Source organism: Siphateles boraxobius, unplaced genomic scaffold (assembly GCF_051911475.1).
Source record: "Siphateles boraxobius isolate OS27281-9 unplaced genomic scaffold, OSU_SipBor_1 77, whole genome shotgun sequence".
In the NCBI taxonomy this organism is placed as follows: domain Eukaryota; kingdom Metazoa; phylum Chordata; class Actinopteri; order Cypriniformes; family Leuciscidae; genus Siphateles; species Siphateles boraxobius.
In genome coordinates, this window is record NW_027509205.1 from 2,423,578 (window position 1) to 2,495,666 (window position 72,089).

At 38.2% G+C, this 72,089-nt stretch overlaps 9 non-coding genes across 9 annotated transcripts; 2 read left to right on the forward strand and 7 right to left on the reverse strand.

Annotated features, from left to right (window-relative positions):
* The first annotated feature begins 9,353 nt into the window (after window positions 1-9,353).
* trnae-cuc (transfer RNA glutamic acid (anticodon CUC)) lies at window positions 9,354-9,425 on the forward strand. Its single transcript has one exon. It is a non-coding gene; the product is annotated as a tRNA-Glu (tRNA).
* Window positions 9,426-9,540: 115 nt separating this feature from the next.
* Window positions 9,541-9,627, reverse strand: trnay-gua (transfer RNA tyrosine (anticodon GUA)). The gene is given in 2 exon segments: window positions 9,541-9,576; window positions 9,591-9,627. It is a non-coding gene; the product is annotated as a tRNA-Tyr (tRNA).
* A 10,388-nt stretch (window positions 9,628-20,015) lies between these two features.
* Window positions 20,016-20,102, reverse strand: trnay-gua (transfer RNA tyrosine (anticodon GUA)). The gene is given in 2 exon segments: window positions 20,016-20,051; window positions 20,066-20,102. It is a non-coding gene; the product is annotated as a tRNA-Tyr (tRNA).
* Window positions 20,103-20,221: 119 nt separating this feature from the next.
* On the reverse strand, window positions 20,222-20,293 carry trnae-uuc (transfer RNA glutamic acid (anticodon UUC)). Its single transcript has one exon. It is a non-coding gene; the product is annotated as a tRNA-Glu (tRNA).
* Window positions 20,294-22,248: 1,955 nt separating this feature from the next.
* trnay-gua (transfer RNA tyrosine (anticodon GUA)) lies at window positions 22,249-22,335 on the reverse strand. The gene is given in 2 exon segments: window positions 22,249-22,284; window positions 22,299-22,335. It is a non-coding gene; the product is annotated as a tRNA-Tyr (tRNA).
* Window positions 22,336-22,454: 119 nt separating this feature from the next.
* Window positions 22,455-22,526, reverse strand: trnae-uuc (transfer RNA glutamic acid (anticodon UUC)). Its single transcript has one exon. It is a non-coding gene; the product is annotated as a tRNA-Glu (tRNA).
* Window positions 22,527-24,510: 1,984 nt separating this feature from the next.
* trnae-cuc (transfer RNA glutamic acid (anticodon CUC)) lies at window positions 24,511-24,582 on the forward strand. Its single transcript has one exon. It is a non-coding gene; the product is annotated as a tRNA-Glu (tRNA).
* Window positions 24,583-25,045: 463 nt separating this feature from the next.
* Window positions 25,046-25,117, reverse strand: trnae-uuc (transfer RNA glutamic acid (anticodon UUC)). Its single transcript has one exon. It is a non-coding gene; the product is annotated as a tRNA-Glu (tRNA).
* Window positions 25,118-25,741: 624 nt separating this feature from the next.
* Window positions 25,742-25,813, reverse strand: trnae-uuc (transfer RNA glutamic acid (anticodon UUC)). Its single transcript has one exon. It is a non-coding gene; the product is annotated as a tRNA-Glu (tRNA).
* Between the last annotated feature and the right edge of the window lie 46,276 nt (window positions 25,814-72,089).

Genomic DNA, 72,089 nt, shown 5'->3' on the forward strand with positions numbered 1-72,089 from the left:
ATGTGTTTACAAACTTGTCAACAAGGTCCTTTAATGGGAAAACCACACTGACAACCACCCACAACACAACCATCATACAAAGCAGCTCATCAATCACTTTGCTCAACACAAACACAAACGATTTGGAAATTGAAACAAACACACTAAAGGCGGGCATACACTGTGCGAATTTCGTCCCATTCTGAGCCGAATTTTGACTCGTGCGACTCTTTATCGGGTCGGGCCGATTTTCAGCTTTGTCGTGCGTCGTTTGTCGTGCAGTGTACAGGAAAAAACGAGAGGCGATTAACCTCTCCCGATCCGCAATCGGATGGTTGGATGAATTTCTGGCATGTCAGAAACTTTGGTCGCTCCTCGTGACTATATCGCACAGAGCTACGAACCGATTGCCCTAAACTCAGTGTTTTTTCCCTCACTTCGCCTGCGCGAAAACAGATTTTAACCATTTCAATCTGCAGAAAAGAAAAAAAAAACGAACAGAGGGAACTCTTTAAGTTCTGTAGTTCAAACTAGCCTGTAGCTACAAATTACTGTTGCTTACCTCAAATTACTGTTGCTTACCTCCAGTTTGTCCAGTTATTACACACGTCCTCCAAGCTGCGATGTAACACCATGCCTCTTTTATTCATTTGTCAAACAATGTTTTTGAAATAAACCTGTTTTTAATTTTCATTGATGACTAATTATTGCAGTGTTCGGACATATTATAGACTGTTATATAATGATATGCCTATAATTCATTGTAATCGACCTAAATGTTAAGACAATTTTCAATGAGGATCCTCATTGAAAATTGTCTGAAACATTTAGAGATTACAATGAATTATAGGCATATAATTAGGCCTATATTATTATTATTTTATTATTCCTCGAGGAGTAGGCTAAGCTTCTATGTAATATTTTATTATCCTCACAGCGCATTGCGGTGATGTGCTGTGAAATTATTGCGTGGCAAATTAATTATAATAGCAGATCAATTTAATAATAAAATTAGCCTTCCCTATTACAATAATGCTAATAACAATTTAATACATAAATTGGAAGTACTAAATCATCTTGATATTGATAACTGATGCTTGTTTTAAGAATATCTCTGGATACACGATATTGTCTAGGCGCAACCCAGCACGGGGGTTTATCGCACATATTTCACACGTGCAGTGTGAGCAGTCACAGCTCGACGTTCCGCCCGTTTAGTGTGAGCACATAAATCCTGAGGTTTGGCTTTACATCGCATGCGATCTACTCGTTCAGTGTGAGTAGGTACCTTGCTGAAATCGCACAGACATCGTACAGTGTATGCCCGCCTTAACAGAACCAGTTGAAGGCAGCACAATTACAATAAAAAAACTGTGTCCCAAGTGTCACAGCAATTAACACCAAAGACACCTTCCACAGGTGCATCACCTGCAAAACTCTCCGCAAACAATCCAGTTACATCACAAAGTGTAATGGATCCTTGGTATTTAAAATTGGAGAGGATGAGCTGTCACTGGCCATCCCAAATTCAGTCTTGACAAAATTTCTTAAAAAAGAAAAAGAGATGACTGACAGATTCACTGATGCACAGGACATAGAGGAATATCTTCTTACCTGTGGGTCTGTGACTGTTAATTACACTAATGAGAACTAGGGGCCTCATGTACAAAGACTTGCGTTGAATTCATACTAAAACATTGAATTCATACTAAAACATTGCGTACGGACAAAGCTGTAAATGTGTGTACGCACAAAAAAAACCAGATGTATGAATCTCTGCATACGAAGGATCCCACGCATATTCTCTTTGTACATCCCAATTAACGTAAAAATGAGCGCATATGCACGAGCACAACGCCCCGGCCAGTCTCCTCCCTTAATTAAATACATTTAAATATGGTAATGAATCCACTTTGGCAAAAAAAGGAGTAAGAAAATGGCTAAAGCAAGCGGCAAGAAGTGAAACTTTACAGAAAGTGAATCGGAGGTGCTACTATCGGAGGTAGAAACGAGAAAAAAAATATTTGGAACTTTGTCCTCCGGAATTAATAACAAAAGGAAAATTATGAGGGAGAGAGTTTGGCTGATGCCGTCTATGCGGTGGGATCTGAAAGTCGCACTGTAAATGACCTTAAAAAGAAATGGTCTGATATAAAGGTGGACGTTAAATGGAGAACTGCTGCGCACCGACAGAGAGGGTGAACTTACACCCTTTGAGCAGAGAGTTGCCTCAATTATGGGTGACACCTTACTCTCTGGAGTAGTATCTGCTGCTGTGGGAGACTCGGATTTACTACAGGACTCCCAAGGTAACCAATATTATCTGCACATTTATTGAATGGAAATGTTTCCGATTCACATATGCAAATATTTCTTCAGATGGCTCCTTAATGTGTGTGCAGTCGATCGCTCCGATTACATTAGGAAAACCGGCTATCGCTGCAATTGCGTTTTAATGTTTGGCTGGTCAACTGCATCATATGGGAACCTTATATACCTGGTAGACATGCGGATGATCCCGACCCATACCGCTGGCATTGCGCGGCTCAAAGACGACTGCCTTATTCCTGAGCGGTCTGCCAGTTCCCTTTGGAAAGAACCAGTAGCCAGGAAACCAAGTGTTGTCAGCACCTGCAAGGGAACGGGTATTGCGTGGCTCCTCGCTCTCTCTCTCTAGATTCGGACCCAACTCAGCACAGAGCTCCAAGAGGATAGCCCTTGGAAATCTGAAACGGCTGATAAGCCAGTCATCATCCTGGGCCAGAAAATTATTGTGTGTCCCTAAAAACTTGTTCTCTTCGGATTCTGCCATTAGCAATGTCCTCTAATAAGGCCAAAGCTGCCATTGCCATAGACTAAGGGTTGTATCAATTTGCATATGCTTTTATATGTTCTTACTTAATTGCATAATTGATAGAATATTCCCATAAGGCTCGTGTGACAATATATGTTAATTATTTTATAAATTGCAAATTAATGGCAATGCTTCCCACAGGTGGAAGTGCGATAGACTTGTAGAACAATTCGCTGTGTAATGTTTGCAACTTAACTTCATTGCCTGTAAGAGTCGCCAACGGACAAAAACTATGAGAAATATACGTACGCCAGACATGAAATTGGCGTGGAGGAACGCACATTCTCACGTTAATTTCAATGTTAGTACATCCGACCGTGAGCGTGAAAGCTGGCGTAAGCAAAGATTTTGTGCGTACGCAAGATTGATACATGAGGCCCCAGGTGATTGAAATCAATAAAGCAATGTGCAGTACTGAACTCACCTCAGAGAACAATGGACCTATAAATGGGGTTTTAAACTATCAATCCTAAAAACTCAAGTTATATGTTTCTCTAAGCGTCATAAAGTAGTGCCACTGAAATTGTATGGACAAGATTTGGAACAGGTTAAGGTGGTGAGGTTTTTAGCAGTTCTCTTTGATGAGAGGCTGACTTGGTGTCAACATATTGATAAGGTTAGAAATAAATATAAGAAGATCAATATGTTGAGATGTTCATCAGGGCGTGACTGGGGAGCGAATAGAGCATCGCTAATAAACATCTATCAGGCTCTCATGAGAACGGCCACTGATTATGGTTGCTTAGCGTATATGTCAGCATCGGAAACTAACCTTAAAAAGCTTGATGTGGAGCAGGCACAGGCACTTCGGATTTGCACTAGAGCTTTTAAAACATCACCAGTAACTGCAATACAGGTGGAGGCAGGTGAGATGCCACTACGTATTAGGAGGGTTAAGATCATGTTGGCATATTGGACTAATTTACAAGGACATAGTATGGTGCACCCAACAAAAAATGTCGTACAAGAGTGTGCAGAGCATAGTAAAAGCAATTTTTACAGTTTTGGATGGGTGGGAAATGTTAAGGCTCAAAATGCAGGTCTCAATCAGTTGCAAATAGGACCCACTGTGGCAATTTCAATAATACCACCTTGGAAATTTATAAAATCATCTGTGAATATAAGTTTACAACAAATACTAAAAGAAAATTCAAAAATAATGCCTGAGTGGATAATAGTTCAAAATTATGTAGAACAGTATCAAGAAGAATTATTTATATTTACAGATGGATCAAAACAGCCAGAAACAGGCCGTACTGGTGCAGCTTTTTTATTCCTCGGTATGAAGTAGCAGTTAAAAAGAGGACAACAGATTACCTGTCAGTCTACACGGTGGAGTTATTAGCAATTTTACTGGCGTTAGGGTGGGTGGAAGGAAATAGTCAGAACCAAGGAGTTGTTATTGCTTCAGACAGTTTATCAGCATTATTAAGCATTCAATCTGGGAGAACATCATGTAGACAAGACATCATTCATCAAATACTCCTCATGCTCCTCATACTTCATAATAAAAGAGTAGCTGTCTCTTTCCTTTGGGCTCCTGCTCATGTAGGGGTTGAAGGAAATGAAGTTGTAGATATGCTAGCAAAAAACTCTATAAAGCATGAAACAGTAGATGTGCACATACCAATAAGTAGAGCAGAGGTTAAAACCATTATAAAACAACACTCACTTAAAATATGGCAGGAATATTGGAACACAGCGGATACAGGACGTCATCTTCTCCTGTTGAACTTTTTTTGTGCCTGAATATCCTGTCCTTGTGACTGTCTCTGCCACTCAACACCCTACCTAAATAAAAAGTTTCAGTGTGAGGGACCCTGATGCTCATGTTTTTAATCACATTGAAAGATTCATTTTAGCCTGTTAACACGACTGATATTCATAATTTTGACCAAAATGATAGCTTTGCCACACTGATAAATATCATTACGCTAGCTTGCTAGCTATGTTTGCTTTGTAGTTATGTAGGCCTATGCTCTACATCTGTGTCACATATAGGTATGGACAACATTTATAACACAAGGAGCATATTAAGCAGGACTGTAGTAAGCAATCATACATTAGTGCACCCTTTCAGATCTTTCAGTGCACCTTTAAAGTTTTGTAACATCAATATTTGAACACATCCTGGGAAAAACAAACAGAAGTAGCTAGTGATGTGAAATTTTGCGTTATCCCCTTCAATATAAACACAGTCAGCAATATAGCAACATAGACTAAATATGTACAGCTGTTGAACAGCTAAATAACTGAAATATCCAGTTAGCATATCACATTCTAGTAGCAACTTTGAGTCAATTAGGCATGGTGAGGATAATCAAGTTCAAAATGAGCCTCAGGAATAGGAGGATAGGAAAGAAAAATGGTTTAAGTTTTGACTAGGACAGTTGTTTGTACCATACAGGGTAGTCTGAAAATTTGTAGTTCACACATGGCAAATGTTATGCCATGCTATTTAACTCTAGGGCTCAGAGAAAACACTTTTATGAAAACAAAAATATCCAGTGAGCTTTTTGTGAGAGGTCAGATTTGTCTAAAAAGATATGTGCACCAAACATTCAACCTCAAGGCAGGTGGCCTATTAGGCCTATTAACTCTTCCCCAAGTGTCATTTCTGACAGATAAGAACAGGAAACTGTTAAAAACTCTCACTGGCAGATAAAAATCAGTCAGCCGATAATACACTGCCTATTGTCTTTATTTCGGACAAAAGGATCAAAAATGTCTTAAATTATATATTTTATCATATGTAGTCTCAATGGGTCATGCTGCTCGATGTGGTGTTGTGTGTGTGTGGGGGGGGGGGGGGGGGGGGGATTGGGGTTCTTATCATACTTGGGCGTAAGTCAGCTTTGTTTCAGTGACACAGCTGTCAGTATTGTTACAGACCATCTGCATCCATTTATGACCACACTATAGCCATCCACTGATGGCTTCTGCAGCAGGATAGTATGCCAAGCCTTGAATCATGTCAAATCAGTTTCTTGGACATGACAATTACTTGACTGTCCTATTCTGGCCCCAAATTTCCTACAACTGCCCTGTAGACCATCTTTCAGCTGTGGTGGAGTGGGAGATGCAGTGGGGAAATCAGCAACTACTGTTGATGTTTATGGGTCAACATTGATAAGGAATATGTCCAACAGATTGTATAATAATGAAGGGGGTGGATTGGAATCCACTGCTGCTTCAATGTATATGTAATGATTGATTATAATTAAGGTATTAATCAATATTTTTCCTTCTAAATATCAAATGAGTTGAATGACCTCTCTGGAGGTTTTACTTTATTTATATAAGTTACCATTGTGATTACTGAAATGTTCTTTTCATGTATTCTTTAATGTCTGTATTTGATATCTGAATGCAGTGCTTGCTTATTTAACCCAGCTTCCAGAAATGAAATAGGGACTTGTTTTGTGTTTGAGAAAGGTCTTCAATGTGTTAAAACATATAGGGGTCATTGAAGCCAATAGTTTAAGGGGCCATTTCATTGTTAAAGCCTTTCTTTCTTGTTAGACTAAAGTTTAGCTATCCTTGAGAGAAAGAACGCATTATCTTGATGTTTTGAGAGGACTCTCCTGTTTATAGTGAGAGCCTGGCCAAATCCAACCTTGGAAAAGCTGTGTGTCGGTGTGTGTGTTAGTCTTCTTGGTTACAGGTTAAGGAACCACTGGCATTATTGGAGATTGACTGAGTTGTTGTTCTGGACATGCTGGCGCCCAGCAACCCAAATCTGCGACCTGGAAGGTCATGACGTGCCTAACTTCAGCTGCATAATCGATGGAGATATGCTTCAGTCTATCTGTATATGTGTGGAAAATTACTGTGTTTATCTTTTTCATAGCCAATGAGAATCATTCATCCTGTAAGCAATGACGTAGCTTAGACCTTGGAAATCGTATAACTGCTGTGATCTTTGTAACTGTAAGCGGGGCGGCGAACTCCTGTGCGAGTATTGAAGCTGACTTCTGCTGATGAAACTGCAAACTTTCTTCAGTAAATATTTTCTTTAATTTTTTATAATTCTGACTCTGGGTCTTCATTCTTCATATCTGGTTCTGGGTCTTTAACTGTATACCCCTTACAGGAGGCTTAAAAGTGTTGGCCTCGATAATTCGGCTGTGAGTTGGTTTAAAAATTATTTATCGGATAGAACTCAATGTGTTGCTGTAGATAATTACACCTAATCCATGGTAATAGTCAGGAAGGGTGTCCCGCAAGGTTCTTTATTGGCACCACTTCTTTTTTCTATTTTTATTAATGAATTGGGGCAGGGAATACAATCGGCAAAGCTAAATTTTTATGCTGACGATACAATTATTTACTCCACTGCATCCTCTGTGTCTCAGGCTATTGCAATTCTTAAAGGGGCCATATCATGCTTTTAAATCGTTCCTTTTTACATATAAATCATACATTTGTGGTCTATATAAAGCAGAAATGCAATGCTTGGGTCTGAATTCCTCATTATTATAGCTCCACAGGCCCCTTTTCTACCCCTTTTCTTATGTGCGTCTGAGAGCAACTCGTTTTGGTGCGGTCTCTTTAAATGCAAATGAGACACATCATACCCCGCCCCCTCTCCAGGCTGCAGAGGTGACACTCGGTTAAACTCCACCCTGTTCGGCCATTTTTGTAGTTTTATAGCAGAGATATGATTATCTAGCGGCACAGAAACTTTTTATTCACATGTTATTAACAAAATGTCAACAACGGACGACTTGTCCATCAAGCCTTACATGTTCGAGCCAGAGTCGGACCCGGAGCGAAATGGAAATGAAGACGACGAATCTGCACTTTTGACATGAGGTAACATAGAGTTTTCAAAGAAAGCAACTGAGCACATCTGGGGTTTTGTTTAACAGCCTTTGTCAGCAAATGTTGGTCTGTGCCTTGTTGGTTTAGCCCTCTAAATAAAGTGAAAGTCGATTATTTCTCTTGTTAAAACAAGCACACTAACAAGACAAATGACTACGGCCTAATTTTACCACTAAAAATCTGTATTGATAATATGCTACGTTTAGAAAAGCATCAGAAAACACAGCAGCTAAATGACCTTTGTCATAATTATACTCAACAACAGTAATACTGCTACAGACGTGTACTTAAAAAAAAGAAAAGACAAAGGTACTGCTATTACGGTGTAATGAAGCGTGTGGGTTACTAACTTACATCCAACAACCTAACATTTTGAATTACTCTCTCGTAACTTCTGCATCCTTGAGCTTGGACTACAAAATCGCAGCGAGAAATACAAATGGCGGATTGCTCGAAGTGTTTGACCGGAAGTCGATGTCCTTATTTGGCAGTTCCGCTGCAAATACTGTGACGTAATAGTTCAAAAAACGTCATAGATAATAGAAAAATCGGAACAGGTTGAAAAATATGACCAAAACTGAATATAAAGATATCAATGAAGCACCTGAAGAGACTAATTTCACGTTATCTGTACTTATAAACACTCCAAATATACAAAAAACTGCATTTACAGGCTAAAAAAGTGGATTTAGCATGATATGTCCCCTTTAAGGATTCTTTTTATACTTTTCAGCTTACTTTGTTGAAACTAAAATTAGTTTTAAATGTAAATAAAACGAAGTATATTCTTTTTACACGTAGCCGTTCTATGTCTACTGTTATGCCTATTCTGACTATTGAGGGTTTACATATAGAAAGAGTACCAACTTATAAATATTTAGGAATATGGAATGTTTCTGGAATGTTTTATATGTTTTGTGTGTTTGTGTGTGATTTGTAGTGTGGCCATCTTGGCCAGGACTCCCTGGAGGAAGAGATTTCTTTTAATCTCAATGGGACCTTCCTGGAAAAATAAAGGAAATAAAATTAAATAATGTTAAGTTGTGGTGTTGTTAGGATATTACTACAGAAGCTGTGACAGTTTCTCAGTGGAAGAACTGGGATCCAGGCCCACAGACGTCTGCAAAAAACTGCTTTAAAAACCTTTGAGATGCAGGCCTCACACGTTGGGGATCTTATTGTTTTTGTTTTCATGGCAAGTTGTGGTGTTGTTAGGATATTCCTCCAGAGCCTGTGACAGTTTCTCAGCGGAAGAACTGGGAACTGGGATCCAGGGCCAGAGACGTCTGCAAAAAACTGCTAAAAAAAACCTTAGAGATGGAGGTCTCACATGTTGGGGATCTTATTGTTTTTGTTTTCATGGCAAGTTGTGGTGTTGTTAGGATATTCCTCCAGAGCCTGTGACAGTTTCTCAGCGGAAGAACTGGGAACTGGGATCCAGGGCCAGAGACGTCTGCAAAAAACTGCTATAAAAACCTTCGAGATGGAGGCCTCACATGTTGGGGATCTCAGTTGCTTTGTTTTCATGGCAAGTTGTGGTGTTGTTAGGATATTCCTACAGAGTCTGTGACAGTTTGTCAGTTTGCCAGGGTCAGTGACTTCTCCTCTGCTGGAGGAAAATATAAGTATTAGTGGTCTTGCTGCAAAATTTGGTAAAGGCCACAACCAGGCTTGAGGGCAAGTCGTCGGCAGATCTTCCCTGGTGGTCTAGTGGTTAGGATTGGGCGCTCTCACCGCCGCGGCCAGGGTTCGATTCCCGGTCAGGGAATGAGTTTTTGCCCATCACCGGCGGCCGTGATTGTAAAATGGCAAACTACGAACTCAAGCGCTGACGCCCTCGTCGAGAAGCAGGGCCGAGGAAATGTTTATGTGTGAAAAAGAACTCCTTCGAGCCGGAGTTGAACCAGCAACCTAAGGATTGCCAATTTGCCACCTACAGTCCTCCGCTCTTCCAGCTGAGCTATCGAAGGCACACTGATTGGGGACAGAACCTCAACATATCAGGTAGCTGAATCTCCGCCACTGGCTAAAACTGCTACAGTAGTCGGGGAGCCAAAGTCTCAAAAGCTCAATAAAATGGGTTGAACCTGACATGGTCTGCCATACTTTTTATTTGTGTTTTTTCTGTTAACTTTGACCCTAAGAACCAATAATTGGAGGGTCTGCTCTGCCGGAAATATCGCGAAATTTTTTTTTGGCCATTTTAGTGTATGCCCCCTTTATTTTTTATTAGAAAAATGTGAAAAATGATTTTTTTCCTTAAATTCTCAGTGGATTGGGTAGGCTGTCAATAAATGCATTCCAGATACACAGAACACATGTGCTGACAACATCCACTGAATAAATAACTCTTAAAACACATTTATACTTGATTTTGCATCAATTTAATGCAAAAAAGTAGGCGTTTTCTCACTTTTTTCCAATATTTTCATCTTTACTTCACTAGCAATCAACTATTACCCTAAGTTATGACATCAGTCAATATGCCATTCTTTTCTCCAAACAGTATACTCATTCCACAGAAAAAATTATAAAAATCCAACCAAAATCAATAGATCTGTAATGATTTTACTACTAGTTGGCGATCAACAGGCTCAGAATCTCAATAGAATTTTAGGCTACTCTCAAAATTTTGAAAGACATACTGGATATTTAAAATCCAGAGATTGTCCTTTTTTCCTTATTGTGACGTATATCCGAGTGAAACGGCTTCTGAAATTGGAAAAAAAATGTAGGGCGGGGCTTGATTTCGTCCTTCTGGAATTAATTGGATCGTTGGAGGTTGGGCGTTGCTAACAAAATGGAGGCAGATTTGAATGCCAGTTTACAGTCTGTTGTGGAGGATTTCTCTCCACCGGACTCACCACCGTTACCCTACCATGAAGCATTTTTAATTGAGGAAACCGACGATGAGAACGAGGACGAGCAGCCAAATTTTCCGTAAGGAATCACCCCATATTTATATGAGCCTCCTGTGAACCAAGATGAGGCGGCTGATAGTCATGCCCTCTAGTAATAGATTTTGACCGGAAGAGAAGAGAAGTCGTTTCAAGGGGGGAGGGAAGGGTAACGTATTTGATTAAAGATAATAAGGGTACATGAATAAAAAAAAAAAAATGAAGTGCACAGATAAATCCTTTATAATAAACACTACAATATTACATATAAAAATACGAATGGTAAAATTTGATTTCATGATGACTTTAACATGGTTGTTAATGTCCACATTATTAAACATCATGACCTAGGCATCTTTTTAATTTCAACATAACCCTGTTCTACCTATGGAAATGTGTCACACAAGAAATATAATACAGCAAAATGACTTTCATTATTTTATTGCCTCAGATGACAACTATTACAACTTTAACAGAACAAAATAATTTAACATAACTTAATTAACTAGGTGCAGGTCCCTGTGAGGTGGGATAATCAGGAGGGTGGCACATTGCAGATACTGCTCTGGGGACAGACCTTCACCCTCATCAACTGAGGAGACAGCAAACAAGACCGGCAGGGTGGGTTATACAGCTGCGCGATAAAAGATGCCCCCCCCCCCCCCCCCCCCCCCCCCTTCTCTCTCTCGAACACACACACATGGCCTACTTACGTGTCCCTGTCTTCAAGCGCAAGTTCAATCCTTGAACATCTGTTGGGGTCCACGGTGCAGAGACATGCAATGACACACTTCACATTGGCTCTTGCACAGGAGCATCCTCGGGCACACATGCTTTTCTTGCAGCGGCAGTATTTGCTGTGTTTGAGTTCGGAAGGTTTTGCCTCTTTCAGCATCATGGTTGCCACCAATTTTCCATTGACAAGTTGTCTCCCAAAATCAGAGGCAGCTGGGTAGGTTGGCTGAACCATGTGTGCCCGCTTACACACAGCCAACTGATGCAGGGCTCGGCGAAGATGTAATAGGAAGGCATCTTCAGTTGGTGGAAGGCAACGCATGTCTCCTTTGAAGCTCACAAAGAGATGGGCTCGCAGTGCATCTAGAGTACCACCAAAGTCACTCCTGTCATAGAGTGACACCATGTATTGCCGTGCTGCTGTTATAACCTCTTCCTGAACATCCAGGCTTTCCTCAGGGTCACCGTACCTGCACAACGGTAGAAGGTCTGTCAGGTGTTTAATAGCAGTTGTGTAGGCCCGCCTTTTTCCTCTTCTGTACAGATAGCTCACTGTGTCACATCCAGTAAGTATGTAGGTGCTGAGGAGAAGGGATGTAAGATCTGAAGCTGCAACATCATACTTCCTCGCCAGAGCTTCTGTGATGGCATGAACAGGCAGGAAGTTATCCATCGTCTTCACCCACAGCTCCTGCAGCCCATCCATGTGTGTGATGTAGTACATGCACATCATGATCACATCTGTGTCAGTCGCAACCACTACAGCCCGTTTGAGGTGCAGAATTTGAACTGACTAGGCAATGTGAGCAAACATCCTGGTATCTGCCTCCTCATGTTTCTCACAGGAAAGTTCTGGAAGCTCAACCTGACAATCCGCTGACAAGAGGACAGTGCGACCAGGATCACAAAAGATTCCACCAAGAATAAGTGTGCATCCTGCAGGAAGTGACTTGTTCTGAGCTGCCCATGCTTCCCCCAAGTAGTTCAACAGATTAGCTTTATTCACTGGATTGTGAATGAAGCCTTTCCATTCAGGTATAGGGAGAGTATCATGTGGCTTGTACTACTTCATTTTGCTGGGGCAGGTCTTCATCCTCTTCTCTCGTTCCTCCCCTTTCAGACTTTCAGCAGGGGAGACATCATATCGATCACCAACAAAGTGGATGCAGTCACACTTGTCTGGTAGGATTCCAAGGAGCTGCCTCAGGTACTTTCCTTGCAGTTCATGGAAGGTGCTGCTCCCAAGATGTTGGTAATGTTGAATGAACGCCATGGCATCTACTACCATTACAACAGGCTTGTCAGACGGCGGTAGTTTGTCCACTTCCCCCCATGAGCTGCCAAGGGCTGTCTTGATTGCAGCCAGGTAGTCTGCCTTGTTTCCTTTACGCATTGCATAACTTTGGTCAAGGGACGGATCTGGCTCAAACAGGGAGGCTGGGCAACTTGTCCATTCACGGCCAAACACTTCCACCTTCCTGTCTTCCTCTAAGTCCTGAACAAAGTACAGGTTACGTACAACTGCACTCTCCTCCTCATAGACCTTTTTGGCTTTGAATGCAATGGACATTGACTTCTTTGGCTTTGCTGCGAAGGTTGAAAGTTTAATTTGGGCTACTTTCTCACTGCCTGTTCTTCTTGCTGCAGCCAATGCCTCCAGTCCTTTTTCACAAGCACAGATCAAGTCAGCAGATGTGGCTTTGTGGCCTGTTGAAATGTTGATCAGCTCCTGTTCTTCAGATGTGAAAGGATTGATCATCTGTTTGTTGATGACATCTGTTATTTTCCTTCTGCCTCATTTGCACCTTGGCTGTCCTTGTCCTTGTGGTGTTTGGTGTCATCCGCATCCAGGTGTGCCATAGCCTTTGTCTGCTCTGACACAGCTGTCAGAACTGGAAGAGCTTTCAAGTATTTCTCCATGGCTGCTGGCTGTTGACTGATGCCAGTGAAGAGTTTTGTCTTGGCATCACGATTGTAGGTTTTTTCAAGTGCCATGTCTGTCCAGACACCATTGAACCGCCCTTCTGTTTGACGTACAGTGAACTTCCCATCCTTGAATTCCCTATAGATGTTTGGAGCTAGTGTAGGCAAGCTTCTCATAGCTTCTAGATAGTGGGGCAGGCAGGATACGTACTTGTAGTGGCCAGCAGCTACATGGTATGGTAACATCTTTTCCACTTCAGCCAGGTGTTCCTCCCACAGACCTGCACGCTCAGCATGGATGAACCGTCTAAGAATCATCACCATATCCATGTACATTAGCCATAGCTTTGTGGTAGGTGAGGTACGTGCTTCATTAAACTCAGCCATCAAACATGACAGCTTTTTCAGTTGGTCAGTTGCATCAGCACACACAGAAGTTGCCTTCTCTACATCCTCTTCTGACAGGGCATCTAGGATTAGCTGGATATTGTTGCCAAGCACACTCATGTACTCCAGGTCCTTCTCTTCATCGACCAACCATCTGGCAAATGCTTCCCAGTGTAGGGCAAACATGGCTGCATACATCATAGTGTGGGCGTGCAGCATTGCATAGTAGTCTTTCCCACTGATGATTTTGTTTGCTGTTCCACGGAGACATACATCAGCTTCGACCATGATGTCTTCGATTCCAGTGGACTGCATCAAATGCCCAATGGCTCCAAGGAAATTCTGAGCAATATGGAAGCCACCCATGCGTAAGATAATTTTGGCATACTTCTCTTTGTTCTTCTTTTGCAGACTTAGAACCACCTCATATATTGCTTGGTCACATGTGATGATGGCATACTCTTGACCATGTTTTCTCGACACATCCATGCAGTACTGAACAGACTGTTCAACCACATCTGGGTTTGTTGGTGACTTGGGGAAGAAGGGACCATAGCTGATCACAGTTGCAGGGATGGTATCTGGTATGAGAAATGCTTGGAATGAAATCCATGTTGGAGCAGCGCAACTTGGTTTCGGTCCTCCAATAGTACAGTAGGGCAGCTATGCACCAAATGCCATTCCTTGTGGTACCGGAAGTCCTCAGCAATCATATCAGTACACTTGTTTTCATCAGGACCACGAATCGTGTGTAGCATCTCTTCATCTTCAAGTTTGTTTGCTTTTTCCCATACTGCATTCTGTCTGTCATACGTGGCAATCAAAACGAGGGATTTATTCCCCCCGGTCGTGCGTGCTCTTCCACAAATGAAGCACTCTTCCCTGTGTTTGATGGGCTGTGGCATTGACATCCGTGTTTTTTTAGTAGGCCTGCTGCTGTCTGGCTCAGGATTAAGTTCTGCTTCAAATGAAGTGCCTTCTGGCTTTTCACCTTTGTTCCTCTTCTGGTCAACAGTTTTACAATTTGTGTACTTTGCATGACATTGTGTGTGCCACAAAGGATTCCTCCCCAGAAAGTCACATTGAGGTTTCATCTCATTGTCAAGTCTGTATGAGACAGCATCCTTTCTATTGGTTACAGCATATAGGAGGGAAGGGTAGCCTTGATTTGTCAGTTTCTGAAGAGGACCAACGTCACTGTCTGTTTTCTGACATATTATGCAAGCAGTATAGTTGGTAGCTTTCTCTCCAGCTTCTTGGTTGAGAACTCAGGCTCCATCCTTCATACTTCTCCAATTCACATCACTCCTCTCCTGTTCTCTCCTCGTCACTCTTATCCTCTCCTGTTCAGTTCACTCCTCTCCCTTCTCCTCCTCTCCTTTCTCCTCCACGCTTCCCCTCTCTTGTTTAATCCTCTCCTCTTCACTCTTTTCCCTCCCCTCTCCACTCCTAATCTCTTCTATTCCATCCACTCCACTCCACTCTTCTCTCCTCTCCTATCCTCTCTACTCTTCTCCTCTTCTACTCCTCTACACTATTCTCCTCTTCCCTCTTCTTCTCTCCAATTCAATCAACTCCTCTCCATACCTCTCCACTCCACTCTTCTTTCCTGGTCAAGTCACTCCTCTTTTTTCCTCTACTATTCTTCTCTGTTGTTCAGTCCACCCCTGTCCTCTTCACTCTTCTCTTCTGTTTAATCCTCCACTCTCCTCTCCACTCCACTCCTCTTTACTGTCCTTTTCAATCCTCTGCTGCCTTCTCTTCTCGCTAACTTTTCACCACAACAAACTCAATAAGATCAGAACCAAATCTGCAAATGGGAAATATTGTGCATTCAGGTGAAAGAAATCTAGATGTTTGACACTACTAGCTAACTAGCTTTTGACAAATCACTCACTATATAATGTACAATACTATATGCAAAAACAAACTATGCATAATATATAGTATGTTTAGATCTTACATAACATTTGTATTTTTCATTATTGTGTACAGTCTGATATCCAATATTGCTACATATCATTTTTGTGTGGCCAGTCATGCCACAAGCTAACTAGCTAAAATTTTTCTGAACCTGAACGTATCAACTGGCCATGTAGCTAATTGCTAACAGTAGTTATCATTTAGTGCAGCCTTTAGTTATCCTTACTAGCGTACTCTCTGTCTGACATGAAAAACACTTCAAGGTCCACACCAGCCTTCATACAAGTGTATTTCTAATGATTCCTCGCTCCAAACATATCCCTGTAGCAGCATTTATGCTCATGTCTATTTCTTTACCTAACAAGTCCAGTTGAAATTGTTGAATTTCTCAACCTCCGGTCGAAGCAAAATAGACATATATGACACATACCTCTTGCAGAGCATAGGATTCTGAGCATTTAAAAAGTCAGTCTCTACCCCATTCCTGTGAGGAGTAATGGCCCTTTAAAGAAACCACTGAAATTAGCTAAAACAGCTAAAGCTAGCTAAGTAAACTAGTAGAGAATGAATGCTGATGCTACAGGGATACGTTTGGGATGAGGAATCATCAGAAATATACTTGTTTGCAGACTGGCGTGGTCCTTTCAATTAATTACCATTACAATATCCATACCATTATTTTCGCAAAACGCTGGGGCAGACCTACCGGTATTCACTAAACTAACTGACACTTCCCACAGACAATGATGAGCAGCTTCAAAATCCGTTGGTAACCGTTAGTTTGTTGTTCCAAACTCATTCAAATTACTAAGATCATGGGTGTGTGTGTAAGTGTGCCATGATGCTAAATATGCAGCATGTTTTTAAGAATTTTGAGTTCTGAGCCTGTTGATAGCCAACTAGTAGTGAAATCATCACAGATTCATTGATTTTGGTTGGATTTTTATAATTTTTTTCTGTGGAATGAGTATACTGTTTAGTAAAAAGAATGGCATATCGACTGATGTCATAACCTAGGGTAATAGTTGATTGCTAATGAAGTAAAGATGAAAATATTGGAAAAAAGTGAGAAAACGCCTACTTTTTGCATTAAATTGATGCAAAATCATGTATAAATGTGTTTTAAGAGTTATTTTTTCAGTGGATGTTGTCAGCATATGTGTTCTGTGTATCTGGAATGCATTTATTGACAGCCTACCCAATCCACTGAGGATTTAAGGAAAAAAATAATTTCTCACATTTTTCTGATAAAAAATAAAGGGTGCATACACTAAAATAGCCAGAATTTTTTTTCGCGATATTTCCGGCAGAGCAGACCCTCCAATTATTGGTTCTTAGGGTCAATAATCCTTGGAAATAATCCTTGGTTCAATGAATCCGTCTCTAATCTTACTAAACAAAGACACGTGGCTTGGTCTAAAGCAAAGAAAACAAATGGTGAGGAGGACTGGTCTCAATATAGATTATTACGAAATAAGTGTACAAAATTAATATAAAGTTCGAAGAGTCAGTATTATTTAAACCTGATTAATGATAACATGAATTGTCCTTCTAAATTTTGGAAATTAACGAAATCTTTTATAGGATCAAATACATCCACTAATCTTCCAAAAGTTTTAAAATTGAATCAAAGATTGATTACAGACAAGGCTGATATTGTTAATACGTTTAATAGTCATTTTATTTCAGCTGGTTTGATAACAGACAATTCGTTGGTCCTTGATGAACAGAGAACTGATGAGTTGACTAATAGTGAATCAGATTTATTTTCTTTTGCCCCTGTATTGCCGTCCCAAGTTCATAAACTACTCCGAAATTTAGACTGTAAGAAATCAGGTGGGTCTGACCAAATTGAACCAATTTTTTAAAAATTGTCAGCAGATATTATTGCCGAACCTATTGCATCGATTTTTAATTTGAGTCTATCCACTAATGTAATTCCGCCATCTTGGAAATCGGCTATGGTTATGCCTTTATTAAAAGGAGGCGATCCTTCCGATTTGAATAATTATCGTCCGATTTCTAAATTACCTGTTTTAGCAAAAGTTTTTGAATCTATTATAAATGATCAAATGAAAGAATATCTACTTAGTCATAATATTTTGAACGCATTTCAGTCAGGATTTAGAGCGGGCCATAGTACGATAACAGCTACTACATTAGTCACTAATGATTTAATTACTGCTCTCGATAATAGACAACATTGTGCGGCCTTATTTTTTTATTTGACAAAAGCGTCAATCTTAGTGGACTTAGTGGATCATGTTTTACTGTTACGGAGGCTTAAAAGTGTTGGCCTCGATAATTCGGCTGTGAGTTGGTTTAACAATTATTTATCGGATAGAACTCAATGTGTTGTTGTAGATAATTACACCTAAACCATGGTAATAGTCAGGAAGGGTGTCCCGCAAGGTTCTTTATTGGCACCATTTCTTTTTTCTATTTTTATTAATGAATTGGGGCAGGGAATACAATCGGCAAAGCTAAATTTTTATGCTGACGATACAATTATTTACTCCACTGCATCCTCTGTGTCTCAGGCTATTGAAATTCTTAAGGATTCTTTTTATACTTTTCAGCTTACTTTGTTGAAACTAAATTTAGTTTTAAATGTAAATAAAACGAAGTATATTCTTTTTACACGTAGCCGTTCTATGTCTACTGTTATGCCTATTCAGACTATTGAGGGTTTACATATAGAAAGAGTACCAACTTATAAATATTTAGGAATATGGCTCGATGAGAAGTTAGCCTTTGATGTTCACATTAATTACTTGGTGAAAAGGCTTAAACGAAGACTGGGTTTTCTTTTTCGGGAAAATTTTTTTTTTTTCCTTTATAGCTAGAAAGAGAATAATACATAGTACTATTTTACCTATTTTAGACTATGGTGATGTTGTTTACATGCATGCGTCTACATATTTATTGAAAAGGCTGGATGGCGTTTATCATGCTGCACTGCGTTTTATAACAAATTCTTGTTCACGTACTCATCATAGTTTGTTGTACAACTATTTGGGTTGGTCCTCTTTATATCAAAGAAGGAAATCCCATATGTTAGAATTTATTGTAAAGACATTGATGGGTAGACTTCCAAATTACATTACTAGTCTTCTATGTTTATGTAAAAAGAACTATAGCACTAGATCATCTAATGGGATTAAATTAGTAGTACCTAGGGTACATTCAGAGCATGGTAAATCATCTTTCTCCTACTATGCTCCATGGCTGTGGAATGAATTTCAAGCTACTGTCCCTCCTGAAACAATTCCTCCTTTGAATGTATTTAAAAGTTTACTGCAGTATACAATGATTGAATCATGCTGTTGTTTTACTTGATTTATGATGAATGTTGTGCTCTGACTTTCTGGAATGTTTTATATGTGTTGTGTGTTTGTGTGTGATTTTTAGTGTGGCCATCTTGGCCAGGACTCCCTGGAGGAAGAGATTTCTTTTAATCGCAATGGGACCTTCCTGGAAAAATAAAGGAAATAAAATAAAATAAATTTTAAGCTGTGGTGTTGTTAGGATATTACTACAGAGCCTGTGACAGTTTCTCAGTGGAAGAACTGGGATCCAGGCCCACAGACGTCTGCAAAAAACTGCTTTAAAAACCTTTGAGATGCAGGCCTCACATGTTAGGGATCTTATTGTTTTTGTTTTCATAGCAAGTTGTGGTGTTGTTAGGATATTCCTCCAGAGCCTGTGACAGTTTCTCAGCGGAAGAACTGGGAACTGGGATCCAGGGCCAGAGACGTCTGCAAAAAACTGCTAAAAAAAACCTTAGAGATGGAGGTCTCACATGTTGGGGATCTCAAATTTTTTGTTTGTATGGCAAGTTTGTGGTGTTGTTAGGATATTCCTACAGAGTCTGTGACAGTTTCTCAGCGGAAGAACCGGGATCCAGGGTAAGAGACGTCTGCAAAAAACTGCGTTAAAATCCTTCGAGATGGAGGCCTCACATGTTGGGGATCTCGGTTGCTTTGTTTTCATGGCAAGTTGTGGTGTTGTTAGGATATTCCTACAGAGTCTGTGACAGTTTGTCAGTTTGCCAGGGTCCGTGACGTCTCCTCTCCTGGAGGAAAATACAAGTATTAGTGGTCTTGCTGCAAAATCTGGTAGAGGCCACACCGAGGCTAGAGGGCAAGTCGTCAGCAGACCTTCACTGGTGGTCTAGTGGTTAGGATTCGGCGCTCTCACCGCCGCGGCCTCGGTTCGATTCCCGGTCAGGGAATGAGCTTTTGCCCACCACCGGCGGTCGTGATTGTAAAATGGCGAACTACGAACTCAAGCGCTGACGCCCTCGTCGAGAAGCAGGGCCAAGGAAATGTTTATGTTTGAAAAAGAACTCCTTCGAGCCGGAGTTGAACCAGCGACCTAAGCTTTTGCCCACCACCGGCGGTCGTGATGGTAAAATGGCGAACTACGAACTCAAGCGCTGACGCCCTCGTCGAGAAGCAGGGCCAAGGAAATGTTTATGTGTGAAAAAGAACTCCTTCAAGCCGGAGTTGAACCAGCGACCTAAGGATTGCCAACTTGCCACCTACAGTCCTCCGCTCTTCCAGCTGAGCTATCGAAGGCACACTGATTGGGGACAGAACCTCAACATATCAGGTTGCTGAATCTCCGCCACCGGCTAAAACTGCTACAGACATACATGCTGGTTGTTTCGATTAAGTGATGCAAAGACAACCCGATCTTCCCATACAGGGAGTCGAACCCAGGCCGCCTGGGTGAAAACCAGGAATCCTGACCGCTAGACCATATGGGATCTTTCTTCTGCCTGGAGCAGACCCTTTTACTTTTAGTGTGTGACCGTCCCCTTTAAGAACATGGGAATGATCCGAAGGGATTGTTTACTGAATTCAATTTCATCAGGCTCATCAGAGGGAGCTCTCATTTGCCTCACGAGGGGGTTCAGTTTCCTCCCATTCTTGCGATGGCATAATAGACACTACAAACTGGTCGTAAAACAAGGTCCTTGTGACAGTACTCATTCAATGCATTTTAAAAGAAGCATAGTATTGTATGGTAACCGTTATCCTACTGACAAAGCAGCCTATTGTTGGACTGTCAATTTTTAATATTTCTCAACCAATCCAATAATAATAATAACAGAGACGTCTGCAAAAAACTGCTGAAAAAAACCTTAGAGATGGAGGTCTCACATGTTGGGGATCTCAAATTTTTTGTTTTTATGGCAAGTTTGTGGTGTTGTTAGGATATTCCTAAAGAGTCTGTGACAGTTTCTCAGCGGAAGAACCGGGATCCAGGGTAAGAGACGTTTCTTTTTCAAATTTTTTTTTTCAATTTTTAATATTTCTCAACCAATCCAATAATAATAATAACAGAGACGTCTGCAAAAAACTGCGTTAAAATCCTTCGAGATGTAGGCCTCACATGTTGGGGATCTCGGTTGCTTTGTTTTCATGGCAAGTTGTGGTGTTGTTAGGATATTCCTACAGAGTCTGTGACAGTTTGTCAGTTTGCCAGGGTCAGTGACGTCTCCTCTCCTGGAGGAAAATACAAGTATTAGTGGTCTTGCTGCAAAATATGGTAGGCGCCACACGCAGGCTTGAGGGCAAGTCGTCAGCAGACCTTCCCTGGTGGTTTAGTGCAGTGGTTCCCAACCTTTTTTGGTCTGAGACCCCCTTTTTCCCAATAAAATATTTTAGGGCCCCCCTTCACATTTAATGATATTATCGCTCTTGTAAGCTTGCAGCAAGGATGACAAAATATGTTGTTTTCAAACAAATGGTATATTTACTATAACCAGATATGTTTATGCACAAATAATAGCCTATATTATTGAAAATACAATAACAAAAACATCAGTAGGCCCGTTGTAATTTAAAAACTGCAATGCAAAATTGAAATGCAAAACCTAAAAATATTCCCACTGGTGTGTAGGTAAAAAAAGAAAGAATATAGGCTATTATTAAATGACTGCTATCTGGGTCCTCAATACTTGCAAGTTATTTGTGAGGCTTTATCAATGTGAGGCTTTATTTTTTGGCGCTTTAGCGAGCTATAATAAACTTGCGTTTATTAACAGAATAATGTGTCTTTCGGAAGAACATTGTAGCCGGAACTACTCTCTGTGTACGTCTATGACGAGTCACGCAGGTACTGGGCTACTCCGCAGCGGCAGCGATCCGAACCAGTGTAAAATAGTCCCAATATAAACACTTATTATAGGTGTACCATAGTGGTTCAGGATAAGACAAAAACACGGATTGATGGATTCATGATGAACTCGCTCATTATATAAATTTTGAACAGGAAAAAGTTAAGGACTTTTATTTAATGCTCATTGCTCCACACTTTTCAAAATATGACGCGACCCCCCACAAAGCTCGCTGAGGCCGCCTTGTGGGCCACGACCCCCCTGTTGGGAACCACTGGTTTAGTGGTTAGGATTCGGCGCTCTCACCGCCGCGGCCAGGGTTCGATTCCTGGTCAGGGAATGAGCTTTTGCCCACCACCGGCGGTCGTGATTGTAAAATGGCGAACTACGAACTCAAGCGCTGACGCCCTCGTTGAGTAGCAGGGCCAAGGAAATGTTTATGTGTGAAAAAGAACTCCTTCGAGCCGGAGTTGAACCAGCGACCTAAGCTTTTGCCCACCACCGGCAGTCGTGATTGTAAAATGGCGAACTACGAACTCAAGCGCTGACGCCCTCGTCGAGAAGCAGGGCCAAGGAAATGTTTATGTGTGAAAAAGAACTCTTTCGAGCCGGAGTTGAACCAGCGACCTAAGGATTGCCAACTTGCCACCTACAGTCCTCCGCTCTTCCAGCTGAGCTATCGAAGGCACACTGATTGGGGACAGAACCTCAACATATCAGGTTGCTGAATCTCCGCCACCGGCTAGAACTGCTACAGACATACATGCTGGTTGTTTCGATTAAGTGATGCAAAGACAACCCGATCTTCCCATACCGGGAGTCGAACCCAGGCCGCCTGGGTGAAAACCAGGAATCCTGACCGCTAGACCATATGGGATCTTCCTTCTCCCTGGAGCAGACCCTTTTACTTTTAGTGTGTGACCTTCCCCTTTAAGCAGTGTTAATTTTGTCAGCAAATTTTGATTTAGTTTTAGTCTTAGTCTTTTGACTAAAATGCCATTTAGTTTTAGTCATATTTTAGTCATCTGAATTGTTTTAGTTTTAGTCTAGTTTTAGTCGACGAAATACAATAACATTTTAGTCGACTAAATCTACAGTAGATTTAGTCGACTAAAATATAATGGGTTTAGTTCAATTGTAATGCATTAATTTAGAATTTCTCTAAAATTTCCAAACCCATATACTCCCGGAGAAAACATCTATTAACCTATTAATATGAATGATTTTTAAGTTTGAACATGCAATACAGATACAGATTTAACTGCTGTTACTTAAAAAATATCTTAAAATGAAATAAAACCACTTTTCCTAAAGTACAACACAGTTTTCTTTACAATGAATGATATATTCATTCCTTATAACTACTTACAGATCATTCTTTATTCTTTCAAGCAGACATATTTATTTGTATGAATTAAATATAATTAATCCTTATTAAAGCTATTAACAAACAGTGAATGCTTTTCTCTTTTTCTTTTGTTGCTTGATCAAAATTAAGGACACGGACCGCATTAGGTTTATTGCCACTGTCACTTTAAGACGTCGGATCATGTCCAATGACATGCGGATACAATTGCACTGATGCACATCCGACACACTCACAGTTTAAGACATAACCAGCATAGTTTACATGAATACTCTCCAAAAAGGACATTTAGACATACTGTTGTGTATTTCTCCATTCAGACACGAAAGAGAGCTCAATTCAGTAGCCTACTTGCGCGCTGTAGGTGTATTGTGCATGACTGCACGCTTCGGGTTAGGTGTGTGCGCAAAGAAAACCGCACCGAATAGAGCTCTTTTTTGCATCGTCACTCTTATTCAGAGATCTATATGTCTGCTCTACTCATTCTCCCAGACGTTCACATTTTTTAACGTTTTATGACCGCGGGGTAGATCACGTTACAGTAGCCTACAAATGTGCGCATCTACCACACACGCAGGACATCAGTTCTGACGGATCGCTTCCCAAATCGTCACTATCTAACATTTTCGTCTAGTTTTTATTCGTTGACGAAAATGTCAATAGATTTTCGTCATAGTCTTTGTCATTCAAAACTAGGTTTTATTTAGTTATCGTCTCGTTTTCGTCTGTGAAAAAATGTCGTTGACGAATAATTTTCGTCGTTATTTTCGTCAACGAAATTAACACTGCCTTTAAGAACATGGGAATGATCCGAAGGGATTGTTTACTGAATTCAATTTCATCAGGCTCATCAGAGGGAGCTCTAATTTGCCTCACGAGGGGGTTCAGTTTCCTCCCATTCTTGCGATGGCATAATAGACACTACAAACTGGTCGTAAAGCAAGGTCCTTGTGACAGTACTCATGCAATGCATTTTAAAAGAAGCATAGTATTGTATGGTAACCGTTATCCTACTGACAAAGCAGCCTATTGTTGGATTGTCAATTTTTAATATTTCTCAACCAATCCAATAATAATAATAACAGAGACGTCTGCAAAAAACTGCTGAAAAAAAACTTAGAGATGGAGGTCTCACATGTTGGGGATCTCAATTTTTTTGTTTTTATGGCAAGTTTGTGGTGTTGTTAGGATATTCCTACAGAGTCTGTGAGAGTTTCTCATCGGAAGAACCGGGATCCAGGGTAAGAGACGTTTGCAAAAAACTGCGTTAAAATCCTTCGAGATGGAGGCCTCACATGTTGGGGATCTCGGTTGCTTTGTTTTCATGGCAAGTTGTGGTGTTGTTAGGATATTCCTACAGAGTCTGTGACAGTTTGTCAGTTTGCCAGGGTAAGTGACGTCTCCTCTCCTGGAGGAAAATACAAGTATTAGTGGTCTTGCTGCAAAATCTGGTAGAGGCCACACCCAGGCTTGAGGGCAAGTCGTTAGCAGACCTTCCCTGGTGATCTAGTGGTTAGGATTTGGCGCTCTCACCGCCGTAGCCTGGGTTCGATTCCCGGTCAGGGAATGAGCTTTTGCCCACCACCGGCGGTCGTGATTGTAAAATGGCGAACTACGAACTCAAGCGCTGACGCCCTCGTCGAGAAGCAGGGCCAAGGAAATGTTTATCTGTGAAAAAGAACTCCTTCGAGCCGGAGTTGAACCAGCGACCTAAGCTTTTGCCCACCACCGGCGGTCGTGATTGTAAAATGGCGAACTACGAACTAAAGCGCTGACGCCCTCGTCGAGAAGCAGGGCCAAGGAAATGTTTGTGTGAAAAAGAACTCCTTCGAGCCGGAGTTGAACCAGTAACCTAAGGATTGCCAACTTGCCACCTACAGTCCTCCGCACTTCCAGCTTAGCTATCGAAGGCACACTGATTGGGGACAGAACCTCAACATATCAGGTTGCTGAATCTCCGCCACCGGCTAAAACTGCTGCAGACATACATGCTGGTTGTTTCGATTAAGTGATGCAAAGACAACCTGATCTTCCCATACCAGGAGTCGAACCCAGGCCGCCTGGGTGAAAACCAGGAATCCTGACCGCTAGACCATATGGGATCTTCTTTCTGCCTGGAGCAGACCCTTTTAGTTTTAGTGTGTGACCGTCCCCTTTAAGAACATGGGAATGATCCGAAGGGATTGTTTACTGAATTCAATTTCATCAGGCTCATCAGAGGGAGCTCTAATTTGCCTCACGAGAGGGGTTCAGTTTCATCCCATTCTTGCAATGGCATAATAGACACTACAAACTGGTCGTAAAGCAAGGTCCTTGTGACAGTACTCATGCAATGCATTTTAAAAGAAGCATAGTATTGTATGGTAACCGTTATCCTACTGACAAAGCAGCCTATTGTTGGACTGTCAATTTTTAATATTTCTCAACCAATCCAATAATAATAATAACAGAGACGTCTGCAAAAAACACCTTAGAGATCTCACATGTTGGGGATCTCAATTTTTTTGTTTTTATGGCAAGTTTGTGGTGTTCTTAGGATATTCCTACAGAGTCTGTGACAGTTTGTCAGCCTACAGTCCTCCGCTCTTCCAGCTGAGCTATCGAAGGCACACTGATTGGGGACAGAACCTCAACATATCAGGTTGCTGAATCTCCGCCACCGGCTAAAACTGCTACAGACATACATGCTGGTTGTTTCGATTAAGTGATGCAAAGACAACCCGATCTTCCCATACTGGGAGTCGAACCCAGGCCGCCTGGGTGAAAACCAGGAATACTGACCGCTAGACCATATGGGATCTTGCTTCTGCCTGGAGCAGACCCTTTTACTTTTAGTGTGTGACCGTCCCCTTTAAGAACATGGGAATGATCCGAAGGGATTGTTTACTGAATTCAATTTCATCAGGCTCATCAGAGGGAGCTCTCATTTGCCTCACGAGGGGATTCAGTTTCCTCCCATTCTTACGATGGCATAATAGACACTACAAACTGGTCGTAAAGCAAGGTCCTTGTGACAGTACTCATTCAATGCATTTTAAAAGAAGCATAGTATTGTATGGTAACCGTTATCCTACTGACAAAGCAGCCTATTGTTAGACTGTCAATTTTTAATGTTTCTCAACCAATCCAATAATAATTAAAGCTGCAAGCAGCATTTTAGCGGTGTTCAAGCAGTTAAGGCCTTTCAGGCCATTAAGCACAAAAGCATGAAAAGACATTAAGTTTTATGTAGCAAGCATGATTTACCATGATATACTACATTTCAGTGTGATTTTTCATGATTTACCATGTTCCAGTATGATTTACCATGAATCTAACATGATTTTCCATAGTTTACCTTGATATATTCAATTCAATTCTATTCAATTCAATTCAAATTTATTTGTATAGCGCTTTTCACAATACACATTGTCTCAAAGCAGCTTTACAGAAATTGCATTTCGGTAATGTACATAGAAAAATACAGTTTGTTAATCAAGTATTCATTTATGGCATAACATATCGCCGGCTTTGAGTCGTCTCTTCACAGGCGTCGAGTCGTCTCTTCACAGGCGTTGGGGCATCTGAAGTCTCCGTGAGAGGCTGGATACCATGTTATATGATGATTTCTTTGCATGCTTGAAGTTTTGCATGCTTCTTCAGCCTGTTATGACACATATGCTCATCAATTTTTGTGAAGTTCTGAGTTTTCCTTTAGGATTTATAGGCTTTTGGGTGCATTTTGTCACGCCCCTTTTCTAAATAACCCTTTAATACCATGCGAAAAATAAAAGAGTTCAACTTTTTTTCGATAATTATCGATCTAGAGAGACTTGTTAGTCGTTAGCGCCAAATAGTGGCCGATTTCTTTCAAAACTCTTACAGACTTCTTGGGCCATGAGTCGAACATGCCAATCGAGTTTTTACCGATTGGCCTCTGTTAACCTCGTCTTATAGGTGCTCAAACTTCATTGGCCGATGGCGGCCATGTTTTTTGAGATACACCAATATCCTCATACACATACATGGGGCCCACATGCCTTGGACCAAGACACTGCATACCAAATTTAGAGTCAATCGGACTAACGGTCAGGTTGCCACACCCCCTTTTATGTTTTTTTAATGTTATAGCGCCAACTAGTGTTCGATCATTGCAATTTTTTTAATGTGACCTCAGATTGAACTCATGCATATGTGTACCAAGTTTGGTGAAGCTACATGACGCCCTGAATGTAAAAAGACCACTTTTATGATTTTTGGACAAACTGTTCAGAAGTTATGAGCGAAAATAGCCATTTTTCATATCTCCGGACCAGTAGGTGGCGCTGCGCCGAAACGCAGCATGTAGCCTCAGGTCATGCTTGTGATGACATGCACCTAGTTTGGTCAGAATATGATTAAGCGTTGCGGAGATACAGCCTTACGTCTGTTTTTGCAAGTGCTATGTAAAATTTGTTTGTGCGTTTATCGAAAACGGTTTGACGAATCGACTTGAATTCCATAACTTTTTGTCGGCACTGCCTGGAGATGATCTGGTGCAATTTTGGTGAAAATCGGACAAACCGTCTAGGACGAGTTCGCAAAATTAGGTTTTTAGGACAATTAAAAATGGCGGTCATATTTTTATGACGGAAAATGACATTTTTTGTTGTTAGGCCTTACGGTTTAAAAGTTATTAGCATAATATTAGTGAAACTTTGGACAGGTGGTGGCGTTAGAGGCAATGAGTTAGAGACACCAAAATTGGTGTATTTAATGTTGGGACTGTCCTCTATCAGAATGTCAAACCAAAACAACTTTTCCGCAAACGGTTCTATGGGCTGCCATAGACGGCCAGTCGGAAGAATGAAGAAAAAGAAGAAGAAGAAGCAGCAATACTGGGGCCAAGCGCAAAAAAAGACATGCCCAAATGGCTGGGAGTGTCATACCAACTGCAGCAAGGAGCAATTAAAGACATTAAAGAGGATTGTAGATGAAATGGCTGAAAAATTATATAAAAAGTCATTGAAAATATGATTTAATGGATTATTACTTTCGACCAATAGGTGGCACAGTTACAAAACTGATGTGATGTGGTCAGAGTGAAGTGAAAATGACACATATAAAGTTTGGTGTCAATATGTCAAGGCATTGCAGAGATAAAGCCTGAGTAGTGCTTTTAGCATCATGCCTCAAATTTGCTGCTGCGTTATACAAAAACTGTTTTGTCTATTGACACGAAATCTATAACTTTTAGTCGGCATGGTCTGGAGATGATATGATTCGATTTTGGTGAAAATCGGACAAACGGTCTAGGACGAGTTCCAAAAAGTAGGTTTTTAGAAAAATTCAAGATGGCGGCCATTTTTTATGACGGAAAATTACGTCATAGGGTGCAATCGAATCGTCATGAGCTTAGGAATCAATGGGAGTGTCAGATAAATTGCAGCAAGAAGCAATTAAAGACATTTAAAGATGAATTTGACAATTTTGTTGGTATTAAAGCAGTTTTATTTTCAGAAATGTTTGAAGATACAAAAAGTAACATTTAAATAGCAAATCTTAAAATATAAAAAATAAATTATAAACATATATATATATTTATATATAAATTTAGTTGTAAATATGAAATAACTAAAATGTATGGTTTAACTGAAAAAAAAGATTAAAAACTAAATGGAAAGCACATTTTAATTGACACTAAAATAATTAAAACAATGTACAACAACGTAGTGTTTTACAGTCTGTCAAGTAAAAAAAAAATGTATGATACTAACTTTCTGGTGAATTTCTATAAATATATAAAATATACTTTCAATTATAATTATGTTTTTAACAAAAGAAGAGATGCATTTATAATGTTATTTTAACTGCTCTTGGGCATCAAGTTGGGTAACTTAAAGTAGCATTTTACGTAATGCTGAAATGTACATCAACTTATAGTATTTTACGTAATGCTGAAATGTACATCAACTTATAGTATTTTACAGTCTGTTAAGTAAAAAATTGGACGATACCAAGTTTTAAGTGTATTTTTATAAATGTATCAAATATAGTATAAATTATAATTATGTGTTTCAGAAAAGAAGAGATGCATTTGTAAATTTGTTGTTACTGAACAGTGGAACTCTGGAACTTTATAATCCAAAAAAAAACAAAAAAACAACCCATTATCTTGGGCATTTTCAGCAGTGAACAACTGTAAGTGTAAGCCTGTATAAATATGTGAAGTCAATGTTTGTATGTGTGTGTTTGTGTGGTCTCGAACATATCTTTTAAGATTAACTTAAAATATGGTGGTAATTGATTGTTGTCTTTTTTTGCTATTGAAAGGGTTATTTAGCTTTTTTTTTTTTTACAGCCTGAAACTCATTTCTTCTGTGTTGACTTTTTTGGCTTGTCAACCTTTTCTTGCTTGTCAACCTTTTCTGAAGGTAGACAAGGCACTGGAAGATTTTTTTCTGTGATGTCTTCAGTAGTTTTGGTTTTTTGCCAGAAGAAGGAGTTTGTGTTTTGTTTGGTTGTTTTTTCATTTTTTTTGGTTGTTGATCATATGTAGAGAGCTTGTCTGGTGCAATGTGCTTCAATGTATCTGGAGTGTTTTCTTCAGATGTGGATGCACAAAGTTCTTCGTCACTGCTGTGGTGTTCTTCTCTGTCTTGGATGCTGATGGCTTTGCGCAGTTGTGTGATTTGGTTTTCATTTGTGTATTCAACCATGACGGGGCCTGCTGTTATCAGCAATTCTTCTATGTCCTGCGCATCTATGTTATTGAAGTCACATTGTTGTTTTAGGAATCGGTTGAGTATAGAATTGTTAATTGTAAGTCCAAGTTCTTGCTTATCAATGCTGAAAGTGAGTATGCCGTTGCATTTTGGGAGGTAGCTTTTGGTCTTTCGCAGTATTTTGCAGCTGTGGCATCTGTTGAATTGATCTTTTGTTGTGAAGTCTTTTTGTGGGGCGTGGCATTTTGGGCACAGCTTCACCAAGTTAATTACTGCACCTTCAACTTCTGCAGTCAGGTTGTTTAAGGTTGCCTTCTGGGTTGTTGCCTCTGGTGGGGTAAATGCAATTTGCTTTTCCAATGGCATGATGGTGGTGTGGCGAGTAGTGGTAAGGGTTGTCTTTTGGTTGAAATGTCTTGTGCTGAGATTTGTGAATGTGTAGGAGTTGTTTGTGTTCACGAAGGCAATATGATCCTCCCACAATGCCAGTTCTATATCAGCTGTTGCATCAGCAATGAAGCAGGTTTGGACTTCGCATTCTTTGTTTTGATAAGTGACTGTTGCTTGAAGGTTGCATGTCGTAGACAGCAGCTTCTAGTTTGGAAATCTGCAGGTGATAAAAGATTTTTTTAACATGTTCATTGTTTATTTAACCTAATTTAACATGATAAAAGGTATTTGACATAATATAAATAGTTAGTGTACATCTTTGTTGCATTTTAAATTAATATGTATTTATAGTGTCTTATTTTTTTTTTGTCAATTGTAGTGCATTCGTGTTCTTTTTTCAACAAAAACAGAAAGTAGTAATTCAAAAATATTTTTAATTACTAAACAATTTGGTTATAATTATTGCTGATAATGAGACTTAATTGGTTATGTGTCAACAACTGTAAGAATTAGTAACATCATATATCAGGGTTTCTGAAGGTTTCAGTAAGTCAAATTTAAGACCGTTTCAAGACATTAAGACTATAAAGATTGAAATTCAAGGTTTACATGACGCATTATCTAAGTCAGATAGATAGTTACTTCAAAATTCAATTCAAATTCAAAAAAGCTTTATTGTCTATCCCCACAGGGGGGTAGAAAATTGTCTTTAGACAAGGGCTCAACAAACAGTACAATACAAAAGACAACCACACTATTTAAGACACGCCTCCCCCCTCCTCCCCTCCCCTCCCCTCCCCTATTTCCTATTTAAAATATCAATGGCAGTCGGAATAAAAGTCTTCTTATACTTGGCCTTTTTCACCAAAGGTACTTTATATCGTCTACCAGATGGAAGTACATTAAATGAACTATGCAGGGGATGAGTAGAGTCTGTCACAATAACAGACGCTTTCCTTTTCACTGCCGCAGTGTAAAGATCAGACAGAGTTACTTGTTTCTCACCAATAATTTTACCAGCCATAATTATAATCCTTAACAGTCTATTTTTACATTTGACAGAAAGAGAGTTAAACCAGGATACAATGTTGAAAGTAAGCACAGATTCGATAAGTGATTTATACACCACTGTCAGAATGTCCTTTTCAACATTAAAACTCCTCAATTTCCTCAATAAACCTAGACGTTGATACGTCTTCTTAAAAACATTTTCTGAGTGCTTATCGAATTTAAACTGGGAGTCAATCTCTGTACCCAGGTATTTAAAAGATCCCACCTGCTCAACTTCCTCTCCATTAAGTATCAAAGGCTTAAAGAGTATACCTGCATTATTAGCCCCACAACACATTTCCTTGGTTTTGTTAATATTAAGCTGCAAAGAACTCTCCTCCATCCAGGCTGTGAGAGAATCAACAAAATCAAAATAAATGTCCAGTGATTGGATATCCTTCACACATCCCACCAGTGCCATATCATCTGCATATTTTATAAGCATCAGGTTATCACTATTACAGGTTATCTCGTTTGTATAAATAGAGAAAAGCATTGGGGATAAAACACATCCTTGTGGGAGACCAGATTTTAAAACCACATTCTCTGACTTTTCGCCATTTACCATTACATGTTGTGGACGGTCCCTTAAAAAACAATTAATCCATAAGATCAAGGTTCGATGCACCTGTAGCTCCTCCAGGCGCCTCAGAAGTTTGTTTATATTCACAGTATTAAAGGCAGATGAGAAGTCCATAAATAAGATCCTAACGTATGAATTTGCCAAGTCCAAATACTTTCCAGCCCTGTCCAGCAAAGTGAGGGTTGCATCTTCGACTCCACGCCCCGTTCTATAAGCAAATTGTAAAGGGTCTCGTTTGCCAGCCATTGCCTGGGAGAGTTGCTGACAAACCACTTTCTCCATACATTTACAGAGCACTGATGTTAAGGCCACTGGTCTATAGTCTTCAAGCACCTTAGCATGAGCCTTTTTTGGTAACGGGATGATGGTACTTTCCTTCCAGGAATGCGGTACAACATTAAAGTCAAGAGACAGCTGAAAAAGTTGTGTCAACACACCCTTCAACTGAGATGCACATTCCCTCAGTACCTTGCCTTTTATTCCGTCCGGCCCCGATGTCTTTTGGGGTTTGACTTTCATTAGAACCTTTTCCACAATCTGTTCCTCAATTATTATGGGTGGAAAGTCAGAATGCTCTGTCGGAGTCCAGTGCTCATCTGAATAGTTATTATTAAAACGAGCATAAAACTCATTCAGTTCAGTAGCAAAGCAGGCAGGGTCCGGACATTGGATATTGTGTTGCTTCTGGTTTCTTCCCATCATAGTGTTTAGGCCTTGCCAGGCCATCCGTGCATTACCTCTTGTAAACTTTTCCTCAACCTTACGTTTATATTGCTTTTTGGCCCCCTTAATTTTTTGCTTAAATTCTTTCTGTAAAAGGTTAAAACCATATTTATCTCCATTTAAAAAAGCTACTTTTTTAAGATTTAAGCAATGTTTCAGGTCTTTTGTAATCCAAGGCTTATTGTTAGGGTAACACCTCACATGTTTTACAGGAATAGTACTATCTACACAAAAATCTACATACCCAGATATGGAAGCATTGAGCATATCTACATCATTTCCACAGTCCTTAAAAAATACATTCCAATCTGTTACTTCAAAGCATCCTTTTAGTTTTTCGGTGGAATCAAAGTCCCATACCTGGATAGTCCTAGTTTTCACTTTCTCAGTTTTAAGTTTTTGCCTATATCGAGGTAGAAGTAGAACAGTATTATGATCGGAACGACCAAGAGGTGGGCGTGCCTTGGAGATGTAAGCACTTGGTATATTTCCATAGCACAAGTCCAGTGTTTTGTCCAACCTAGTGACAGACGTGACATATTGCTCCAGATTCGGGCAGGTGTGTAGCAACGTCACATCGATTAAAATCTCCGAGCAAAAACACCGGCTGATCTCCAACTTTATTTACAATATTATTAAAAATGCCTGCAATGCTTTCAGCAGCTAACATAAAATCCGGTCCCGGGACGTACACCAGTATCACCATTATTTGAGTAAATTCTCGAGGGAGATAATGCGGTCGAAAGGAGACCACCATAATTTCATAATGTTTTGAGCAAACGGTTTCCTTCAGCGTAAAGTTCGTTGCCCATCTGTTATTCACAGCCATACACAGGCCACCACCAACAGTTTTCTGAGTTTTAAAAGTATCTCGATTCGGGATCATTAGAGTATCTATCTATCTATCTTTTTCTGTATCTAGGATTATCTGATGTGTGTGTGTGAGAGAGAGGGAGATGTAGATATTTTTTCAATAGAAATTTTTACTTGCATATTATACTGTAACAACACAATTATTGTTGTTTTTAGTTGATCATAGTAGATCATAACTAGAGAGGAAATGAGGAGATGATTAAAGTGACCAAAATTATCACTGAATTCTGTTCAAAAAGTACTAATAGTCCAGAATGAAGTCATTTTAACAAGTTTTATGTCGAAAAACATGACATAACAAATTGATTAACATCAATATGCATGTTTTGTTTCTGTAAACATTAAAATACCATTAAAAATGATGGCAAGATTTTAAGAGTGTCTTGCAACATGTTATCTACTAACATGTACAAGTTCAAATATCTTTTGACAAAAAAGGTTTTATATAAAGATAAACCTTATATTTCAGCCTTTAAATATTTTTTTATAAAAAGAATGAGTCAAAAAAGATAATGTCTGACATTTACACATTAGCTTATATTTATAAGTAGTGTTTGTGTGCATCCCCGTTTTATGTTGAACGAGCTTTTAATGTTGTTATGGAAAGGGGTGATTGGTTGGTTCTTGTCACTTGACTTGCGGTGCATTTAGGGCATTCTGAAAAGTTTAGATTTTTTTTTATCTCGTTGTGCTGGTAAAAAAAGTAGTGTGTCCCTTCAATTATGAGTGTACTAAAGAATGTTTGTTTTGTTTGTTGTTATTGTTGTATGTGATGTATATACTTGGGCTGGTCCCAATACCATTTTTTGAGCTTTGAAGCTTCGGTAGTAATGAACATTGAATATTCGAAGTTTCGGAATCTCTATATATCTGTCTGGCCATTTGCATTTTGATTATTTCGAGAACCGTTCATCCAAACGACTACACAAGGAGTGCAAGTGTCTATTTGGTGCAATATAGATATAGACAGGCGAGATGCAACACCTTCAGAATTAATAAACTTTTAATAAACTACAGAACAGTGCAAGCGTGAAGCGCGCGGGCCTCACGCTAGCAGAGCTTGCTGCGAGAACAGACTCTGCACTAGTGACATAAAACACACACAGGTCTGTTAAAGGAGAACTCCGGCGCAAAATGAACCTTTGGTTTAATTACACATTGTTACCTAGTCAACCGTTATCTGAGATTTGTTTTCATGATTATCGAATGTAAATAGTTTTATCTCTAAAAACAGTTTAGCCTATAAAGCTAGTATAACGCTAGTATATTGGGCATGGAGTAATGACAAATAAAAATCGCTTGTTAATACCACTAACAAGGCTCAAAATAGCCCCACAATAACACGGTAGCATAATGAGGGTCCCTACCTTCAAAACGAAGCATTGAGAACTTTGTCAGTGTCCAGACAGTTTAATAACAAGATATTTAATACATACAGTCAACTTCGCGTATACAGGCAGAAGCCATCTTTGAAAAAAAGTCTCTACTAGTTGATCTGAATAGAGAAAACCTGGATGTGTTTGGTCGCTTCTAACTTCATCTCTGTTTGACCCAAATACAATGAATGGGGCTAAGCTAACTGCTCTCAAAGTTCTCCGCCCGACAGAGCGATTCAGTGCACGCACTGAGACGAGAGAGGTATGTATCAACTCGTCTTAGATAAGAGAATAACATAGTTTAATATGAAAAAACGGTGGAGTATCCCTTTAAGCTATATTTTTAATAAGTCTTCTAATATTTTTCTCACTAACAAATTAGGCTACTGACAAAGTAGGGTAGATTTAAATAAAGAAGCGGCTTGCCTCACGCGAACAGGGCTTATATGCTCTGAGAATGGACACTGCATATAACACACACACAGGTCTTTTAACTTAAGCAATATTTTTAATAAGGTCTAGTCTTATAATATTCTCACTGACAACTTCGGGTAGATTTCAATAAATAAAAACGAAATTTAAATAAAAACGTAATTTAAATAAATAAAAACGAAATTTAAATATATAAAAATGAAATTTAAATATATAAAAACGAAATTTAAATAAAGACAAACGAAAAATAAATGAACGAACTGTAATAGCCTAAATAAAGAACACGGTAGCAATAACAATTTCAATAACAACATCACAAATTTATATTAATATTTCGCAGTAGATTAATTTAGAAGGATAATACATTTTGTGTCTATTATTCTAATTTCCACAATGTCAAAGCAACACAGCTTAACCCAAAATACAAGCTCAGGCATGCTTTTCTGTCCTTACAAACTCCGCTGTTCTGCGCTCTAGCCAGAGAATACTTTTGTTGCAGGAACACTTTTAGTAGTCCAAAAATAAGCAAATATATTTATTAAGAAAGTATAAAGAACTTATATGTTTTCTTTGACCAGATTTTATAGTGTAAAACATATTCAAGCGTGAACGAGAACCGTTTCGAGGGGGTTGCCCGGTGTGCATAATAAAAAACGAATATTGAAATGTTACATTTTCAAATCGAATACCAACTCACCGAACGAATATTCGAATATTTGGGTCCAGTTAATATGAAGACATAAATGCATGATCTTCCTCTCCAGGCTCTAGATCCATTCTGAAAGTCACTTCGTGATCATTTAAACGCTTCATTTGAGAAAAACTATCATCATGACATAAACACACAGAAACTCAAAAGGTATGCACGGCAACCCGTCAAAATAAAAGTTCGGTTTAACTTGACAAAAATATATTACTGTTGTACAGTAGAATTTAGATATGTCCCAATGTAATAATACACTAACACTAATCCAAACATATTCATATTCATGATTCAAATTCATGATAAATGATAAAATTTGTGTTTTATGTCTTCATTTTATTACCAGAAAAAACACAACACAGAATTAGATTGAATTTTTTTTATATATATATATTTTTAAATGTTGTATAAGTTTAATGATTTGTAATACATGATTTCAATTAGACATGCTTTTTGATTGCTAAAAAAATGACATGCCCGCGAAAAAAATCTTAGGGGAAACACTGATAAGGTCTAGTCTTATAATATTCTCACTGACAACGTCGGGTAGATTTAAATAAATGAAAAAACGAAATTTAAATAAATAAAAACGAAATTTAAATATAGAAAAACGAAATTTAAATAAAGACAAATGAAAAATAAATGAGCGAACTGTAATAGACTAAATAAAGAACACGGTAGCAATAACAATTTCAATAACAGCATCACAAATTTCTATTCATATTTTGCAGTAGATTAATTTAGATTGATAATAACGTGTAAAAAGGATAATACATTTTGTTTTTTATTATTCTATTTTCCACAATGTCAAAGCAATGCAGCTTAACCCAAAACACAAGCTCAGGCATGCTCTTCTGTCCATACAAACTTCGCTGTTCTGCGCTCTAGCCAGAGAATACTCCCGTTGCAGGAACACTTTTAGTAGTCCAAGGAGAAGCAAATATATTTATTATTATAGCTATTATATATAGCTATAACGAAAGTTATATGTTAAGTATTATATTTCACCAGATTTTATAGTGTAAAACATATTCAAGCGCGAATGAGAACTGTTTCGAGGGGGTTGCCACGTGTGCAAAAAAAACAAAAAAACACAACAAAAAAAACGAATATTCGAATGTCACATTTTCAAATCGAATACCAACCCACCGAATGAATATTCGAATATTTGGATCCAGCCCTAGTATATACACGTACACTGACGTTTATGATGGAGATATGATTGGAAAAGTGTATATTTTGTAATAGCATTTTGTTATTCCTAATTTGGTTTTGTAAATTGATATTGTTCAATAAAAAAAAAAAATTAAAAGTGTGCTTGCTGTGTGCCTATTGACCCTTTTACAGTTGGTAAACATTGTGAAGTATTTGTGTGGGCGGGGCTTAGCTGAAGGCAGAAGGATCCCTCTGGCCGCTTCCGTAACGTTAGTTTGCAAGTTTTGTTAGCTTATTTTTTAACAATGACTGGAGAAAATCCCATTTTATCTTAATGTGCAAGGTCTCTGACTGTCCAGGACCGCAATTGTTATTTGCAAAAGTTAATTTTAATGGACGGAACCAGATTGGCTGACCCGTACATGCTCACTTAAAGGATGGAGGATCTGACAGGTTTATGTTAACGCTCTCTCCGGTTGAGTGGCCTGACTTCTACACCTATCCAATAGAGAAACCAAGCGTAAAGAGAAACTGAGGGCATATAAATCTCTAGATGCATATAACTATGTGCTGAATGGTTATCTACAAGACTTGTGTGGTACGATCCGCAGTTCTGCCTAGCCAGCGCCAAGAAGACGACAATGTAAAGAGTGACATTACGGTGCAATTTTAATGATGTGAATAATTTCTAGAAATAAAAAATTCCAGATACAGCATATTCATTAGGGCCCAAGCCTTGAAAAGGCGAAGGCCCTATTGTTTTCCTTAGGATTTTTTTTTTTTTTCTCCTCTTTTATTTTTCTTACGACTATTCGGGCACTTTCGGGGCTCTTAACGTGCACGAAAACTCTTGAAACTTTGCACGCGGGTCAGAACCCGCGGCCATCAGGGTCGGGTTGAAGATGGTACCCGGGCGTGGCAGGGGGGCTCGACAGCGCCCCCTGGAACGGGGTCCGAAAACTTGGTCCATAAATCAAACACGCTTGTATGTAAGAATATGAAACTCGGTACACATATAGATCTCATCGGTTCATATATACTTCATGCTCTTACTTTTTACCCCAGCCCAACAGGAAGTCGGCTATTTAGGGTTGTTTGTAAAACGCATGCAATGGAATTTAAAGTACTTCTCCTAGAGAATTCAAAGAAATGCCACGAAACTCGGTCAGCATGAAGTCAAGACATTGAGGATGAAAGATTGTGAGGGGATTTTTGATATCTCGAACGGTGTGGCCGTGGCGAGGAAACGAAATTATGGCGAGAAACGTGAAACAGGAAGTGTGTTATAACTTCTGCATACATTAACTGATCTTGATGAAACTTCAGCAGTGTGTTCGTTGTAAGAGGCCGATCACATGGATGTGACTTTTGTGAGTCAAAGTTATAGCGCCACCAACTGGCAGCAGGAAGTGTGTCACTTTCAAAATGCTTCGAAATCACCCTCTTATTTTAACCCAATTTGCTTCAAACTTCATCTGTATAATGTAAACATACGCCATATGTAGACCTGTGAATGGATTCTTGATATCTTTGATACTGTTGCCGTGGCAACACATCAAACTTTAAAATTCTTTTTTGATGCTTTTGAGACTCTTAGCATGCTTGAAATTGCATGAAACTCGACAGACATGTCACATATATTAGCCAGTAGACATGTGCAAAGTTTCAGGAACGGGCGTGGTGCAGGGACTCAGTAGCGCCACCTTTTGACAAAAGTGAGAGGGTTAGTTTCATAGTTTTACCTGCAATCTTAAAACTCGGTAGGCATATTGTTCAGATCAAGCCGGACAACTTTCTAATTTACAGATTTTGGTTCCGAACAACAGGAAGTCAGATATTTTGGTTTGAATGGGATGTTTTGGAGTAATCTCTGTCCCTCTCTCCCTCTCTCTGCATACCTCTGTGTCTGTGGGGGGAGGGGGATGTGTCTGTTTGAGTGACAAAGCTTTTAATTATTGTTGATCAAGGTTTTGGGGGCTTTTGGGGCCCTTAACATCCTCTAAAACTCTTGAAACTTTGCACACGGGTCAGAACCCGTGGCCTTCAGGGCCGGACTGAAGCTGGTACCCGGGCGTGGCAGGGCGGACCGACAGCGCCCCCTGGACTGGGATTCGAACACTTGTCCATAAATCAAAGACACTTGCATGTAATAATATGAAACTCGGTACACTTATAGATCTCATTGGGTTGAACAACTTTCGTGCTCTAAGTTTTACGACATCCCAACAGGAAGCCGGCTATCATGGTTTGTTTGGAAACGCATACCCCTGAAATTCTATTTAATTCTCCTTGGGAATTAATCGGATTTCAAGCAAACTCGGTCAGCATGACGTCAAGACATTGATGATGCTAAATTCCGGAGGGATTTTTGATATCTCGAACGGTTTGGCCGTGGCGAGGAAATTAATTTTATGACTAAAAAAGGACACATAAAGTGTGTTATAACTTTGCTCGTTTTACCTACAGTTACAAAACTTGCCAGGCATATTGTTCTCATCAAGCCAATCGACTTTCTAATTTAAAGTCATTATCTCAGAGCAACAGAAAGTCAGATATTGTAGTTTGAATGGATTTCTTGTCCCCCTGCCATTCTGTTTGTGTGTGTGTGTGTGTGTGTGTGTGTCTGTGTGGGGAGGGGGGGAGGGGAGGAGGGGAGGGGGGGGGGGGCTCTTTGAGTGATAGTTTAGTTTAAACACCAACTCATACATAGGGCCATACTGCCCTCTTGTGTTCAAAATTATATACATATTTGGTATGTGACTGAGGATCGAGAGCTTTTAAATACGGACGTCCACATTGATAATGGTGGCTCTTGCAGAGCGCTCGAATGAATAAATTAACTAAACGTTCGCTCAGCTCTGCTCGCTCGTCGCCATTGACGCGCACCGTTATGAATGCCCAGTGTTTCCCCTAGGATTTTTTTTCAGGGGGGGGGGGGATTGGGGGAACTGCTAGTGTTGCGGAGCGGGTGTATTACGAATACGTGGTGTACATTTTTTAGCAATCAAAAAGCATGTCTAATTAATTGAAATAGTGTATTATGAATCATTAAACGTATACAACATTTTAAAAAAAATATGAAAAAAAATGTCACACTAATTCTGTGTTGTGTTTTTTCTGGTAATAAAATGAAGACATAAAACACAAATTTGATCATTTATCATCAATTTTAATCATATGAAATTAAATAAACGTTTTGTCAAATAACGTGCTGCACAATGAGCTTTACTGTTAAAGTCCCCATGAATTCAAAATTGACCATACTTACTTTGTTTGCTTAAATTGATCGTTTTGTGGTGAACAATTCATCCATGCAAGTCAATCCACACAAAAAAATTGTTTGGCTTCGTAATCTTTAATCAAAATCTGAAATTTCCCCTCCCCTCTGCGTTGGAGGACCTTGCCTGATGACGTAGGTTTCACGGTTTGGGCGTCTTCTTAACATCCGTAATCACGCCCCTCCAACTGACAGTAGACAGGCTGAATGAAAACACCTACTTTTCTAGATCCAATCAGGTGCTAGTTGGGGAAAAAGCCACGCCCACCATTTTGCCTCATTTAGTATTCCGTTTCTCTCGGAAATACGTCACAACACTGGAGAAAAGTCGTTTGCAACTTCCGGTTCACGGGGACTTTAAAATCAAAACATGGATTATTCCTTAAATTCAGTTTTGATGATAATTTATTTGGATTAGTGTTAGTATTATTACATTGGGACATATCTAAATTCTACTGTACAACGGTAATATATTTCTGTCAAGTTAAACCGAACTTTTATTTTGACGGGTTGCCGTGAAGACCTTTTGAGTTTGTTTGTTTATGTCATAATGATAGTTTTTCTCAAATGAAGCGGTTAAATGATCACGAAGTGACTTTCGGAGTGGATCTAGAGCCTAAATACTAGTATCTATTAATAGGTACTAGTATCTAAAAGGTAATTTTCTCTCTCTCTCTCTCTCTCTATCTCTGAGCCAATATGGCAAGCCGTTTTAACATTTAATCATTTTAACCTACTAGTCTCTATTTTCATGCTACTAGTACTTATTTTTTAGATACTAGTATCTATTCCATTAAGTACTAGTACTTATACATTAGCGACTAGTGCTTATTCTGTTTAGAATATTCAAAGTGCTTATTCAATTTTTAAGCTTATTTATATTTTCAGAGCAGAAAATCCGATTTTTCTGCTTATTCAATATTGCATCTAAAATGTAAGTGACTTGACGTGTGTGTTTGTGTGTGTGTGTGTGTGTGTGTGAGAGAGAGAGAGATTGTGTCTGTTACAGTGACAAGAGTTTAACCCTTTAAGGCCTTGTCTTTTTGGATATATATCTTTTTTTTTATAAAAAAAAAAGTGCATACAAGCCATATATTTTAAATGTATTGTTTGCTTTAAATTAAATTAAGATTGTATGTTTGGTAATTGAACCTAAATAAATTTAAAACTAATGTGCTATATTTCAGATAAATATATTTGTTTTCCTTCATTTTAATCAACACTAACTTTATTCTCATCTGAATTATAAATAACTTATTTCTGTATAAAATACAAAATCCCGAATAATCCAGACCAACCAGAGCGCACTATTTCTACAACATCATCAGTGTTGAAGCAGAACTACCAGAGCCGTTCGGCAGATAGCGAGCAGATATTTTGTGTCACGTCGTGCACAATAACCCTAAAGGCACCAGGGTGGCGGTGCCACCGGCTTTATATATATATATATATATACATATATATATATATATATATAAATATAGCTGCGAGCAGCGATGAAGGGCCAAAGCCGGCGGCACCGGCTCTTTAGTTTAGGTAACTAAAGGCACCGGGGTTGCGGTGCCACCGGCTTGGGTCCGTAATCGCTGCTCGCAGCTATATTTTTTCATTGATTCTTGCACCCAACAACACAACAAGATGACATTTAATAATAATAATATTAATTTAAGCTCCTTATTATGTAGCCGAATTTGTGCTGGTTTGTATTAGCCGCCTCCAGTTGTCCGTTTGTTTTGCCTCCAGCTAGCACTGTGACGTAACTATGATGTCGGCGCAAAAGGGGTCTATATTTAAATAAACTTGAGCGGTGGTGTGCAAAAGACGCGATATGTGAATGGCCCCTGGTGAGCTAGCTCATATTAAGCCACGAGTTATTGGTAGCATGCGAGCGATGTGTTGTAGATCGGTTCACTAGGGCTTTGGTTTGTGGGGTACAAATTGATACTTTTTTGCTACTTTGTAATAACTTTTTGTGGCTAGCGTTTCTGGAAATGATGAATAGTAAAGACTTTAAGACTTAGGATGAAAAGGACTGTTAAAGGCGTTAAATTTAAAGTTCAGATTTTAAAAAAAAAATTTTTAACGTTTTTAGGCCCTGTGGAAACACTGTATATTTTATATATATATTTTTTTTTCATATTGCATATCTTTACACTCCTAGTCATTTTACAATGTTAAGTTGTACTTCTGTAGATATTTTGGTCAAAGTAACTTAAAAGTAATACAGGAGTAATGTAATGCATTACAATCCTGAGACAGTTATATTGTAATGTAAAGAATTACTTTTAAATAACAGTAAAAAAAAATGTATTACATTTTGGAAGTAACTTACACAACACTGAACACCACACAAGCTGAAAAAATTATAATTGAACTTTAATTTAGGTAAGTGTTTTTTGTAGGAGTTGTTATGAGGCAACATGTATGTAGTGTTAGTTTCATGTAAATTGGAATTATAATAGGTATTCATTATTTATGCTCACTTTTTCTGTTATGTGACAGCACAAATTAATTAGCAAATATAAAGGTTGTTGAGTTTTGACAGACATAATAAAAAATAAACGTTGTTAGTAGGTACAGTAACAAGATGTAAATGTACTTACCATTTGGAAAGGTGGTAGACCTTTGATGTCCACAATTTTGTGGGGGGCAGCTTCTTGCGGGGGTTTTTGTGGAAAGTTTATTTCTGTCACATCAATTGAGGTGCTTCTAGTCAGTTTAACGTCGAATTTCTGGGGATCAGTGAGGCCTACAAGACAAAGCAGAGTGTTAGTGTGTTATTGTCATGTTATAAAGTTTTTAAATATGGATAGTTTTCATTAGGGGTGTGCGATATTGAGGACAATATATTTCTAAATGTTTTTTTTTTTTGATAACGATAATTAGAAAAAGTTGTTGATTGTTTATTGTATTGGTACTTCGGTGGGTTAAGCACTGTCATAGATAGCTAACTGTTAAAAGTTTTTTATAATGTTCATATTCTTTGTTTTAAATATTTTTGTTGCATGTATGGTCTTTTTTAATTTTATAAAACGCATATTCAAAACCTAATGATATACATGCATCCTTTTGTTGTGTCAATTTCAATTATTTAATCAAAATCTATTATAATAATGAGTTCCAATAGAATTGTTAGCAATTAAATGAAATGGGTATCAACACAAAGTATCTTTTTCATGCAGTGGGATCACAGAAGTTGCATCTGAAGTTGCATTTAGGTTCATTAGACAGACTGTTTAATGCAGCACAAACGTGACATTCGTATAAAATTCAATTACAAATGCATTGTTTTTAAACCCAAAATGTTAGATAGTTATTTAAAACATTGAATGATACTTAAAATGTTAGATTAATTAAACCAATTAATTTAAATGGTTTATTTATTTGGGAATGAAGCATTTGACTAGCTAAATTTGGTTTAGGCTAGTCATAGAATCAATGATTTAATTTATTCAGTAAGGAAACATTTTCATGTGTTTTTCAGAGATGTAACAGAGAGATTTTGTGTTAACTATTTTAAATCGGGAAATTGGTAGAGCAAAAAATTTGATATAGTTTCTAAAATATAAATAATTTAATATTAACTACTACATTTGATATCTAGCTTATATCTGGATGGAAAACTACAATCTGACTTTTGACTATATAAAATTATATAGATTAGGCCAAATAATGCAGAGAAAGTGTCTACTGTGAATGTGCAACCCTACAAGAGTACATGTGAACACATGCATTAGGTGGGTGTGTGAGAGGGAAATAATGATAATGTTAAAACGTTGTTAAAACAATAATTATGATATTTATATCGCTCACCCTAGTTTTCAGTCAAGTTTCTCCAGTTTTATTTGATTTGAAAATGTTACAAATGCCAAGATGTTCCTAGTATTTTTTTCTACATGGTTTTTAAGTGCATGTTATTTAGATTGGGTTGTTAACAAAATAGTAGTGTTTTCTACTGTGAACATAGTAGTTGATAGAGAATGAGTTGTAAAACAATCTGCAGAGATGGGTAGAGTATCCAAAAACTATACTCAACTAAAAGTACAAGTACTTGTATAAATATTTATGCAAATAATCTTAATAGTTAATTGAGTATGAGTAAAAAATTATCCAATGAAATCTTAAGTAGCTAGTTACTAGTTACTTTGGATCATATAGCCTATATATATAAAATGATATTGGCTATAAAATGATATTATTTAGATATATTTTCATTTAAATGACTATTATTATAATAATATGCTATCTTTGTAATAAAAAATATAAAAAAACGGAAGAGACAAGCACTATTTCTTACATTTTTGCATTCAAAGGCATGTATGATTATGAGGAAACGCTGACTGCTACTGAACATTTGAACACAAATCGACAAATATTTGTCTGTCTGTTCTCCAAAATGTAATTAAATGTATTTCTGCAAGTGTTTTTAAACTGGTTAACTGTGTGTCTAAACGCCTCAAACGATTTAGTGTGTGAAGGGAACTGATCAGATCATTCAAACTGATTCATGAACCGATTTAGACAGATTTGCCACATTATTTGATTACGTTAAGTATTTAAACAGAAACGACTCAAAAGAGTAATTCCTTTGTGAATTGAGCATCGCTCAAGTCCAGAAAAACAAGATAGGAGCACGTTTGGAATAAACTACGCATAATAACGAATATTGCAATAAAATAAAGTAACGAGGGCAACGTCGCTCAACTTAACGAAATAAATGGACCGGGTTTTTTTTCATTCGAAATGTACTCGAGTTAAAGTATAAGTTTAATATACTCTTAAAGTAAAATTTTTGAAAAGAAATACGTTAAATATAATGAAGTAGATGTACTTAATTACTATACCCACCTCTGTGTACATGTTGCAGTACAAATTTAGTTTTCAAAATGAAAATGTATTGGAGTAAACTTACTTATTTTTTTCCTGGCGTTTTGTAGCTTGACGGGAGTTTTGTTTCTCTCAGCCAGCGTCAAAACTTGATGTTTTTCGGTTGCATATATGACTGCCTGGTGGTAGTCGTGTCTGCCTGTCTGGATCACTGCGTTGAAGTATTTGTTATTTCTTAGAGACATTTTTACAGGAGAGACGTTGTGAATATATCCGGTGATAGTTTCTGAAGTTTCATCGTTTGCTTGATTGGTGTTCATGTTGTTGTTGTTTCTCAAGATAACTTCTATTTCAATCGTTTTAAGTATAAAGTAGGCCTAGTTCACACGAGGTTCTGAAAAGCACTGTCAAGTGGTGTAAAATATACTGCAAAATGGCGCAGGTTCAGATATGTTCACACTTCACACGAGGTTCTGGAAAGCACTGTCAAGGTTTTTTTTTTTTTTTTTTTTTTTAACACAAACAAAAATGTACATTAACAAATCTCTCCATATCACAGCAGTTGTTCATCCTTAGATTGAGCAAAGCTAATACAAAGAATAGAATAATAGAACAAACAAATAATTAAATAAAAGAAATAAAATGAAAAGTATATCAATCAAAAGGGGCTTTTTAAAGTAATTTAAACATATTCAGAAGAGAAATCAATTTAAGGGCTTTCTGATTTTTTACAAATTTTAAAGATTTGCACAAGAGTTTAACCTCATTCATCCACTGATTAAAGTTGGGTTTAGAAAACTATCTGCACTTATGAATGAAAAAGTTTCCAAAACATATAAAGAAATTAATAACAAACTCACAATTTTGTTTTATAATTTTTACTCACTGAGATGACATGGAACATGTGTCATGTTACAGTAGAGTGGGTTTTTTTGTGTGTCAGCTAGTGCAAAACGAGGTTATGTTTAACATGAATATTACGTGTAATTTGTAGTAGGCCTATAAGCAGTAGAAAGTATATGGAGGATCATTCGCGATAACTTAGGCTAGTGGTGAATATATGGGTGTCTGTTAAATTTTTGTTGTTGTATGAGTGCAGATGAGTGCATTGACTATTAGATTCCGTTTTTTGCACAAAAAAAAATTCAAAAGTCGTATCCCAGCTAACAATGATTTGGCGGTCAACCAGTGTTTTTTGGGCGGCAGAAAGTCAGCGGCTTGACACGGTCAGACCTCCGGCGGCACACCATTGGCAACCCGACCAATCTGAAAATGCTGTCGGTCTGCCAGCGTTTTTTGGGTGGCACGCCACCAGCGGTTTTCCGCGGCTGGGCCACCGTCGGTACACCAGTGGCAAGCCGATAGTCGGTCCAGTGTTGAGCGCTACAGGACATTAAATGTATATTTATTTTAATTTATTTTTAGAGATCAAAAAAATCTGAAAGCACTGAATAAAAAAAGTGTGAAACTGATAGCTGTAGTAGCTATATCAAAAGTGTTGGTGGTATAAAAAATACTGCCATGAGCATTTTTAGCACGCGTTCAAATGAAATATGGGGCTTGAGTGTTCATAAAAACAATAATAATAAAAATCTGAAATTATAAAAGTGCCACAATTGTAGAATTAGATTAAAATAATAACTTGCAGTGAACGTTCCCAGAACGTTCTCTTTAGGTTATAAAAATTAAACCTAAAAATAACCTGCAGGGAACGTTCTGGGAAGGTTCTCTTTAGGTTATAAAAAGGAAACCTACAGAGAATGTTCCTAGACCGTTCTTATTTGGTTACCTAAAAAATAACCAAATGGGAACCATATGGGAACGCTTAGGGAACCTTCTGTGTTTACACTATCACGTGCTGGAGTGGTAATTTGCACGGGTCATATCAAAATAAGTTTTTAATTCATGATTTAATAATGAGATTTTTATTCAAGTAAGGTTCTAATTCTAGATGTTTATGTTTGTAAATGCTGCGTGACTTTGACGCGTTTTAATGGGCATGCGCGTGAACATTCGAGTCGCCTTCAAACACTGGAGCGGAGATGAGTTGCCATGGAAACGGCGCGGCACCAGTGCAACAGACAAGCAGCAAAACTCCGACTCGCTGTTGTTTTCACTGCTTTCAGGTGAGTTTAGTCTCTAAAATCACACAATTAATACACACAACGGTTCTTGACGCTTCTCTTCCTTGTAATTGACGCTTCTGTTTAATATTTACTTTATAGAAATGGTTTAGTCAGTGTCTTCGGAAAAAGTCCGTTAGCATCTCAACCGTTTTCAGAAGAGGTTTAAGTTAGCTAACTTTGTAGCTTGAGCTTTTGTTTATGAATGTTTGGGCTTTTAATCACGTCTTATGTGTAGATGAGAGGTTTTGATAGTTTTGTAAAGATTTTCATTGGAAGTGAGCTGAAAACGTATGCATTTAACATAAAAGTACTGTTAATCGATGACGTCACTTACACGGCTGAAACTAGCTCAGTCAATGGTTAATAAATATTTATAAAAATTGTTCTGTGATTTCAGCAGCATCCCTCTACAACAGAGGGAAAGTTCCACTACTTCAACATTTCTGAAGAAAGCTGCTGTTGGAGAAGTGGGAAACACAGGTGAAGTGAAGAAGCTAACCTTATCCATTTTTTTCACAATGTTTTTTTTATACCTATATCACCATGCAGTGGTGTCTGCAGTGACCCTGTTTCATAAAAATCTTTTTTGCATGTTTTTTTTTTTATCACATTTTTTAGACAAAATATTATGACATTGTGTTTTGAGACTAAAATGTACAAATATAGATGTGATAGATGTTATTCGATCTGCGTCATCAATGTTTGCGGCGGCCATATTGTTGACATAGAAACCACGGCAACTGCCAGTCTGTCAATTGACAAGCGAGGCAGCGTCGGAATTATCCATGGTATTATCACTGTATTTTTTTATAAACAGCGTGATGGTGTGCTGTGTAATACACTGCTGGACGTTACTTTTGTTGCCAGAATATGCTCTCCAGTGAGTAGCAGTCTCCTCTGGCTGATCAAAGGAGATTTTGCTATTACATGCATTTTCTGTAAAGCTCCTTTGAAACTATTTGTATTGTAAAAAGCATTATATGGTTTTACTATGGTAAAACTGTACCAACCATGTTTTTCTTTTCATTTTCAAAACCATGGTTCAACCAGGGCCGTCGCCAGAACATATAGAATGGGGGGGCATTTCATTTTCATGGGGGGGGGGGGGGGGGCACACTTTTTATGATCTACAAAACAGACAGTCACAAAAACAACAAGCAGCATTTTAGCGGTGTTCAAGCAGTTAAGCCTTTTAGCACATAAGCATTAAAGACATTTAGCAAGCATGTAACCACTGACATAATAGATGGAAAACCGTTTACCATGATTTACCATGATACTAGCATGATTTACCATAGTTTTACCATGATTAACCATGTTCTAGTATGATTTACAATGAATCTAGCATGATTCACAATGTTCTAGTATGCTTTACATGATTTACCCTGTTGTAGCATAATTTACCATCATTTACCATGATTTACCACGCTCTGGTATGATTTACTATGAATCTAGCATGATTTACCATAGTTTTACCATGATTTACCATATTCTAGTTTGATTTACCATGAATCTAGCATGATTCACCACAGTTTTACCATGATTTACCACGCTCTGGTATGATTTACCATGAATCTAGCATGATTTACCATGATTTACCATGTTCTAGTATGATTTAGCATGAATCTAACATGATTCACCATAGTTTTACCATGATTTACCATGTTCTAGTATGATTTACCATTAATCTAGCATGATTCACAATGTTCTAGTATGCTTTACATGATTTACTCTGTTGTAGCATAATTTACCATCGTTTATCATGATTTACCATTAATCTAGCATGATTTACCATAGTTTTACCATGATTTACCATGTTTTAGTATGATTTACCATGAATCTAGCATGATTCACAATGTCCTAGTATGCTTTACATGATTTACCCTGTTGTAGCATAATTTACCATCGTTTACCATGATTTACCACGCTCTGGTATGATTTACCATGAATCTAGCATGATTTACCATAGTTTTACCATGATATTCCATGTTGTAGTATGCTTTACATGATTTACCCTGTTCTAGCATGATTTACCATTGTTTACCATGATTTACTGCGTTCTAGTATCATTTACCATGCATCTAGCATGTGTCAGTACAAATAAAGTGTTACACTCTGACAAAATATGATTGTGTTATAATAGTAATTGTTATATAATGGATTTTATAGTAAGCATGGATAATGCAGTTAACATGGAAAAACTGGTTTGCTTTAGTTCAGAATTCTGTTGAAACTCAAGGCTGTTAAAATGAAAGTGAGCCAATAAGTGGTCTTCTACTGCCCTCTGCCGGCCACTCTACTTATTAATAAAGTCTTTTTGCATTCATATCTAGACACACACACACACACACACACACACACACACACACACACACACACACACACACACACACACACACAAGTCATTATGAAAATATATGAAATGCTTATAGACCATTAAAATATATGTCTTTGCAAGCTACTAATCAGATTATTCAGGATTTATTCAGAAACATGGGACTACACACACACATTCTGTTGTAGATAAAGTGATCTGAACTGTGTCTCATTCAGGATTAACATTTGTCTGTGACACAATGGTCCAAAGTAATACTTCAATAGATGAATTTTGACAAAAATGCGAGTGTAAATGTTAAAATAGTGATTTTATAAACTCTAAATAAGAATTATAGAATATTAGTAGTTAGTAGCATGACAAAATGACTATTTTAAACTTTATAAAATCATTAAATAACATTGCAAAAACATTTTTTTCAAGGTTTACCACTTTATTGTTCATTTGAGGCATGTTTTTTAAATAATATTACATGATTACAATGAAAACTGAAGATCATGTATTTAACGGGAAACCTGTAATAAGCATTATCATTTATTTCAAATATATATATCTTCAACAATATGTGTGTAAACACGTTTATTAGAAGTAATATGGAAAATCTGCTATAAAAACAAGTACATGGAGGGGGGCGCTAGAGAGCAGGCCATGGAGTAAGCCACGTTTTGGGAAGCTCTGCTGAATTTTATTTAAAAAACTTTATTTTTAGCGCATTACATTCTTCAAATAGGTCTAAATTAGATATCCAAAGTTAAACATTAGATAGTCTGCAACTCTGTTTCATTTTATTTGGAGCAAACTCTGTCAATGGCGAAAAATCTTCGACAATTTACCTATACGGGAAGAAACACGGCTAACAGCAAACAAGCTAGCATGACTGATGCTAAGACTGAACTTCTTACCTCAATGAAGGGAGACATATCTACATTACTCAGGTCAGAACTGAAAGACATCCTTGCAAGTGAATTTGAGGCCGTTAAAAGTGAAATACAGTCTGTCAAAACTGAAGTTGTCAATAGTATCTCACTGCTTCGCTCTGACCTGGACTCGGTGAAAACTACAGTCGCTGACATGGAACACAGTCCGACCACATGTTCGGATGATGTAGCGTGTCTTCAGACTACAGTTAGCAAACTTCAAGTAGAAGTCTCAGATCTACAGAATAAGTGTCTCGATATGGAAGGGAGAATGAGGAGGTCGAATATCCGAATACTGAATGTGCCGGAGGATGCTGGGTCAGGTTCGCCATCTTTTGTCACCAAGCTGCTTAAAGAAGTGTTTGCCATGGATAAAGATGTGATGGTAGACAGATCGCACCGAACTCCTCAACTGGAGAAAGCTAAGGGGAAGCCTCGAGCCATTATCGCGAAGCTACACTATCACCAGGACTGCGTGGAGGTGCTACGCCGTGCGAGGCAAGCGGGTGGCGCTTTGAAATACGGAGAACTGTCCATCTCAATATTTCCAGATTATCCCCCCACCGTGGCACGCGCAAGATCTGCATTCAACGAAGTTAAACAACTACTGAAAGACCGGTCAGATGTTCGCTATGGAGTCATTCACCCGGCGAAGTTTCGTATCACTTACAACGGGATTAGGAAGGACTTTCTTGATCCGAAACAGGCACTGTTATACGTCCAGTCGAACATCGTCGATGGAGGGAGACCCACCTCTAATGATGACTGAGAATTTGCAGAATAAAGGCCTAGCGTGACACACTTCATTGTACACATGTATATTGATGTTCTGGTGAGTGAAAGTAGCCATTGAATAACAATTACAAGCAGCTTTTAAATTATAATTTTTTTTTTTTTCTCTTCCTTTTTTTTTTTTTTTTTTCTCAAGAATGCAGGCTATCAGCTTCTAAATGGACAATACTGTGTTACCAATAATGTTATAAAGAAGCGCTATCTTATTTTGTTTAAACTGTTAGCAGAGCAACCTGTTGGAACTGGAGTTCCCCAATACAAGCACTAATGTGCGGATACCACTGTAAGGGGTTTAGGGTTCACCTTGTTCTGATAATAGGTGATTTGGGGTGGGAGGTAATCGCACCAGGGTTCTCTTTATGGGTTTTGTTTTGTTTTTTGGAGGATATATCCTTGCTATGTTTATTAAAGCTGGAGTCCACTAATAATTTTGCACAAAATAGAAAATGGTTAATGCACAGATGTTGACAGGAGATATAGGATGCCCTGTAAATTTTGTGAGCTGGAATGTTAAATCTTTAAATCATCCTGTGAAACGTAAAAAAGTATTATCACATCTCAACCAATTTAATGTGGGAATAGCATTTCTCCAGGAAACGCATTTGCGAACATCTGATCATTCTAGACTAAGGGGAGGGTGGATAGGCCAACTATATCATTCTGATTTTCATAGTAAATCTAGGGGTGCAGCCATCTTAATCCATAAGAACATTCCTTTTACAATGTCGAAAGTAGAAGCAGATAGATCTGGCAGATATGTTATAGTCACAGGTAGATTATATGAAACTCCAGTTATTCTAGCTAATGTATATGCACCCACTTGGGATGACCATGCTTTTTTCTCCAATTTTTTTTCCTGTCTACCAGATATGGACACACATTACCTTATTTTGGCTGGAGATATGAATTGCGCTCTTTCCAGTTTGGATCGTAGCTCTCTTAGAGTCATATCTCCAACCAAGTCTGCCCAGACTATTGAACTATTTCTCCGCTCGTACGGAGTTACAGATGTTTGGCGTTTCAATAATCCCACCTCCAGGTGCTATTCTTTCTTTTCACACGTTCATAAGACATATTCACGAATAGACTATTTTTTCATCGATAATCGTTTCCTTCCTATTGTCAGTAAATGTGAATATAATGCTATAGTTATCTCGGACCACGCTCCAATGTTGATGACACTACAGATACCTGTCTCAGAAGTCACATACCGCCCGTGGCGCCTAAATAGTTTATGGCTTGCTGATGAATGTTTTGTTCAATTTATCTCATCTGAAATAGTCACATTTTTGGAACACAATCAAACACCAGGCATGTCGTTTTCAACAATATGGGAATCCATGAAAGCGTATTTAAGGGGACAAATTATCTCATATTGTGCCCAAAAGAAAAAGAGTGAAACGGCGCGGCTCAAGACACTAACTGATGACATATTACATATAGACACAACACTTGCGCAAGCCCCATCATCAGATTTATATAAGCAAAGACTGATACTACAGACAGAATTCAATCTCCTTTCAACCAAACATATATCAAACCTCCTCAATAGGACACAGCACAGAACTTATGAACATGGAGAGAAGATAGGCAGAATCCTTGCACACCAACTGCGCCGGAAAGCTGCAGCTCAGTCTATATCCGAAATAACAGATGAGTTCGGCACCAAACATATAAATCACTCTAAAATTAACCAGATATTTCATCAGTTTTATTCAAAACTATACACTTCAGAGTCACATAAAGATGAATACCTATTCAAGTCTTTTTTTGATAATTTAGAAATCCCCTTAGTGGGTGACCGAATGGCTTCTGAACTGGAAAAAGTATTCACAGAGGAAGAATTTCATTCTGCTGTTAAATCAATGCAAAATGGTAAATGTCCAGGACCAGATGGATTTCCTAGTGAATTCTTTAAAAAATTCGCTAGAGAATTAGCCCCTCTGTTGCTCTCTACATATAAAGAATCATTTACATCGGGCTCACTCCCTCCTACTATGCGTCAGGCTGTTATATCCCTTATTCTTAAAAAAGAGAAAAACCCAGTAGAATGCGGCTCATATCGTCCCATTTCTCTGTTAAATGTTGACAGTAAAATACTTGCTAAAATGCTAGCCCTACGACTGGAAAAAGTACTTCCTTCATTGATCTCAGATGATCAGACAGGATTTATTAAACATAGACAAATATCTTCTAATATACGTAGATTACTTAATGTTCTTTATGATCCCACTCCACCCAAGGGCAAAGAGGTATTAATATCCCTAGATGCAGAAAAAGCCTTTGATAGGGTGGAGTGGGATTACCTACTTTATACATTGAAATGCTTTGGTTTTGGACAAAAATTTATACATTGGATTGAGACACTTTATTCTCTACCTATGGCAGCTGTTCGGACTAATAACAACTTGTCTGTTTTTTTTATCTACAGCGTGGAACTAGACAGGGCTGTCCCTTGTCACCCCTTTTATTCGCCCTAACAATAGAACCACTAGCTATAGCACTGCGTAACAGCGCTGATATTAAGGGCATAATGAGAGGAGGGGCTGAGCATAAAGTGTCGTTATATGCTGATGACATGCTAGTATATATGACTGACCCTGTGACCTGTTTGCCAAAGATGTTTGATTTGTTAAATTCCTTTGGCAAGATATCAGGATATAAAATCAATGTGCAGAAAAGTGAGCTTATGTGTATTGACCCTAATTATCAGTTCGCTACAATTCAGTCCCTCCAAGTTAAATTATGCACTAACAAATTTAAATATTTAGGTATTTGGATAACCCGTAAGTTTAAAGATCTTTATGAAGCCAATTTCCCTCCACTTTTAAATTGTTTAAAAAAAGATTTAGATCACTGGAATCTCCTTCCCTTGTCGCTAGGGGGGAGAATAAATGTTATTAAAATGAATATTATGCCCCGATTTTTGTTTCTTTTCCAGTGTATCCCCATCTTCTTAACAAAATCTTTTTTCATAAATATAGATAAACTTTTGTCCGGTTTTATTTGGAATGGTAAAAATCCCCGTATACGTAGGGAAATTATGCAACGTCACCGATTACATGGTGGGCTTTCCCTACCCAATTTTCAATACTACTATTGGTCTGCCAACATTAAAAACATAATGCACTGGATTCATTTTTATAGAGTTGAAGACCCAGGTCCCAAGTGGCTAGAGCTTGAGCGTGCATCCTGCACACAAACATCTTTACATGCACTAGCCTGCTCTAAAATACCCTTTCCAGAATCCATATCAACATACTGCATAAATCCAGTGGTGAGGCACTCCCTCAAGATATGGATACAGTTCAGACGGGCTTTTTCTTTAACTGAGATGTCCATGGATGCCCCTTTGGTGGGAAATAACATGTTTGCTCCCTCCATAACCGATGATGCTTTTAAAACATGGACTGAAAAGGGACTGAAAACAGTCAAAGACGTATATATAGGTGGCACCTTTGCAAGTTTTGAACATTTGAGAACACATTTTGACATTCCTAATTCACATTTTTTTTAGATATTTACAACTTCGCAGTTTTGTTTCCGCAAATGTTCCATCTTTTCCTTTGATATCACCAGATTCCCTTTTAGACAAAATACTTAAGATGCGCCTTTGGCCTGGGGAGGTTGTTGGTAGATTATACTCTATACTCAGCATGGACAATTTGAAGCCATTAACAACATTAAAACATCAGTGGGAGGAAGAACTGGATACAGAGATATCAGATGAGCTATGGCAGGCCGTTCTCAATAACATACACTCATCTTCTATCTGCCTACGACACACCATTATCCAGTTTAAAATTACTCATCGTTTAAATTGGTCAAAAGTAAAGTTGGCTAGAATTGCACCAGATATTGACCCAGAGTGTGATCGGTGTAATATAGAGCCAGGCACTTTGTCACATATGTTCTGGAGCTGTCCCAAACTGTTTGAGTTTTGGCAGTTGATTTTTGTTTTTCTTTCTAGAGTATTGCATACTCATATTGACCCGTCACCGATCATTGCCATCTTTGGAGTAGTACCACAAGAACTTGGTATAGGCAAATGGGATAAAACAGTGATAGCATTTGTAACTCTCTTGGCCAGACGCATTATTTTATTGAAATGGAAGGATAAGTCTCCACCTGTATTTAAACATTGGATTAACGATGTTATGCACTATTTAACACTTGAGCAAATTCGTTATAATTTGCAGGGTAATAATATTAAATTCAGTAATATCTGGCAACCTGTTCTTACACTAATTGAACAAATGGACTCTAATGACATTGTATGAGTTTATTTTTTTTAATTTTTTTTTATTTAATTTATTTTTTATTTTTTTTATATATATATATTTTATTTTTATTTATTTTTTTTATATATTTTTTTTTTATTTTTGCCTCTATACCAGTGGTGCGATGGGGGTGGGTGGGTTCTGGGTTGCTAAGTGTCTGTTGTTTGTTGTATGTTAAAATACAATAAAAAGACTTTGATCAAAAAAAAAAAAAACAAGTACATGGAATCAAAACAAAAGTCAAAGAAAACAACAATTTATTTAAAATTTTAAAGACAGAATAATAAAATGCATATGAAAATAAGAAATATGAAATAGTAAGAGAGAATTAATTTAATTAAAAAAAATTGCATATTAGAATATGTTTGTGTTTTTTTGAATGATCACATATTAAATGAAAATCCATAATTGTGAAGTATTAAGATTTGAAATGAGAGAATCTAGAAATAAAATATAAAATAGTACATATAAAAATTTAAAAAAATGTCAAATAGTAACTAAAATAAAAGCAAAAATTAAAGAATAATATATTTTTAAACCAACGTAAGAAAATATTTGAAAAATATTCAATAGTTGTAAATAAATATTAATTAATTCATTGAATTTCAATTGTTTGCATATATGAAAGTGGCAAAGTCTTTGTGTTACTATATGTTCAAAACTATATTGCATATAGTAGATTGTGAAGTATGAAATAAAATGTGAAATTACAAAATATAAAAATTAATAGAAAACTCAAAATATCAACAATAAAAAATAAACCATTAATTCATTCATTCATTCATTCCTTTTAAATGCATTGAAGAAAACTTACATTTAAAAAGCAAACATAACATATTCAGTAAAGTATAGTTAAGTAGTACATTAAAGAAAGAATAAATAGTAAAGGAGAAGTCCACATTCCTCACACTCATGTCTGAACAGTTAATCAAAGTGTTCAGGCATGATATAATGATACAACAGAGTTGGAAGTAAGGTAGTGTGGTAGGGTGGCTACTCTAGTAGGCCTAAATTAAAATAACAAAAAAAAAACATAACAAACAAGAACTTGGGCAAGGGGTGACATGGAAAGTGAAACTGAATATTAATAATGTAAGTAAACAGAATTCTATTTTGACATAATCTCAAATCACACACCACCAAAAATGTTGTGCTTGTGCTGCAAAATTTTCAACAGAACTAACAGAGGTTGGCAATGAGGAGACAAAGACCAATGACACCGAGGATCTGGCTAAATGAAACATCACAGTGAAGATGATGGAGGAAGAAGACAGGCAGGATGTGATGCAGGAGGAGGCAAAGGATGACTTAGGGGGCTTTTCCACTGGGCTCGTTTGCTGCGGTCCGAGCCCGAGCGCGTTTGTTCCCGGCGCCCCCCGCAGCGTTGGTCTGGTTTCACACTCAGCTTGATTCTATCGAACTCTGGTGCATTTGCGTGCATCTTACGTCATTGCAAACGTGCACGGCGCATGATAGAAAACACGACGCGGGTCAATATATTGTGTTTTTTATTAATTTGGTGCCATTATTCATAGCTGGGTAAACAACCCAGGTTAACTGTGTGTGTGTGTGTGTGTTTCGCATAAGCTGTTTTTCCGCTGCTTGCAAATGGACTCTTTTGAGGAGACAGTGGATTTCCATTAATTTGTTGCCCTGATTGCACGCACTATGCGCGAATACACTGCAGACTCACTCTTGCTCGTATCCAGGGTAAATCTTCATCCCTTACGTGTGTTTTATTTAACTAAATACATCATAATCGACTAAAACGCATGCGCAGGATACTTTACTTCCTGAACAAGTGCGCACCCGAGTCCGTGTAGTTTTCACATACACGCGAATCGCAGCACGGTTCGGGAGCAACCGAACTCAGACCACCTCCTCCAGGCAGTCTCGAGTTCGATACCCCAGTGCGCACCCGGGTCCCATGACAGGGTTCACATTAGCGATTTTTCATGCGAACCGTGCCCCGTTCCGAACTAAACTGCCAGTGTGAAAGCCCCCTTAGAGGAGATGATGGAGCACGACAGGACTGATGGAGGTAAGAGGCAGGGTGGAACCAGCGGCCAGACTGACATAGGTGTAGTTGTGAACAGAGTAGATCCAGGTTGAGATGATGACGAATGAGATCTAGAGATGATTGTAATCAGCTGCAGCAAAACACACTTGGAGCTGGGCAGGACCAGCGGTCATGAAGATTACTTGAGACTAAACTGAAGCAGTGGCAATGAAGACATCTAATGACTGGGCTGAACCAGCAGAGATGAAGATATGCTGTAACTTGAAGTTGGAATCCGTGGAAAATGAAGATCTTTTAACATGGCATAATCCAGCTGGCACAATCATTGAATCCATGACAATAATTCAGTGTACGTTCAGCTCATAGCCAATCCTCAGTGATGACAGTGTGGTCAGGGCTTCAGTCCATGCAGGACAACACCACTAAAATACCCTGAATGACAGACAACACTGGCCTCTGTCAAACACACAAACTCTGTCAGATACAACTGAGATAAACATTTCAGAATGGTCAGCTTTTCAGATTGTTCAATAGATGTTAATATCAAATGACTAGATTATGTTGATTTCTTGATGAGAGACAAGAACAGAAAGCTAAAGTTACAATGAGCTCAAAGTCACAAAAATGAACAGGGAAGAATTTACCTCGTACTGTGATGAATCCAGAGGTGGAAAGTAACGAATTACATTTACTCGCGTTACGTAATTGAGTAGTTTTTTTGTGTACTTCTACTTTTTAAAGTAGTTTTTAAAATCTGTACCTTTACTTTTACTTAAGTACGTTTTCTTTTAAGTATTGTACTTCGCTACATTTGAAATCATATCCGTTACTGAGTAAAAAATAATAATACAAGGGGAAAAAAAAAACAATCACACACTCCGGAAACTACTGAATTGATTGAAGGGCGGGAGAACAAACGCGCAAAAAAGGTGACGCCCAGCTGAAGCTGAAAGCTAAGCGCCAAGCGAATTATGGCCAGTATGAAAAGTAGAAAAAAAGCGTGGTTGTCCTCGAGGATAGATATCCAATTTGCAAAAAATGTGGACACAAAGTGGCTGCAAAAAGAGGATATAGGACACCATCCCTCCTGCAGATAAAGGTATGTCCCGATTTACGTGATGCAAAGGGAATCCCGGAATCCAGTCATGAAAATGGAATTCACTTAATGCAGATGTCACGTAAAACATGCAAAATAATGGATGGATGAATACATGGAAAGTAGAACTGTGCAATAAATCCAATCGCGACATGGTCTGTGGATATTTAAGCTAAGCACAAAAATACTGCAAGTAAATAACCCTATTTGTTCTGCTGAGCTGCGTTTGTCTACTACATATGTATGAAATACATATGTACATTGTACATTACATTGTATGAAAACATGTAAACTGAACATAAGGCAGTTTTTGCATTAACTTTACTCTAATTTGTTATTGAAATATAATAATTTACACAGTTGCTGTCATTTTCATTAATGTATATTTTAAACGTACTTTAAATAATCAAGATATAATTAACAGGTTAAGTAAAATATAATATATAGGATAATATTCTGCATTTATTTAGTGCAAGAGTTAATTTCTCTAGGAACCAACAAGTTGTGGACACTTAATCACTAGCCTGCTGAGGTAAATATAATGCTAGTGACAAGCTATGCAGTTTTATTGACGTCTTTGCGCTGATGAAACACTGATTGAGCGATTACACGAGTTATGATGCCTTTTAGTAAGTATACTGTATTTTTCAACATACCTTCAGGTGTCCATTCATGTTTATTCTGTAACTGAGGAAGAGATGATCGCGTTTACTCGCGTTTACTCCGCGCTGCCGCTACTGTTACAATCCGTGGTGACAGATAGTTTTAAACTGTGGGTACAGATTGTCAATTAACATCCATGTGGACAGATTGGTAAACTGTGCCTAGTTTTGTAAAACTGTGCACACGGTAGTTTATTTTTCTTCTGTAATGAAGCTTGGCTGTCCATCTAGTGAAAAATGTTGGTACTGCGGCCAAATAAAATCTTACTGAAAGCTCATTTTTTGAGATATCAACCTAAAATTTGGAACACAACTTCTTCAGATTTTTGGCTTACATTTTCTGGCAGTTTTAGAGTAAAATATATTTTGTAATATATATATTTTATATAAAATATTAATAATTATATTTTTACATTGTTCATTTTCATAAACTCAAACTTGTATAACTTTTTTTCTGTTTCACTTTCATAACTTCATAATACTTCACTTCAACATTAATCTGGCAAATGTCTTCTTTAAAACAAGACCAACCATAGGTCTATATTCCAAAGCATTCTTGAATTACAACCATTTAAGTTTGAATAGTGATTTTCATGTCTATGCGAAAAAAGGGGGAGTGACAGTTAAAGGGTTAAACAATATTAAACTATAATATCTATATCTATAATATCTAAAATATAATTTATATATAAAAACTCTCTTACAGTCCAGTCACCATCAGTCGCGATGGTCGCGACTCGCACGTATTTTCATTTAAACGTCACTCACTGACGTTTTCCTAACCAGAAAAAAAACCGATTGCCCTGCTCTGCCTCTGATTGGCTGGTACTCATTGCCATCTGGGTCAGAGCCAATTAGAAGCAGGATGTGGGTGGGAAAAAACTCTGTGTATAGGGAAAGGGGAGAGACAGAGGGAACAGGCAAGACAAACTCCTACGTTTAAATAACATATAGAAAATATCTGCTTGACAACGAGCTGAGAACAAGCCCAAATAAGCAACTACACTTTAGAAACAAGCCCAAAAAAAGCCGCGACTACCAATATTTGTAAGCGACTTTACAGAAAAACAAGCCCAAAGTCGCTTATAATAAGCGGACTTGGCAACACTGATTCCAGGTCCAATCAATGAGCCGGGCTGGGCAGGGCCGGGGTAGCTTGCAGGGCGGAGCGTGTTCGTTACGCCATGAGAGTATCGCCATTCGAATCGTGGGTTCTGTATCGCGGTTCTTCGGTTTGGTTCGAATATCGTTACACCCCTAATAAAAAGAAACATTAATTTTCTGAATAAAATAAATTTCATAGGACAATATTCTAATATTCTAATTCATTATTAATTATCAAATTGAATTGATTAGACATGTTTTATTGAAATTTTAATAAACAAACAAATTATTTCAAGTTTGTTATAATAAAAGCATTTGTTCAACCAAAAAAAAAATCCTGTTTTCATTAATTTATCTGTCATTTTAACTGATGATAATAATAATAATACCCATAATTTAATAATACAGTTTATTTATTTAACAATTGATTAATACTGTAAACCGTGATATTTTCTGAGACGTTACCATACTGTGAAAATCTTATACCATTACAACCCTACACGGGGGGGTCCCCCACCCCACCCCCGCTGTTAAAAAAGTAACTCAGTAACTTTTACTCTGAGTCAATTTTAAATGAGCTACTTTTTACTTTTACTTGAGTAGATTTTTAGACCGGTACTTTTACTTGTACTTAAGTAAAATTTCATTGAAGTAGTAGTACTTTTACTTGAGTAGAATATTTTATTACTCTTTCCACCTCTGGATGAATCTGAATTGCTGAACTGAGCCTTACAGATGTAGCGTCCATATTTGATACAGAGAACAGGAATCCATGACTTTCTTTGACTCAACAGTCCACGATGGTGATGACGATGTGATGATCTGGACATTGTTGTCTGCTGTCAAACTGTTTCCTTGAATTGCATAGAATACAATCTCCAGCTGGTTCTAGTTGAATATTGTCCTAATAATAAAGAGAAAATGTGTTCATCAAAGCAGCATAAGACATATGATGTACCTATAGACAATGAGGATGTGATTAGGATATATATATATATATATACACATATTTACACTTTACAACTTATACAAGTGAATTATGTACTTATATAAAAAAAAGTGTGCGGTTAAAGCAACCATTTATTAAATAGAATATCCTTATAACACAAACATATGAACAGAGGCATATAATGTTAATGTAATAAAAGTTATAACCAATTTAAAAGATAAATAAAACATAGTCTTACCTGTTTATCAATATTTGAAGTATTGGAATATGAAGGAATGAAGCCGCAAAGATAGTCTCATCATCATCATCATCATTCGCCTCTAGTCCAATTTGGAACATAGGCCGTCAACAAGAGTTCTCCAACAGTTCCGGTCCTGGGCCAGTTTCTCCAGTTGTCCACATGACAGTCACATTTTCTTGATTTCTGCCTCCAAGTCTCGTCACCAGGTTGCTTTGAGGGTTCCAGGTCAGCACAGGTCTGGTGATGCTGTTAACAGGTTTCTGGAGGGTATGGTGAATCCAGCGCCATCTTCTTTGTAGGATTTCTTTCTCTACCAGCTGCTGTTTGGTTCTCTCCCACAGTTCCCTGTTACTAATGTTTACTGGCCATCTGATTCGTTGTATTCACCTGAGGCAGGTGTTGAAGAACGTCTGGATTTTCTTCATGGTTGAGGCTGATAGTCAAAGATAGTCTAATATTTCTTAAAGATCATCTTTCTTTTTCCTTTTTTTTATATCTTCCCATTAATTGTTTTGCTGCAAAGAATTGGTTTAATTTTTTACACGACCTTTTAACCTGTTAACCTTCAAGGCCACTTTTGAAAAATCCCCAGAAATGGCATACCCAAACTTAAACAGATACAGTTCATGAACCCTTTGCACTAAAAGCACAAGTATGATCTCATTTGAAAGCTGACACCTAGTAGTTTATTGTAAATGTAGAAATAATTATTGTCATAATGAAAAAAAAATGTTTAAATAGCTTCAAAGTTTTGTAAAGTTATTAGAAATTTATTTTTATGAAACATCTTCATAAAAATAAAATTGAAGTTGGCCCTGGAGCAATCTAGAAATGCACTGCAGCTAAAGCCATATGTGTGACCATTTTATATTTAAAATCTGAAAATGATAAGTCTAAAACTCTGTATTTAGTTAAATGTTTTTCAAGATCATGTCAAATTACTTTATTTTGATTAGACTCTAAAATGCAAACTGATGTTTAGTCATCTTCTGAGTCATCTATTCAGTCTATTGTCTCTATTATTTTGTTGTGCAAACGAGCCCCATTCAGAGTCAGTCTCCCCTGCACACATTTACACCTCTCCAGACTGGTTATGGCTCTAAATATGCATTTCTTTTGTCTGCATTATAGCTACTAACGACTGGCTATTCACAGGCTATTCATAGGGTTTCAAACCCTAATTTCTTTTATCAAAGTTCTCACTAAATATTTGAAACTGGTATCAAATGCACTGAAATATTTCAGTAAGCATTCCTATTTAGAAAAAAATCATAAAACAATAACTGCTGGTGGCAGGTGCACCTGGGCTAGCTAGCATGTTAGCTTAGCACACCATCAATACACGACCATTTATGAGATTAAAACCATGTTTGTGCTCCAAACTTACTTTATAACGCAAGTCGAGTGTTTTAAATAATCTTCTGTGATCTAATTTGGCTTCACATTTAAAAAAAATCCGACGGAAAATTTATTATTTATAGTGTTCTGCATGATGATGAAATCTATATCGATTAGCATTACATTATAAATATAATCTATTATTATGAAATACCTGGCATGGCTTGAAGAACACAGGTAACTCAAATATCATTGCAATCATGTTTATTGTCTTCAAAACATTTTTATCTGCATGTTACAGCGATCTCTGTCAGCTACTTTCTGTATCAGTGACGTCCTGGAATGTCACATGACTATGGGTCTTCTTCGTGGTCCATATATGGACTGTTGTGCATATAGCGCCCTCAGGCTATTGGTATGAATTGAAAACACAGCACATCTCAGTAAGAAGCGATCATAATGATTACATCGACGCATTTGGGTATAAATTCAATAAATATTATTCCTGTCTATAGAAATATGATGTGAATCTATGAGAATATATCAATATTTCTCCAAGTCTGCACATTTTTGAGCTAAAGCCCTGAGGGACGATGTTTTGCGAATCGCTGTCATGACGACAGCACGGAGTGTTTTTTTATGAATGGACCAGCTGACGCTCATAATTCATATTAAAGGTATCGACTCATTTTTTCATTTCATAACTCCTGACACAAATTAAGACATAACTGTCACCAGTAAATGTACACACTTTTTTTCTCAAATACACTATAACATAATATTAACATCCGATCTCCTAATATATATATTTATATATCACTCTCTTAATATATATTTTTATATCTATCACTAGTTCCACCTACTGGAAAGTTCTACACCTCCCACTTGGTCTACTGATTCTAGAATCCAAGAAGGCCACCATAAAGAACAACACCCATTGTCCTTGATGACATTATATTCTTTTTTACCGTAACACACTACCAGCCTTCAGGAGGATGGTAGTGGGGAGAGTCTCGATCCTTCACCGAAACACACCATGGTGGGGATTCATTTCCAACCGAAACACACCATGGTGGGGATCCTTTTCCAACCGAAACACGCCATGGTGGGGACCCTTTTACTGCTCCTCCACTGGAAGCAGAACCACCAACCTCCTAACGTACCTATGGAGGATGGTGGAGGGATAGTTCTCCATACCTTGGGTTTTCTTGACCTGTCCACCAAAAACTGGACAGCTTCGACATGTTCTCACCCTCACGTCTCGTACTACACCTTTCACATTAGGACACACCTCCACGACTCAGCCTGAACTGGCCCCTCAGCGCGTTCTGGTAAGCTAACCACACCAGGTCCCCCGCAGCAACATTTCTAGCAGCTGCGTGCCACTTCTGACGGATGTAGAGGCTTGGACCTGCCAACTGGCTCCACCGCTTCCAGAACTTGTCAACCTCGATTTGGATTGCTCTCAGCCGCACAACAGGGTAAGTTGGATACTGAAACCCTCGGGAGTCCCCAGTGGGTCCTGAGCGACCAAGCAGAAGAGAGTTGGGAGTGATGACTTCCACGGTCTCATCTTGTACCTGGGCCCTGGCACCGATTGGTCTCTCATTTGACAGGTTAGCAGCAAGGTACAGGAGGGTCTGGAACTCCAGCGCTGTCAGGTTAACTTCTTCGCCAACGCTGCTTAACGCTCTCTTGAGTACACGGACAGCTGCCTCAGCTGCACCATTTCGGTGGGGAGAGTCCGCCGGGTGAAACACCCACTTCCAGTCAGTTCTTACAGCTGCCGCATTCTTCTGGACCTGATCCTTGTCGATGCCACTTAAGAACTCATAAAGCTCCTGTAATACTGGTCTGGCGCCCACAAAGTTTGTCCCTTGATCCGACCAGAGCTTTCTTGGGTGACCCCTAAGGCTCTAATCACCTGTTTACACATTCTCGCTTTGGTCTTTCGACAGTGCATACAGGAGTCGATGACTTTTCTGGCAATCCTCGGTCCCATCACCACCCATGCTTTAGACCTCACCCGGAGGAGTGTGCCTGCAACACCTTCGTGGTTAACCTTATGGGCCTCTCGTGTGAGAAGGGTGCTAATCCACGCACTGTAGGGGATCAGGGGCACACCAGCATCTCCCTGGGTAATGGTCTGGACTCTACCATAGCATTTTAGGAGCCCAGAAGCTTCATCCCTGCTGGCAACGAGTCTGTTTAGCATTGTCACGGGAAACGTAACTCCCTTCTGGGCAGCTAAGCACAGGTCTTGGAATGCAGCTTTGCGTTCCTTAACTGTCAATACTGCCTCCCACTTTGCTGGTATAGAGGTCCTGCCTACACGGGCCAACCACTTCTTCACAGCTCTGCGGACATAACCAACCACTCCACAAAGCTTAGCTAGAGAACTGCACCTTGTTGGTTCCACTTGGTCTATGAGCATAGCTCCCCACAGCGTCTCTGCTTCTTTGGACTCAGCTAAGGTCAATTTGGTTATTGAATCTTCACCACCAGGACTGTCAGGATTCAACTGCTTCTTGGCTTGAGCTCTGGTGAGTACTGCTGAAAAGGCCTTCCTCTGTATTTTACTCACCATCTCCCTAGCATCAGCTGCCACTTCTGAAGCAGACTTCATGGGCCAATCCTCGACTGGACTAGACAGGACCTTTGGACCTTCCTGCCACACAGAGTTCTCATCTAGAAATTCAGGAGAGCACCCCCTTGTGACTAAATCAGCGATGTTGACCTCGCCAGGGATCCACCACCAGTCAGTTACGGGTCCAGCCTTCTGAATCTCTCCGACTCGGTTCGCAAAGAATTTCTGGAATCCGTAGCTCTCCCTCTGGATAGCCCCCAGCACCGTCTGACTGTCAATGAAGTGGTACCACCTTCCCACGTTTAACCGTCCATGCTTCAATATGTACCCCTTTTTTTTGTTTTTTTTGGTGAAATCTACCCGAATAAATTAAGTAAAATTTCCTAAATTATTTAGTCTATGGCACATGAAGAATTTAATATTATTAGTTGAATGTGCTTTTTTAATTTAAGTTGTCTCACAAATAAATCAAGCAGAATTTACTCATTTGTATCAATGAAATTTACTTTATAACATTTACTGCCTTTTTCAGGTTAAGATAATAATGAATACATAATGCACTTTTTGTTATCAAACATGCTTTTATTCTGTATTTTTTGCACAAATAAAACAAATCTATATAAAATGTAAGACAGCAGTTTTAAGATATGAAAAATAAAAGCAAAAAAATGCTAACATTTTCCATGTCAATGAGAAAGATCAATTTTGTTACACAAAAACATGTGCACACAAATTTCTGTTGGAAAAGTCACATTCTTGACTAAAACTTGAGAATAACTTGTAGCAAAACATATAAAATAATTTGTACTTGCTGAAAGCTTGTATGTAGAACAATATTAAACGTTCATCAATCAATGCAGTTTTTTTTCCACCATAATGCATTGTCTCAATCTAAGTCATGAGTTTGTTTTTAAGTGTTAGTAATTTCGGGGAAAACTTGCAAACATCCAGTTCCAACAAGTCAAGTCAAGTCAAGTCAAATATATTTATATAGCGCTTTTCACAATACAGATTGTATCAAAGCTGCTTCACAGTATCAATCAAAACAACCTAACAGTGCTTGTTTATTACTGGAAAAAAGACATCCAAGTTTGGTAGAGCTGATCAATGGTATGATGGGTCATTTGATTTGAATATCCCCAAACTGAGCAAGCCAAAGGCAACAGTGGCAAGGAACCGAAAAACTCCATCAGATGACCCAATGGAGAAAAAAAAACCATGGGAGAACCCAGGCTCAGTCGGGGCCTGTTCTCCTCTGGCATTTATGAACTAGAGGCCGAATTTACAGTAACTGTAAGGTAAAAATTTTTATATGAATGCCTGGCTAAATAGATGCGTCTTTAGTTTTAAACTGGGAGAGCGAGTCTGAGCAACGAACAATATCAGGAAGGCTATTCCAGAGCTTCGGAGCTAAATGTGAAAATGCTCTCCCTCCTTTGGTGGATCTGGATATCCTAGGAATGACCAGAAGCCTCGAATTTAGTGATCTTAAAGAGCGCGATGGATTGTAGGGCGATAGAAGATCCGTTAAATAGACTGGAGCTAAACCATTTAGAGCTTTATAGGTCAAAAGCAATACCTTATAATTAATACGGAACTTTATAGGTAACCAATGAAGTGATGATAGAATCGGTGTTATATGATCATATTTTCTTGATTTAGTAAGAACTCTAGCGGCTGCATTTTGGACTAACTGTAGCTTGTTTATTGAAGATGCAGGACAACCAGCTAATAAAGCATTACAGTAATCTAGTCTCGAGGTCATGAATGCATGAACTAACTTTTCTGCATCAGAGACTGATAGCATATTACGTAGCTTAGCAATGTTTCTAAGGTGGAGAAGAGCTTCTGAATGGCCTCAAAAGTGTGCCTGAGTTCTTTCGGGTAGGTGTGGTTTAGTGCATACGTGAGTCCAAGAAGAACAGCACAGGCTCTTGGCAGATTTTCCAAGCCAGCCATGACTTGCATCCCCTCCAAGATGATGCTGAAATCCTCCTGAGAATCCCTCTTGCAGATGGCAATTTTCATTATGTGCTGCAGGATATCTCCATTGTCACACTGTAAAACAAACATTAAAGAAGTATTTTTATCTCGTCTGTCTCATTATAAGTCTGTCCATAATTATAAACTTGATTTGTTTACGGTTGTAATTTTTTTTATAACAGCTTAAAATGCTAAGGCAACTACAAGTAAACCATTATAGTTATTTTCTTTGTAATCACTGAAACTTAAAAACATTATGTTTCAGTGGACCACAAAGACAAAGACTGTCACAATAACATAAGTACAGTTTCACCAATGATAGAGGGTGTATTCAGGAAGAAAAAATAAAATAAATGTAAAATTACATTTGGTGACACTATTGTAGGTGGGGGGTGGGGGGGGGGGGGGGGGGGGGGGGTGGGGTTACATTTCGATGGTCCACTATGGACATTCTACTAACTGTATAGTAACTACATGTCAACTAACGCAGAGTATTAGTAGACTGCTAGGTTAGGGTTAATAGATTAAGTTAACATGTAACTGTTAGTTGCAGTTACTTATAGTCAGTAGAATGTCTAAAGTGGACCATCAAAATAAAGTGTTACCTTTTTTAATATAGTAGCTGCCAAAAATCGATTTTGTGTTAAATATTTTCACATTAGCTTTATATAATTTAATTAGAAAAAAGATTATTGTTTAAGTTGCATTTCTATTTTTATAAATAAAAAACAATGTACAAATACATTTCTCAAAACACCATATAGAATAATTCTAGTCACTTACATTGTACTCTTGGATAAGGTCAGATCAAGCAACGGAGGACAACGTCTCTCATCATGTCGATGTTTTTATCGGGATTCTGATCGGGAAGTTTGTAAATTAGCATCACCCAAAAATAATGAACAAATATTGATATGTTATGAAAGTAGCTTACCTGCAGCATGGGATCAATAGCTAGCTCCGTAGTGTCCGACGTTTTGAGCCATTCCTTCACACATTGCTTGATTTGTTCCCATCGGACTTCAGTAGGGCTGCGGACCTTTCCCACCATCTTTTCCGACATGAAAAATACACTTTACGGGTGTTAATCGAGCTTGATCGCCGCTATCAGATGAGGATGCGCTGCTTATCCTCCTCAATGTTTACATGTGCGTAGTGATATTAGCTTGATTTTGGCTGTGACCTACTTACATTTTCGATGCTGATTGGTTGAAAATCTAGCTAAACAGTTTTATATGTCTCAATACGCAGTCAATATAGTGCGCCAATAAAATACACTTTTCTCATTAACTGCAGGATAATGCGTGGAGAACTTTTTGCTTGGATACCTTTTATTAACGTTGAACATTTTGAGCAAAAGAAAATGTAGTGCCCCGTTTGTCGGAACGAAACTGAACGATACAGCTAACGTACAGCGGCCTATAATATGTGATGTTGATTAAGGTATATTTTAGCATTATAACTAGGGCTGGGCGATAAAACGATAACGATAATTATCGCGATATATTTTTACTCGATAAAACGATATCAAGAGTTCGATAAATGTTCGATAGTGTTTCTGCGCAAAAAAGGCGGAACGAAACTCATGTGAACCGCGCGCGACTCACGGACCATTTATCCGCTCGCCTCAAAGTCCAAACGGCAGCGCGGCGCGAGCTCACTAGAGCAGACGCGTTTACTCTGATCGTCTCGCTGATCCAGTGAGAAGCGCTTGAGTTCAGCGAAGAACATTAATGTCTAGTGATTTAAACCAGTTTAAAGGCAGAGGAAACAGCGCTGACGAACAGGAGACACACTGTGAGCAACGATACAGTCAGAAGCTTTTCCGTCCACAAATTCCCATCATTTACCACGGATTTACTGTAACGTTAGCCTAGTAATATTAACTGCACCATAAAATGTGGGATATACATATTGAATTGTGTTATATTATTAATGTAGACAGTGTATTAAAGGACTAATGGAATATAATTACAGTATTTAATCATGTATTTAGGCTACTGTTTTTCATACAAATACCAAAAACCATAAAGTTACATTTTGCCATGATAGTGAGGTGCTGTAGGCTATGCCTGGTTTTATCTGTGTTTAGCATGATCTAAATGCATGATACTGGATGACCAAAGGTTAATTTTAATAAAACTCAGAATATTACATTTTACCAAATAAAATTGTCGTTCATTTTTTTTAACAGATGTTACTGTTTTTGTTAATTAACATACATTTTACATAGTAAATCTGCATCCTAACTCAAGCTAATACTACTGTCAACTCACTGTCAAATGCATTTCGAGACAAGACATGATATTAATATTGCAGCTGCACTGCAAACTGTGCTGAAGATACGTGCCATCAAAGTCAGGCAACACAAACTGTTTTTAAGACTTGAAACAATATCCCCCATTAGCACATACAGAAACTAAGAAATATATTTTTCTATTCAGATACTTATTTTGTTAAGGAAAAATGACAAATGTTTCAATGTTCTACCTGAGATTTGTGAAATGTTCTGACAAAGAGTAGTTTAAAACCACAATTAATGCTCTTGTTTCTACAACTTTCACTTAGGAGCCTTTAAACTTGAAAGAAATAAAAATCTGACATTTATCGTGATAATTATCGATATCGACTGATATAAAAAAAATCATCGACACTCGCTTGCTGTGTAAACAGTAGAAACTTCAGAGACATCCGATCGGCTCCGAAGCGAAAGGCAACTGGTGCGTACGTCCACCTCCGGGTTTATACCTGCGCTGCGGGGCGGAGGTTGAATTGGCTTGATTTAATAGTAGTAAGAAGATGACAGGGTCTGAGCATGATCCCAATTCAGTCGACGTCGACTATTTCTGATGTCCTCGACTAAAGGGAACAACCCTCAACTCTGTTTAATGACAGAAATTTAATAATTTTGTTAGATTGTGTCATAAAACTGCAATCGTGAGATGAATCCAATTTGTCACATTTGGGTAAATTGTCAATGTCAGGTGTCTATTGAACATCATCCAGTAGCACTTTTGTCCTCAAATTCATTAAGTCAGTGAAATATTGATATATTTTCCATATTTTAATCTCAGAATTCTTCTTACCAATCTATCTTCCATTACTGTTCTTCAAAAAATTATGGAATTTCAACACTGTTTATGTTGTAAAACTGTATATAATCATATACATTAGACCAGGGTTCCTCAAACTCATCTAAGCAAGCTAATCATGTCTTCAGTCTTCAGGATCACTAGAAAATAACAGGTAGGTAAGTTTGATCAGGGTTTGAGCTAAACTTTTCAGGACAGTGGACCTCCAGGACCGAGTTTGAAGAACCCTGCATTAGACTCTCAAAAACAAAAAATATATATATAAATATAGCTGCGAGCAGCGATTACGGGCCCAAGCCGGTGGCACCGCAACACCGGTGCCTTTAGTTACCTAAAGGCACCGGAGTGGCGGTGCCGCCGGCTTTGGCCCTTCATCGCTGCTCGCAGCTATATTTATATATATATATATATATATATATATATATATATAAACAAGCCGGTGGCACCGCCACCCCGGTGCCTTTATATATATATATATATATAAACAAGCCGGTGGCACCGCCACCCCGGTGCCTTTAGGGTTACTGTGCATGACGGGCAATATCGTAACTCCGCTTTGACCTTTGAGATGTGTGCTGTAAAGCTTGCATTGGTGTGGGCTCTGCAAAAGTGTGCATTGAGGGCACATATCAACCACAAAGTATGCGTGAGCAACCTTCTGAAACCTAAAATGAAAAATGAGACACCCTACGGTCTCATGGACATAATGGACACATGAAATAAGTACACAAGTTTGAAAGTTATATGAAGTGTGGTGTGGGCTCTGCAAAAGTGTGCATTGAGGGCACATATCATATGCGTGAGCAACCTTCTGAAACCTAAAATGAAAAATGAGACACCCTACGGTCTCATGGACTTAATGGACACATGAAATAAGTTATGAAAGTTAAATCAATTGTGCCAAGACAGAATATTACTTGCCTGATCTGATTAGAAAAAAAGTTTGTGTGTGTGTGTGTGTGTGTGTGTGTGTGTGTGTGTGTGTGTGTGTGTGTGTGTGTGTGTGTGTGTGTGTAACGTGATTGAACAATGTAGACATAAAAACATACTCCGTCCTTTTGTTCATACAGGACATTATTCAAACTGTAAAGTGTTTACTTATATTTGTGAACAATCGCAATAAAACACAACATTGTGCTTTTGTCAAACTGTAAACTACAACTGTCACCCAACCAAAATCTCTTTTTTATTTTATACAGAAATAAATAATCTATCATTCAGATGAGAATAAAGTTAGTGTTAGTTCAAATTTTAAGGAAAACTCTGAAATATAGCACATTCATTTAAAATTCATTCAGGTTCAATTACCAAACATACAAATCTTAATGTAATTTAAAGCAAACAATACATTTAAAATATATGGGTTGTATGCCTATTTTTTTATATAAAAAGATATATATCCAAAAAGACAAGGCCTAAACAATACATTTAAAATATATGGGTTGTATGCCTATTTTTTTTATATAAAAAGATATATATC